At 42.9% G+C, this 72,089-nt stretch overlaps 3 protein-coding genes across 4 annotated transcripts; 2 read left to right on the plus strand and 1 right to left on the minus strand.

Moving 5' to 3' along the window:
- The first annotated feature begins 19,962 nt into the window (after positions 1–19,962).
- LOC139415496 (KATNB1-like protein 1) lies at positions 19,963–29,596 on the plus strand. 2 transcript variants are annotated; one of them, XM_071163599.1, is made up of 10 exons: positions 19,963–20,120; positions 25,910–26,043; positions 26,352–26,389; positions 26,641–26,929; positions 27,481–27,596; positions 27,713–27,763; positions 27,864–27,953; positions 28,118–28,222; positions 28,400–28,493; positions 28,853–29,596. In XM_071163599.1, exons 2-10 carry the CDS (start codon positions 25,921–25,923, stop codon positions 28,883–28,885), a joined length of 939 nt encoding a protein of 312 aa, XP_071019700.1. In that variant the 5' UTR covers positions 19,963–20,120; positions 25,910–25,920; the 3' UTR covers positions 28,886–29,596. The 2 variants fall into 2 exon arrangements, with proteins under 2 accessions (XP_071019700.1, XP_071019701.1); XM_071163600.1 differs by lacking the exon at positions 26,352–26,389 and having other exon boundaries at positions 19,988–20,120; positions 26,641–26,737; positions 26,871–26,929.
- Positions 29,597–35,594: 5,998 nt separating this feature from the next.
- Positions 35,595–41,276, plus strand: LOC139414908 (endoplasmic reticulum membrane protein complex subunit 7-like). Its single transcript, XM_071162522.1, has 5 exons — positions 35,595–35,989; positions 36,582–36,701; positions 38,735–38,873; positions 39,968–40,048; positions 40,323–41,276. Exons 1-5 carry the CDS (start codon positions 35,754–35,756, stop codon positions 40,476–40,478), a joined length of 732 nt encoding a protein of 243 aa, XP_071018623.1. The 5' UTR covers positions 35,595–35,753; the 3' UTR covers positions 40,479–41,276.
- Positions 41,277–46,553: 5,277 nt separating this feature from the next.
- Positions 46,554–48,238, minus strand: LOC139415497 (muscarinic acetylcholine receptor M5-like). The gene has a single exon (XM_071163601.1). The coding sequence runs from the start codon at positions 48,165–48,167 to the stop codon at positions 46,554–46,556; it is 1,614 nt and encodes a 537-aa protein (XP_071019702.1). The 5' UTR covers positions 48,168–48,238.
- Positions 48,239–72,089: the final 23,851 nt, after the last annotated feature.

Raw genomic sequence — 72,089 nt, forward strand, 5'->3', positions numbered from 1 at the left:
GACCCACCTGCTCACATCCCCATCTCCATCCTCAACATCACCCCAGCCCAGACCCACCTGCTCACATCCCCATCTCCATCCTCAACATCACCCCAGCCCAGACCCACCTGCTCACATCCCCATCTCCAGCGCCAGCGTCTTTCTCTCTACCACATGGCCTCAAAAGGCATCCATTTCTTTGTCTCTGTCAACCCACACACTTTCAACATTTAGATAATAAAGAATTTGGCCTTTTCATTGTGTTAACGATGGAGTATTGGTTGATTTCCAGTTTTTAAGTACACGTTTTTTCAAGATTGACTAAAAAGTATATTTACACAGCATGCCTACCACTTTAACAATGCAAAATACTTTCTATTGTGAAACAAACAACAAATAAGACAAAAATACAGAAGACTTGAGCGTGCATAACTATTCACCCCCCGAAAGTCAATACTTTGTACAGCCTCCTTTTGCAGCAATTACAGCTGCAAGTCTCTTGGGGTATGTCTCCATAAGCTTGGCACATCTAGCCACTGGGATTGTTGCCCATTCTTCAAGGCAAAACTGCTCCAGCTCCTTCAAGTTGGATGGGTTCCGCTGGGTTACAGCAATCTTTAAGTCATACCACAGATTCTGAATTGGATTGAGGTCTGGGCTTTGACTAGGCCATTCCAAGACATTTAAATGTTCCCCTTAAACCACTCAAGTGTTGCTTTAGCAGTATGCTTACGGTCATTGTCCTGCTTGAATTTGAACCTCTGTCCCAGTCTCAAATCTCTGGAAGACTGAAACAGGTTTCCCTCAAGAATTTTCCTGTATTTAGCACCATCCATCATTCCTTCAATTCTGACCAGTTTCCCAGCCCTTGCCGATGAAAACATCCCCACATCATGATGCTGCCACCACCTTGCTTCACTTTGAGGATGGTGTTCTCGGGGTGATGAGAGGTGTTGGGTTTGCGCCAGACATAACATTTTCCTTGATGGCCAAAAAGTTCAATTTTAGTCTCATCTGACCAGAGTTTCTTCTTCCATACATTTGGGGTGTTTCCCACATGCCTTTTGGTGAGCACCAAACGTGTTTGCTTATTTTTTACTTTAAGCAATGGCTTTTTCTGGACACGTAAAGCCCAGCTCTGTGGAGTGTACGGGTTAAGGTAATCCTATGGACAGATAGTCCAATCTCCGCTGTGGAGCTTTTCATCTCCTTCAGGGTCATCTTTGGTCTCTTGGTTGCCTCTCTGATTAATGCCCTCCTTGCCTGGTCCGTGAGTTTTGGTGGGCGGCCCTCTCTTGGCAGGTTTGCTGTGGTAACATATTCTTTCCACTTTTTTGTAATGGATTTAATGGTGTTCTGTGGGATGTTCAAAGTTTTGGATATGTTTTCATAACCCAACCCTGATCTGTACTTCTCCACAACAGGTTGGGGATCCATTATAGGATCCATAATAAATACAAATACACAGAGCTCTTCAGTAGGAGAGACCACATATGGTTCACTCGGGATACTTTATCAGAAATCTGAAGTTTACATACACTTAGGTTGGAGTCATTAAAACTCGTGTTTCAACCACTCCACAAATTTATTGTTAACAAACTATAGTTTTGGCAAGTCGGTTAGGACATCTACTTTGTGCATGACACACGGAATTTTTCCAACAATTGTTTACAGACAGATTATTTCACTTATAATTCACTGTATCACAATTCCAGTGGGTCGGAAGTTTACATACACTAAATTGACTGTGCCTTTAAACAGCTTGGAAAATTCTAGAAAATGATGTCATGGCTTTAGAAGGTTCTGATAGGCTAATTGACATCATTTGAGTTAATTGGAGGTGTACCTGTTTATGTATTTCAAGGCCTACCTTCAAACTCAGTGCCTTTAAGGTTGACATCATTGAAAAATCTAAAGAAATCTGCCAAGACCTCGGAAAACAAATTGTAGATCTCCACAAGTCTGGTTCATCCTTGGGAATTTCCAAACACCTGAAGGTACCCCGTTCATCTGTACAAACAATAGTACGCAAGAATAAACCCCATGGGACCACAAAACCATCATACCGCTCAGGAAGGAGACGCGTTCTGTCTCCTAGAGATTAACGTACTTTGGTGCGAAAAGTGCAAATCAATCCCAGAACAACAGCAAAGGACCTTGTGAAGATGCTGGAGGAAACAGGTACAGAATTATCTATATCCACAGAAAAACGAGTCCTATATCGACATAACCTGAAAGGCTGCTCAAAACCGCCATAAAAAAAAGCCAGACTACGGTTTGCAGCTGCACATGGGGACAAAGACCGTACTTTTTGGAGAAATGTCCTCTGGTCCAATGAAACAGAAATAGAACTGTTTGGCCATAATGACCATCATTATGTTTGGAGGACAAAGGGGAGGCTTGCAAGCCAAAAAACACTGTCCCAACCGTGATGCACGGGGGTGGCAGCATCATGTTGTGGTGGTGCTTTGCTGCAGGAAGGACTGGTGCACTTCACATAATAGATAGCATCAAGAGGCAGGAAAATTATGGGGATATATTGAGGCAACATCTCAAGACATCAGTCAGGAAGTTAAAGCTTGATCGCAAATGGGTCTTCCAAATGGACAATGACCCCAAGCATACTTCCAAAGTTGTGTCAAAATGGCTTAAGGACAACAAAGTCAAGGTATTGGAGTGGCCATCACAAAGCCCTGACCTCAATCCTATAGAAAATGTGTGGTCAGAACTGAAAAAGCTTGTGCGAGCAAGGAGACCTACAAGCCTGTCTCAGTTACACCAGCTCTGTCAGGAGGAATGGGCCAAAATTCACCCAATTTATTGTGGGACGCTTGTGGAAGGCTACCCAAAATGTTTGACCCAAGTTAAATAATTTAAAGGCAATGCTACCAAAATCTAATTGAGTGTATGTAAACTTCTGACCCACTGGGAATGTGATGAAATAAATAAAAGCTGAAATAAAAATCCCTCTACAATTGTTCTGACTTTTCACATTCTTAAAATAAAGTGGTGATCCTAACTAACCTAAGACAGGGATTTTTTACTAGGATTAAATGTCAGGAATTGTGAAAAACGGAGTTTAAATATATTTAGCTAAGGTGTATTTAATCATCCGACTTCAACTGTATACTGAGATCATGTGACAGTTCATGTGACACTTAGATTGCACACAGGTGGACTTTATTTAACTAATTATGTGACTTCTGAAGGTAATTGGTTGCACCAGATCTTATTTAGGGAATTCATAGCAAAGTGGGTGAATACATATGCACACACCACTTTTCCATTTATTTATTTATTTTTGCATTTTTTGAAACAAGTTATTTTTTTAATTTCACTTCACCAATTTTGACTATTTTGTGTATGTCCATTACATGAAATCCAAATAAAAAATAAATTTAAATTACAGGTTGTAATGCAACAAAATTGGAAAAATGCCAAGGGGGGTGAATACTTTTGCAAGGCATTGTATCTCATTGCAGCCTCACATGCCAGGTCTGGAAGTTTGCAGACAGACAGATTATAATAATAATTATATTCATAATTTTTTGACCTAATAACACTCCCAGAAGGCATGGATTATTGAGTCATTGTTAGTTTTACACTTACACTGTAGAATTAGTTAATTTTGTATTTTGTATTATAAATTCCATACGTTAGTTTATCCTGGATTAAGCATAGATTTCCGTTAACTGTAATTTCATAGTTCCAACATTCCCTCCATCTTGTGCCAACATCAGTTCTAATCACATAAATCACCTAGATTGTTTTTAGTCTAAATCAGATAAACCAGGAATCCAGATGTTTGGAGTCGAACGAGACAATCACTTTCCACCAAAACAAAGTTGGAATATTTTTTCGACCAATCAGAACGGTTGCTGGTGCTAATTTCTAGACTTTACCCAAATTGTCCAGCAGATGATATAGATGTGTGGGTAGACATTCTTGTAACATTATAATGATAGTTTGTAGATATATTACTGTTTTGAGCATCGCTAGAGACAGAACTAAAATGTAGTGTTACTAAAGGGTCCACTATTCCAGTGTCGACACACACACACACACACACACACACGCAAACACACACACACACACACACACACACACACACACACACACACACGCAAACACACACGCAAACACACACACACACACACACACACACACACACACACACACACACACACGCAAACACACACACACACACGCAAACACACACGCAAACACACACACACACACACACACACGCAAACATACACGCAAACACACACACACACACGCAAACACACACGCAAACACACACACACACACACGCAAACATACACGCAAACACACACACACACACGCAAACACACACGCAAACACACACACACAGACACACAGACAGACAGACACACAGACACACAGACACAGCGGCTGCCTCTGATTGGCCTCTATGCCCCAGGTCTGTTAATGTAAGAGTTTTCCAGGTCATGGCACCTAAACACCAACAGATGTCTTCCCTCTGGAGCATGTCCATGGTTCTCTCTGGTCCTGTCTGTCAACACAGTCAATTACAGAGATATCCCAGGCATCCATGAGAAGAATAGATGGACTTCCAGAGCAGCACTAGACTGGTCTCAGATCTGTTTTGTGTTGTCAACTCCCATGGTCATTGGGGTGATAAACAGATCTGGAACCAGCAGAGCTGGTCTGTAGTGGAAATCCAGGCGTCCTGCTTTTTACTGCTTTAGCAGGAAACATTGTTATTTGTTAAATATGATTGGCAATTACCTTCACAGGTCTGGTGAAATGATCTAGCTCTCTTTTGTTCTGTTTAAACAATCAAGCAGATACACACCTCTGGGAAAAAGGTTCATAAGTCCTGGTTGATAGACTGACGTTCGTAAGAATACATTCGCATCAAAGTTAAGTTAGCTGGACATCTGTTGACTGTAATCATTAAAGGTAATACCACTAAAACATGCAATGCACTAAAACAAGTGAAACCTTTCAAATATTGTATGTACAGAATAAAGAATATACATGCATGGACTAACCTAACAAAGGAGCACTTAAACTTGGAGATCAATACCTCAAATCTCAATACATATGGCCATTTAAAGAAGCGTTGTTTCATGGAGGGACCTCTGGGTTCTGAGCTGCTGTGACGTGGATGTGAAGGTCAAAGCTGAGCCGCACTGAGAGATGGCGAGGAATGCTGAACACACCTCTGTCAAGGTCAAGGGCTTCGCATTCCTCCCAAAACAACACACAACACACATTCACATGCACACACACACCCGCATGCACACGCACACAAACACATAGCTACACATATCTCCCAACACACACGCACCTCCTCAGCCCAGTCCTCATACAGCCATCACACTGACCTGTCTCATAAGAACAACAGTATGACAGGATCAGAGAGAGAGAGAGAGGGAGATGGGAGAATTAGAGGGACCATACTTAAGTTCACACAGGACACCAGATAAGACAGGAGAATTGCACCAGATAAGACAGGAGAATTACACCAGATTAGACTGGAGAATTACACAAGATAAGACAGGAGAATTACACCAGATAAGAATGGAGAATTACACCAGATAAGACTGGAGAATTACACCAGATAAGACTGGAGAATTACACCAGATAAGACTGGAGAATTACACCAGATAAAACAGGAGAATTACACCAGATAAGATGAGAATTACACCAGATAAGACTGGAGAATTACACCAGATAAGACAGGAGAATTACACCAGATAAGACTGGAGAATTACACCAGATAAGACAGGAGAATTACACCAGATATAACACACTGACCCTAGCCCCACGGAACATAGACTATTGCAGCATAGATACTGGAGGCTGAGATGGGGGGAGTCGGGGGACACTGTGGCCCTGTCCGACGATACCCACGAACAGGGCCAACCAGTCAGAATATTAGCCCACCCACAGCCCCTACACCACTAAAGGGAACAGACCACCACAAACTTACTACCAATTTACTACCCTGAGACATGGCTGAATAGGTGACAATAGCTGTCATATTTATTTTGTTGTTGTACTTTCACCCCTTTTTCTCCCCAATATCCAATTAGTAGTTACAGTCTTGTCCCAGCGCTGCAACTTCCCTACGGACTTGGTAGAGGCAAAGGCCTCAGCCAAGTCGCACTGCTCGCTAAACCTGGAAGCCAACCGCACCAATTTGACTGAGGAAACCTCGTCCAGCTGGTGACCGAAGTCAGCTTGCAGGCACCCGGCCCGCCACAAGGAGTCGCTAGAGCGCGATGGGACAAGGAAATCCCGGGCGGCCAAACCCTCCCCTAACCCGGACGACGCTGGGCCAATTGTGCTCCAGCTCATAGGTTTCCCGGTCACGGCCGGCTGTGACACAACCTGGGATCAAACCCGGGTCTGTAGTGATACCTCAAGCACTGCGATGCAGTGACTTAGACCGCTGCGACACTCGGGAGGCTGACAATAGCTTTCTACTGATAAGGCCTTACTGAACAGCAGAAATAGCCTCACTTCTATTTATCACAGTCCTGATCAGCATGGCAGGAATTATGTCACCCATCATAGGTCTGGAAGTGAAAACACATTACTTAATTTTGAATCTGTGTCATTCATGGAGAACAAAACTTTAGAGTCATGGATCAGATTCCCCAGGGTTACCCAGGTGAGGCCTGGTGGAATGTGGTTTATACATATTATCATCTCAGAGACCTGGAGTCGATGAAAGGTCGACCTATGATAATCTCAGAGACCTGGAGTCGATGAAAGGTCGACCTATGATAATCTCAGAGACCTGGAGTCGATGAAAGGTCGACCTATGATAATCTCAGAGACCTGGAGTCGATGAAAGGCCGACCTTTTTGATGATTGACAGGAAGTGACTGACTGAGGTTGACTTAGACTTACCTTTAGTACCTATACTAATTGGAGCAAAAGCATCCTGGTCCCAGATCTGTTGGTGTCGTCTCGCCAAATGACCATAGTTGTTGGCAAGATAGCATAAAAATATCTGAGATCAGGCTAGACAAAGGATGTTGTACTTCTGTGCAGCTACAGCACATTTAAGAAACATGGCAATGCAGTTTGACATTGTCGTCTTCCTGCTCTGAGAATTACTTCTTCGAAAATTATTGAAATGTGTTTTTCTTTTTTTGTGTGAGTTGAATTTGTTCTAATTACCAACTGCAATCCAGGAAAAAAAGGAGAGCGGGAGAGATATATTCACTTTATATATTATCTACCTCACTTGCTTTGGCAATGTTAACACATGTTTCCCATGCCAATAAAGCCCTTGAATTGAATTGAATTGAATTTAGAGAGAGAGAGAGAGAGAGAGAGAGAGAGAGAGAGAGAGAGAGAGAGAGAAAGAGAGAGAGAAAGAGAGAGGGTAGCTAGAGAAAATATAATTTTGCATGCCTTGGGATCCCATGCCTAGTCTTTTCAAAATTAGTATTTTTTAGTTTTGCAAGGGAAGGGTACAGCAGGTTCAGTAGCGGTTCCAGTACATTGATGTTATCTTACGTCCAAATAGCTTGTTTTAGCTATGAACACGAAAACAAGGTCTCACAATAACAGCTACATCAAAGCTGTATATTGACATTCATTGAGTGCAGTCTGGATGTGAGACAAATCATCTGGAATGTGTAGAGGTGACCAGAGAGAACGGGTAAACAACAACAATGAGTCAATCTTCACCTGAGCAAACGTCCAGGAGATCACCTGAGTTTCCTTCAATCAGATTCCCCTCTAGCTACATGTGTATGTATAACTAGGTCTATACAGTACATTCCTCTAGCTACATGTGTATGTATAACTAGGTCTATACAGTACATTCCTCTAGCTACATGTGTATGTATAACTAGGTCTATACAGTACATTCCTCTAGCTACATGTGTATTTATAGCTAGGTCTATACAGTACATCCATCTAGCTACATGTGTATGTATAGCTAGACAGTACATTCATACAGTACATTCATCTAGCTACACGCGTATGTATAGCTAGGTCTATATAGTACATCCATCTAGCTACATGTGTATTTATAGCTAGGTCTATACAGTACATCCATCTAGCTACATGTGTATGTATAGCTAGGTCTATACAGTACATCCATCTAGCTACATGTGTATGTATAGCTAGGTCTATATAGTACATCCATCTAGCTACACACGAATGTAAAGCTAGGTCTATACAGTACATTCATCCCTGCTTGGCATTTTGCGCCTCAACCCTGGTTAAAATTAGCACGCTGTCCCTCTCGGTCTAAGCCTAGCAAAAACATATTCTCTTACAGTTTATATTCAGAACATGTAGAACCTGGGGCCCTGAAGCCGGAGAAGAGGTCTTTTGAGAGGCTCTCGCCTCAGTCCTCTTTTAGGCCTAATCTCCCCTGTCTGTCTGTGACTTATTCACCTCACAGAGCTGTTTTATTTGGTTTCCTGACTCTGGTTTGCTGAGGCCCTCAGGCAGGTAGCAGAATAACTCTTCTATCACACCGACAGCGTCATTGCATTTTGGTACACCAGAATTACACTCACCCTGCGTTTTACTTGCATCATGTGTAACTCTGTGTTGTCTGTTCACACTGCTATGCTTTATCTTGGTCAGGTCGCAGTTGCAAATGAGAACTTGTTCTCAACTAGCCTACCTGGTTAAATAAAAGTGAAATAAAAAATAAAAAAATTAAAAAATTGCTTTGCTGAGGCAGTTGTAGTGCGTTCTGTGTGGTGCATACGTTGGATTTATAGAACGTTGGATTTATAGAACGTTGGATTTATAGAACCTTGGATTTATAGAACGTTGGATTTATAGAACGTTGGATTTATAGAACGTTGGATTTACAGAATGTAGGATTTACAGAACGTTGGATTTATAGAACGTTGGATTTATAGAACGTTGGATTTATAGAACGTTGGTTTTATAGAACGTTGGATTTATAGAACGTTGGTTTTACAGAACGTATACATCAAACTGTATGCGTAGACGGCTTGACAGAAATAGTAGCAGAAGATGAACGTTGAACTTTTGTTACATACATATCCAGATGAGGCTGCGTACTCTTGTTGTGCAACGACACCGTTGGACTAGAGATATACTGTAGATAACTAGATCAGGGTCAGCTCATCAAAGAGGCAATTTAACTCAGACACACTCCTCTAATTGAAAGAATCTGAATATTTTCGATGGGATGCATTAAGTCTGTAAGTCCCAAAGCCTTCGGGTATTATCGGTATGAGTAACATGTTGTTTTGAACATACAATATCAGTTTAAAGAGGAAGCTATCAAGATAACATGCTACCCTCAGTTTTTAAGCAGACGGAACAAACCTATTGCCCCATTTCTGAGGAGTCATAACAGAATGAAATGTATCTAAGGAGACAACGAGTGGTCAGCAGGCAGGTCTGGGACAGGAAACACTGTAGTAAATTATAAATATGTCCATCCCCAAATGTTCTCATACAGAAAAAAACACTTCAGAGAATCAAAAGAGATATCAACTCTGTTTACTGTCAGTCACAGGGCTGTGTAATCAACCCTCAATACTGTTTACTGTCAGTCACTGGGCTGTGGAATCAATCCTCAATACTGTTTACTACCAGTCACAGGGCTGTGTAATCAACCCTCAATACTGTTTACTACCAGTCACAGGGCTGTGGAATCAAGCCTCAATACTGTTTACTGCCAGTCACTGGGCTGTGTAATCAAGTCTCAATACTGTTTACTACCAGTCACAGGGCTGTGGAATCAAGTCTCAATACTGTTTACTGTCAGTCACAGGGCTGTGGAATCAAGCCTCAATACTGTTTACTGTCAGTCACAGGGCTGTGGAATCAAGTCTCAATACTGTTTACTACCAGTTACAGGGCTGTGGATAGATCCATTTGCATTCAAAAACAAGATTGCAGTATGTGTTACAGTATGTGTTACAGTATGTGTTGCAGTATGTTTTACAGTATGTGTTACAGTATGTTTTACAGTATGTTTTACAGTATGTGTTACAGTATGTTTTACAGTATGTGTTTTTATATTATGATGGGAGCAGTTTATCCAAATCCAAGCAGGCTTTGCTTTCCCCCAATGAATCCGTCTGCTTATGGGTCACAGATGTGCACTGCTCTGAGCAAGGATTCAAGATTCTCACCCATCCCAACACACTAGTCTATGTCTGCAGTACTGAGAGGAGATTCCCCCCGCCCATGCCATTCCATTTCAAAGAGAATCTCCTGCACATTGGTATTTTGACTTTTTACACATTCCATTTCAAACAGACTTCCCTGTGTGTCCACCCACTGAGGTCTCACTGACCCCTATTTTAGGTTCTTGTGTTTTCAATAACATTCCCCATTGGGTTGAGTAGGCAGACAGGAATGTGGCATCAATCGGAGGACCACAGTCACGCTAACCAGCACCAGTCACAGGACCTCTGGTTGGAAATGAAAACCACTGTCATAAATCTGAGTCCAACACCCACTGGCTGCCTGAGACTCACGACTGTCACCACTAAGATAAGACGGTAACACACAGCAGGCCATGTAGAAGTGATTGACTTTGTGGCAATTAAGATAAAGATATTATTCCGCCGGAATAGTAAAGTGGCTTTAAGGAACTTCCAATCTGCCATTCACGAATAGATCGCTCAAGAATGTAACAGGAGCTATCACTTCTTGACCCGTATAGGAGGAGAACAGGGTGAAAACACAATCTTAGAAGCCCTTCCCTGAAGGATCTGGAGGAAGCGCTTCCCTGAAGAATCGTGACTAGATAATACAACACAACACTTCCCTGGAGGAAGCTCTTCCCTGAAGGATCGTGACTAGATAATACAACACAACACTTCCCTGGAGGAAGCTCTTCCCTGAAGGATCTGGAGGAAGCTCTTCCCTGGAGGAAGCTCTTCCCTGAAGGATCGTGACTAGATAATACAACACAACACTTCCCTGGAGGAAGCTCTTCCCTGAAAGATCTGGAGGAAGCTCTTCCCTGGAGGAAGCTCTTCCCTGGAGGAAGCTCTTCCCTGAAGGATCTGGAGGAAGCTCTTCCCTGAAGGATCGTGACTAGATAATACAACACAACACTTCCCTGGAGGAAGCTCTTCCCTGAAAGATCTGGAGGAAGCTCTTCCCTGGAGGAAGCTCTTCCCTGGAGGAAGCTCTTCCCTGAAGGATCTGGAGGAAGCTCTTCCCTGAAGGATCTGGAGGAAGCTCTTCCCTGAAGGATCTGGAGGAAGCTCTTCCCTGAAGGATCTGGAGGAAGCTCTTCCCTGAAGGATCTGGAGGAAGCTCTTCCCTGAAGGATCTGGAGGAAGCTCTTCCCTGAAGGATCTGGAGGAAGCTCTTCCCTGGAGGAAGCTCTTCCCTGAAGGATCTGGAGGAAGCTCTTCCCTGAAGGATCTGGAGGAAGCTCTTCCCTGAAGGATCTGGAGGAAGCTCTTCCCTGGAGGAAGCTCTTCCCTGAAGGATCTGGAGGAAGCTCTTCCCTGGAGGATCTGGAGGAAGCTCTTCCCTGGAGGAAGCTCTTCCCTGAAGGATCTGGAGGAAGCTCTTCCCTGAAGGATCTGGAGGAAGCTCTTCCCTGAAGGATCTGGAGGAAGCTCTTCCCTGAAGGATCTGGAGGAAGCTCTTCCCTGAAGGATCTGGAGGAAGCTCTTCCCTGGAGGATCGTGACTAGATAATACAACACAAGGGAGAGGGGGAAGAAGAGAGGAATGTGATGAGGATGAGGACAGAGAGAGAGAGAGAGAGAGAGAGAGAGACAGAGAGAGAGAGAGAAGGGTATGGGAGAGAGAGACAGAGAGAGGGAGAGAGAGAGAGACAGAGAGAGAGAGAGAGAGAGAGAGAGAGAGAGAGCGAGAGAGAGGGCAAGTGAGAGAGTGTGATAGAGGGTGAACGAGAGGGAGAGAGAGAGAGAGAGAGAGAGAGAGACAGAGAGAAAGATGTGGGAGGAGGGAGGAGGGATTTTGTCAGGCCTAAAGGTCATACATAGTTTTCAAGGTCATTAAAAACTAGTCCAAGCTCTTTCATTATTTTCTACAGTAATAGATAAAATAGTGCATTCGGAAAGTATTCAGACATTTTATTAGGTTACATACAGCCTTATTCTAAAACTGATTCAATTTTTTTAAATCCTCAATCTACACACAATATCCTATAATGACAAAGCGCAAACAGTTAAGCATTCAGACCCTTTGCTATGAGATTCGAAATTGAGCTCAGGTGCATCCTGTTTCCACTGATCATCCTTGAGATGTTTCACAACTTGATTGGAGTCCACCTGTGGTAAATACAATTGATTGGACATGATTTGGAAAGGCACATTCCTGTCTTTATAAGTTCCCACAGCATATCAGAGCAAAACCCAAGCCATGAGGCCGAAGGAATTGTCCGTAGAGCTCCGAGACAGGATTGTGTCAGGATTGGGAAGGGTACCAAAAACGTCTGCAGCATTGAAGGTCCCCAAGAACACAGTGGCCTCCATCATTCTTAAATGGAAGAAATTTGGAACCAGCAAGACTCTTCCTACAGCTGGGCGACTGGCCAAACTGAGCAATCTATAAAGGAGAGGTCCTGGCAGCCTACAGTTAGACTATAGCTCTATAGAGGACCTGGCAGTCCTACAGTTAGCCTATAGCTCTATAGAGGACCTGACAGTCCTACAGTTAGACTATAACTCTATAGAGGAGAGGACCTGACAGTCCTACAGTTAGACTATAACTCTATAGAGGAGAGGACCTGACAGTCCTACAGTTAGACTATAGCTCTATAGAGGAGAGGACCTGGCAGTCCTACAGTGTGTTGAGGAAAACCCTCAGCCAAACCTCTAGACAGGCATGGCAGACTGAGCCACTGTTTCACACAGCCACCGTGCCGCAGACAGCAGCCACACACTCACAGACAGCAGCCACACACTCACAGACAGCAGCCACACACTCACAGACAGCAGCCACGCACTCACAGACAGCAGCCACACACTCACAGACAGCAGCCACGCACTCACAGACAGCAGCCACACACTCACAGACAGCAGCCAAACACTCACAGACAGCAGCCACACAGATGCATAGCTCCATCTAGTGGTGGAGGGAATAAATGCAGTTGGATGACATTTGACGTTGTCCATAGACACTGATAAAAGGTATTTTTTTTATTTCACCTCTGAATGAAAAAGGTTAGGATACATTAAGGATAAGCTGATCCTAGATCTGTGAATTTACATGAGGGCAAGTTCTACCCAGAGCAGGTTTTTGGTAGTTGTCTTCTAGGCTTCAAAATCCCAGCATCTGTTCGGTATAAAGGGCCACCTACATAGAAGGCTTTATGCCCTGCTTCCCATAGCCTACAACAACAGGATCTGCCGTGCTGTTTATGAGACACATCCAAATACACCCCTTTGTAAATCATCCGGTACTCACAAACAATACAGTAGAACCATACAGAATCAGCTGTTACTATAGAGACCTGTGACACTGATGACAGTTGACGACAAACACCAGAATAGAACCATACAGAGTCAGCTGTTACTATAGAGATCTGTGACACTGTTGACAGTTGACAACAGAATAGAACCATACAGAGTCAGCTGTTACTATAGAGATCTGTGACACTGATGACAGTTGACAAAAAACAAACAACAGAATAGAACCGTGAAGAGTCAGCTGTTACTATAGAGACCAGTGATGCTGATGACAGTTGACAATAAACAACAGAATAGAACCACACAGCTGTTACTATTGTCAACTGTCAACAGTGTCACAGGTCTCTATAGTAACAGCTGACTCTTCAAGGTTACAATAGAGACCTGTGACACGATATTTACACAACAGATGGTATGAAGCTGTTGTATGAGACAAGCCTTATTTGTTTGTAAGGGGGGAAGCCATGTTTCATTCATGTGACAAATTGAGTTAACAAATGAAATGCCATGTCTAATTGCAGACTGACTTCTTTAGGATATAATAGAGAGCACACACACACACACACACACACACACACACACACACACACACACACACACACACACACACAAACACAAACACAAACACAAACAAGCTCTCTCTGCCAGTTTCCCTCTGTTTCCCACAGCCATTGCTTGCCTATGGCATGGAGATTGGAGAGCCCAGTGTGTTGTACAGGAGATGGAGTGATGGGTTACAGTCTTGGTGGAGCTTGTATCATGTCAGACTGTGATCTGTGTCTGGTCTCTAATCTCAACAGTGCGGACAAAGCAGCCGTCAAAGCCACCACTGCCGCCCGTCACAAGACTCCCATTAGACAATTCCCTTTTTGGCCATCTCTACTCTGGATGTCTGTCTGTTAGTGCATCATGTGAGAGGAATGCTAGCATCTCAGCCCCCTGCGCCCGATCATCTATGTTAATATCCCAAATGGCACCCTATTCCCTTTATAGTGCACTACTTTTGACCAGGGCTAATCAAAAGTAGTGCACTATATAGGGAATAGGGTGCCATTTAGGTTGTGAACCATTACCTTTGATTGGTCTGGTTTCTGTGGCCAGAAGACACTGTACCAAAACATAACTCTTCCACCAACATGGCAGAACATCACACAGCTCTCAGCTTCTAAGAACAGAGAGACGCTGTGTGATGTGAGAGGAGTTGAGGAAAGAAGTTCCTACGTAATATAAACACAATTACAACTATTTAGCCCTGAGGGTTGGAAACTTCAGCCATTAGAGCAAAAGGGTTACTATTTTCCTCACTCCCCATCGTGATCTCTAGGTGACTTGTGAAAAAGGAGCTGTAACAGCTTTAAAGGGGGGTGGGAGTGCAGAAGGGGGGACATGGGGGCAGAAGGGTTTTGGGGGGGAGGGTTGGGGTGCATGAAAAGAAAGATTAGGGGGCAAAGATGATCACTTACTCCGTGTGTCCAACGGATTCCCTTGATAAAAGAAGGCATTCAAATTAGTGAGCAGTTTGTCAATGGCAGGGATATGAGCCATGTTAAATTGTTTGACGCTTTCACACTCAGATTCCTGACTGATTAGCTGACGTTAGATGTTCAGATTGGGTCTTATGAATAGTCTAGGGCAGGCTTCTATTTGACTTCCTGTGACCCTGGCCAATTAAAATAACAGCCCAAATCCCCTATGGTGATAGGGAGAAAATGCTGCAAAGAGGAACATAGACAGGACATAGGGCCCAACGTAGGCCTATCAGCTGTTAGATGGAACATAGACAGGACATAGGGCCCAACGTAGGCCTATCAGCTGTTAGATGGAACATAGACAGGACATAGGGCCCAACGTAGGCCTATCAGCTGTTAGATGGAACATAGACAGGACATAGGGCCCAACGTAGGCCTATCAGCTGTTAGATGGAACATAGACAGGACATAGGGCCCAACGTAGGCCTATCAGCTGTTAGATGGAACATAGACAGGACATAGGGCCCAACGTAGGCCTATCAGCTGTTAGATGGAACATAGACAGGACATAGGGCCCAACGTAGGCCTATCAGCTGTTAGATGGAACATAGACAGGACATAGGGCCCAACGTAGGCCTATCAGCTGTTAGATAAAACATAGACAGGACATAGGGCCCAATGTAGGCCTATCAGCTGTTAGATGGAACATAGACAGGACATAGGGCCCAACGTAGGCCTATCAGCTGTTAGATGGAACATAGACAGGACATAGGGCCCAACGTAGGCCTATCAGCTGTTAGATGGAACATAGACAGGACATAGGGCCCAACGTAGGCCTATCAGCTGTTAGATGGAACATAGACAGGACATAGGGCCCAACGTAGGCCTATCAGCTGTTAGATGGAACATAGACAGGACATAGGGCCCAATGTAGGCCTATCAGCTGTTAGATGGAACATAGACAGGACATAAAGCTCAATGCAGGCCTATCATTTCACGGTAAGGTCTACATCTGTTGTATTCGGCACATGTGACAAATAAACTTTGATTTGATTTATAAACTTTACTGAATTTATTGTGTTCTTCCTCTTGCAGAAAAACATCCATGACTCTGTGAATGGCTGCCTCACACAGCAGAGAGATGTGAGTCTGCCTCACACAGCAGAGAGATGTGAGTCTGCCTCACACAGCAGAGAGATGTGAGTCTGCTTCACACAGCAGAGAGATGTGAGTCTGCCTCACACAGTAGAGAGATGTGAGTCTGCCTCACACAGCAGAGAGATGTGAGTCTGCCTCACACAGCAGAGAGATGTGAGTCTGCCTCACACAGCAGAGAGATGTGAGTCTGCCTCACACAGCAGAGAGATGTGAGTCTGCCTCACACAGCAGAGAGATGTGAGTCTGCCTCACACAGCAGAGAGATGTGAGTCTGCTTCACACAGCAGAGAGATGTGAGTCTGCTTCACACAGCAGAGACAGATATTTGTATGTCTGGTTTACACAGCAAACATTCATTTTTCTCCTTATCCATAAGCACTTCCTGCTCAAACAGTCTTAGTCTTGAATAACCTCAGAGAATTCCACTAAAAGTACCTCAGACTGGATTTCCTACCAATGAACTCGACCTGTTTCCAACACGGAGACTGGAGTCCCTATGAAATATTGTCCTATAAATCCTTGTGGGTGTAAATGGAAATGTCTTAACCCTCTTACAGACTGGACTGAACTTGACACTGTGGATGGTGGCATTTGTCTGAGAAAATCAGTTATTTCACAAGCTGTATGTATTGTAGAGTTATTTTCTATATAAAAAATGTTTAGTGAAAGAGAGGGGAGAATAGTTTGTTTGAGCAAAAGGAACATTGTGTTTGGTTTTTCCCTCCCTCCCACTCCGCGGTTCCTTCCTTGAACTGTTAAATTACGGATTGTCACACGAAAAAAACATTGATACTTTGTAGCGTGTCACAAAGACATTACTCTTTTTAAGTTCCATAAGTTGCATGATGTTCTTCTATAAGCAGCATGGCTACAGAACAATGTACAGTACTTCCTGATAGGCCTCAGCAAATAAATCTATATAGTATGGGCATGTATTACATCATTCCTTGTGTGTATGGAACTTCACCGTGAAAATTCAGTAGTATAAAGGCCTATATGAAGGCCTATTCTTTATTGTATAATGAGCACTAATTGTTTAAAGGTAGCTGACTGCATTTTAATGGTTTTGTTCTAACAAGGCCTGGACTTACGGACATGATGGTCATGTCACAAATTAAAAACAAACTATATTTTCTCATTCCTCATCCCTTCTCTTCATTATTCTAGGAGTTTTGGGGATCTTCATTGGACCATGGAGAACCGAGGAGAGACGTCTAATGGTCCGTCTACAGCTGTTAAGAGGGTTGACATTGACTTCCTTGAAACTGTCATTTAATTCTGGACCTCTTCACAGGTACTGATGCCATGCCAACAGAGCTCTTCAGGCTCTGTGCTTCTGTTTACTAACTAAACGAGTGTGGGATGTGCTATTTCACTGTTTTTATAGAAGGTAAGCCAAGAGTAAAATCTAATTTTCCAAACATTTCGATTTAATATTGATTCACATGGTAGATGACCTTGGATAAAGGACCATTCGTTTTGCACTTACGTTAGTTCCAGTTGGCCAGTTTATTATAAAACTTTTACATCAAAACATTTATGTAGCTACATACCAAATGAAATGGTAACTGTTTATTCAGCAGCTAAATTACGGTGATTGAGATCAATTTCCACCGTTTGGGTTTGTTTCATTTGTGTCCCAAAGAGTCCGTCTTTGATTCTATTTATACTTCCAACATCCCGGAAATGATCAGGGTCGGTTACAGCAGCTGGATAATAAATAATCACAGGGCTTGACAAAATGGCAGGCTCATTTCTGTGGCTGTCTGGATCTAAAAATCCAACATATTTCTTGATTTATTTTCATATAAAATTGGATGTAACTATTTTAAGTACCACTAACACACACACACACACACACACACACAAACACACACACAAATTCCATCAAATAAAATGCCATTAATATAAAGATAAATATTTTACTTCTGGGTTTAGTTCTATTAACCAAGCAGCAGACCAGTATGTCTGTTATTGTGTTTATTCAGTAAGTATTCCCCTAGCATAGCAGGCGTATAATAATAGACCTATAATAGACAGTAATTTGGCTGGTGCAAGAAATCAAGAAGTAAAATAGGGTAGAAATTCAATATTCACAATAACAGATAAATAAATGTGTATTTTTACGGCGCACAATTGGCCCAGCGTCTTCCGGGTTACGGTTTGGCTGGGGTAGGCCGCCATTGTAAATAAAAATGTGTTCTTAACTAGTTAAATAAAGGTTAAATACAAAATAAATAATGTATGGTGGAGGAATTGTAAGCCTGTTGTATAAATGGTGTGTATAGACAGTATATTTTACCTTTATTTAACTAGGCAAGTCAGTTAAGAACAAATTCTTATTTCCAATGACAGCCTAGGAACAGTGGGTTAACTGCCTTGTTCAGGGGCAGAACGACAGATTTGTACGTTGTCAGCTCGGGGGTTTGAACTTGCAACCTTTAGTTTACTAGTCCAACGCTCTAACCACTAGGCTACCCTGCCGCCTCTACAGTCTAACCACTAGGCTACCCTGCCGCCTCTACACTCTAACCACTAGGCTACCCTGCCGCCTCTACACTCTAACTACTAGGCTACCCTGCCGCCTCTACACTCTAACCACTAGGCTACCCTGCCGCCCAGTATATGAATAGAACATGTGTGCACAGTAGTAGTTATATAGGATGAGCCTTGACTAGTAGATGAAACAGTATATAAATAAGTGACCAGTGTTCATTAACTCTATCTACGTACATTGGGCAGCAGTCTTTAAAGTACAGGGTTGAGTAACGGGTGGTAGCCGGCTAGTAACAGTGACTAAGGTTCAGGACAGGGTACCGGGCGGAGGCATGCTAGTGATGACTGTTTAACAGTCTGATGGCCCGGAGATAGAAGCTGTTTATCAGTCTGTCCGTCCAAGCTTTGTTGCATCTGTACTGTCTCTTCCTTCTAGATGGTAGCAGAGTGGATAGGCCGTGGCTCGGGTGGCTGAGGTCCTTAATGATCTTCTTGGCCTTCCTGTGACACTGGGTGCTGTAGATGTCCTGGAGGGCAGGCAGTGTGCCCCCGATGATTCGTTGGAGCTGATCACACCACCCCCTGGAGAGCTATACGGTTGCGGGCGGTGTAGATGCTGTACCAGGCAGTGATACAGCCTGACAGAATGCTCTCGATGATGCATCTGTAGAACTTTGTGAGTGTGTTCAGCCTCCTGATTTCAAATGTCTTCAGCCTCCTGAGGTTGAAGAGGAGCTGTTGCACCTTCTTCACCCCACTGTTGGTGTGGAGGGACCATCTCAGGTCATCAGTGATGTGCACGGCAAGGAACTTGAAGCTTTTGACCCTTTCCACTGCAGCCCTTTCGATGTAGATGGGGGCGTGCTATCTCTGCTGTCTCCTATAATCCACAATCAGCTCCTTCGTTTTGTAGATGTTGGCACCACTCCGCCAGGGCCCTCACCTCCTCCCTCTAGGCTGTCTCGTCATTGTTCGTAATCAGGCCTACCACTTCTGTCGTCAGCAAACTTGGTGACTGAGTTGGAGACCTCCTTAGCCACGCAGTCATGGGTGAACAGGGAGTACAGGAGGGGGCTGAGCACGCACCCCTGTAGGGCCCCCATGATGGTGGATCAGAGTGGCGTTGGCGTTGTTACCTACCTTCACCTGGGGTCAGCCCGTCAGGAAGTCCGGGTCCCAGTTTCACAGGGAGGAGAAAGAGCTGTAACATAGCTAGCTATAGCAGCAGCATTTTTTTGCTAGGTTGTAGTAGGTACTTTTTTTTTCAACTGAAAGTTATTTACCATTGTTTTAGTGTTGTGACGTAACACCATGTGTAAATACATATCTAACACTAGATGGAGAACTAGGACCAGACACTAAATGTCAGGTGTAGTTACACTTTTCGTCGCTAGATGCCGCAAAAACTCCACTAGTTTCACTGCCAATATCAATCCCATAATCCTTGCAAACGGTGTATTCATTTGAATGGCTCTGAACGTGAATTCAATTTGAAAAGCTAGCCAGACATTTGTTGCAGGTTTATACTTTACAGGTAATTCCTTACTACTTCCACGTGGACATACATTGCTGAGGAGAGTCCTGACATTTCGCAAAATGTGACGGTTAGTAAAATAATGATTGCAATAACTGAATTAGTAGCTAAATCAACTTTTTTTTCTTGCCATATGTTTCCTAGAAATACAACTAGCCGACGTTAGCTATCTAGCTAGCCACCCACCCTTTGCTAGGCTATCTAGTCTTAGCTAGCTAACTTATCAACAGCAAAGCTAGTCGACATCTCCAATAGTAGCTAGTCAAGCTAGCTACTGCTAAACTTTGACACTTTATGCTTAGTTTTGAGCTCGACAACTCCGTTAGCCTGAACAAATGAAATGTTTTCATGGACTAGCCAGCTAGTTAGGCCCCATCACGGATCTCATTAATTTACTAGCTATTTAAAAAATATCATATTAGCATCATATTAGCCCGTTAGCAAATTGCTAACTATAGAGGGTCTCGTTAACCGACTAAACTCCACGGTTTAGTGATAAAGGTTTAGTCGGAGAGGGTCTAATTAACATGTCATTAGCGTGCCTGCTTTCTTGCCACTCCGATAAAGATTAGTATTTCAACATGTTTACTATCAAAACATTTAGACTCGTAGTTAGAGAGCTGCTTTACTTATATATATATATATATATATACACACACACACACACACACACACACACGTATGTGTTCATAGCTCATTGTTCTAGAAAGGTGGCTAACTAGGGAGCTTGCTGCTAACTGACATTAGATCACACATTGCTGCGTAACTTACTCTGTGGGCTGGGAAAGCTTAGTAACTTAGCTATGCTAGCTAAATGTGTACTTATTAACTAGCAAGGTAAGATATCATGTAACAATGTTTGCTGCTTTGTAACATTTTTTTTGTTTGTTTGCTGCTAGTAGTAGGTACGTTATGGTTGACCACAGCCAACGCCTTGTCTTCGTTGTTAGTCTACTAGGGGGAGTCAACTCCTGGCCCGTCTCCCCTTTATGGGTGTCAAGCTTTGATTCCCCTGGTCTTCGACAGAGTATTTTTGCGGAGGAAACTAACGTTAGTTGCTGTAGGCTACTTCCCGAGAACAAACTCTGATCTTTCACAGCAAAGAAAGAGCGACATTAGCTAGGGATATATAGAGAAGAGGGACACAGCCAGGGAGGCATAGGTAGGCATCCTGTTTATCAAGCAGACAGTCAGAACCGTACATCGGTTGGGCTATTTGCAATGCAGTATTTCGCAATTTATTGGCCTGCAATGACTCGCGGAAGTTCACTTAAGTAGGGGCTATCAATGAGTAAGTAGGCTGAGCTATTCTACAACACACACTACAGTTTTTCATAGTGAGGAGACAGAGCATGCGAGGGAGAGAGGATCGGGGCAGGCAGGCAGAATAGGCTATATATATCTTGTAATCTGTTTATCGCAATGTCTTGTCTACAATGCCTCGTAAATTCACCAAACATATATATTAGGCTATCAATGCATATGGCTAAGCTATTATTCAATGCATCAGTTTAATTGATACATGGTAGGGGGATCCTGAGAATTTGTTCTTAACTGACTTGCTTAACTGACCCCCCCCCCCCCCCAAAAAAAAAAAAAAACTACAATAAGTATTGTCTATAGCGTATTTAATGAAACCCTGGCTTATGTCCTACCAGGTTAGGGTTCCCAACCCGATTCCTAAAGTGCTAACCTGGTTCAGTTTATCAACTAGCTAATTATTGAATTGGCTGTGCTAGGTTATGAGTGAACCTTCAGGATGGCAGCTCTCCACAAACAGGGTTGGAGAGTCCTGTCCTAGGCAGTAGATCGCGAAGCAGGGCATCCCTGCTAAACTTTGGGGAAATTACAAGCGCAGCATCATCCCATGGGATCCATCAAGGTTGCACACAGCAGAAGTATCAATTAAATTTTATAGTTCCTACACTTGACCTTCTATATTCAAACGAAATAGGCCTTTTTTATATAGGCTTAAGTTGATAACACCATGCTGATGTCAGTCCTCTAGAATGCAAATGTAGTCTTCGCGGTAGGACTCTGCAATAATGAGGTAGTGTGTACATGTGTGCGCGTCCGTTGGAGCGTGTCGTTGGGAGTCGTGCAAGTGTGACTCCCAAACACAGGAGACGGAGTCAACTCCCCCCCCCAAAAATCCTAGTCGCGCACCACTAGCTACACTAGTGCATTGTTGGCAGGCGCTTGTTGACAATGCTAGCTTAGCTTAATGTTACAGGCACAGTGTATTGTAATCTGGCATTTTTAATTTAGACCAACTTGCTCTGTAGCTAGTTGACTCATAGTTGTCCTATGAACTAGTAGTAGTACTGTCATCAGTTAAACGCAGCTTGTAATATAAAACAAAACGAGTACAGCAATGCACCAGACTTCCATTGTCACTGCTATGACGGACTCATACAGTTCATTCAGAAAGTATTCAGACCCCTTTCCTTTTTTCACATCTTGTTACGTTACAGCCTTATTCTAAAATATATATATATTTTTTTTTTTGTTTCTCATCAATCTACACACAATACCCCTTAATTAGTGACAAAGCAAAAACAGGATTTTAGACATTTTTGCATATTTATTAAAAACAGAAATACCTTATTCACGTAAGTATTCAGACTGCTATGAGACTCGAAATTGAGCTCAGGTGTAGAGGGCGACCGATTAATCGGAATGGCCGATTTAATTAGGACCGATTTCCAAGTTTTCATAACAATCGGTTATCAGCCGTTTTGGATGCCGATTATATTGCAAGGGAGCTTGCTACTTCCCGAGATGACAACCTGTAATGCGAGTGGAGGCAGCAAGGAGCCATGGTAAGTTGCTAGCTAGCATTAAACTTATCTTATAAAAAAAACTATCAAGCTTCACATAATCACTAGTTAATTACACATGGTTTATGATAGCACTAGTTTAACTATCTTGTCCTGCGTTGCATATAATCAATGCGGTTCCTGAAATTGTCACTTCTCTTGTGTTCAGTGTAAGCAGAGTCGGGGTGTATGCAGCAGTTTGGGCCGCCTGGCTCGTTGCAAACTGTGTGAAGACCATTTCTTCCTAACAAAGACCGTAATTAATTTTACATAATTATGACCTAACATTGAAGGTTGTGCAATGTAACAGCAATATTTAGACTTAGGGTTGCCACCCATTCGATAAATTACTGAACTGTTTCGTATTTCACTGAAATAATAAACATTTAGTTTTCTAAATGATAGTTTACAGATTTGTCCGTATGAATTACCTAAGGCTCATATTTCTGTGTGTTTATTATTTTATAATTAAGTCTATGATTTGATAGAGCAGTCTGACTGAGCGGTGGTAGGCAGCAGCAGGCTTGTAAGCATTCATTCAAACCGCACTTTCCTCCATTTGCCAGCAGCTTTTCGCAATGCTTAAAGCACAATTTATGACTTCAAGCCCATCATCTCCCGAGATTAGGCTGGCAATACTATAGCGCCTATAAGAACATCCAATAGTCAAAGGTATATGAAATACAAATGGTATAGAGAGAAATAGTCCTATAATAGCTTCAACCTAAAACGTCTTACCTGGGAATATTGAAGACTCATGTTAAAAGGAACCACCAGCTTTCATATGTTCTCATGTTCTGAGCAGGGAACTGAAACGTTAGCTTTCTTACATGGCACATATTGCACTTTTACTTCTCCAACTGTTTTTACATTATTTAAACCAAATTGAACATGTTTTAAAATGTATTTGAGACCAAATCAATTTTATTTATGTATTATGTTAAGTTAAAATAAGTGTTCATTGTAAATTTAGTATTATTGTAATTGTCATTATTACAAGTGTGTGTGTGTGTGTGTGTGTGTGTATATATATATATATATATATATATATATATATACACACACACATACATATATATCAGCTTTTTTTTGGTCCTCCAATAATCGGTACTGGTGTTGAAAAATCATAATCGGTCGACCTCTACTCAGGTGCATCCTGTTTCCATTGATCATCCTTGAGATGTTTCTACAACCTGATTGGAGTCCACCTGTGGTAAATTAAATTGATTGGACATGATTTGGAAAGGCACACACCTGTCTATATAAGGTCCCACAGCTGACAGTGCATGTCAGAGCAAAAACCATGAGGTCGAAGGAATTATCCGTAGAGCTACAAGACAGGATTGTGTCGAGGCACAAATCAAATAACTTAATTTGTCACGTGCCGAATACAACAGGTGTAGGTAGACCTTACAGTGAAATGCTTACTTACAAGCCCTTAACCAACAATGCAGTTTTAAAAAATACTTAAAAAAGAAAAGAAAAGAATAAGAAATAAGCAACAATTTAAAGAGCAGCAGTGAAATAAGTGAGGCTATATACATTGGATACCGGTACCGAGTCAATGTGCCGGTTAGTCAAGGTAATTTAGGTCAAATTTACATTTTAGGTAGAGCTCTTTAAAGTGACTATGCATTGATGATAACAGAGTAGTAGCAGTGTAAAGGGAGGCAATGCAAATAGTCTGGTTAGCCATTTGATTAGATGTTCAGGAGTCTTATGGCTTGGGGGGGTAGGAACTGTTCAGAGCCTCTTGGACCTAGACTTGGCGCTCCGGTACCGCTTGCTGTGCGGTAGCGGTACCAGTCTATGACTAGGGTGGCTGGAGTCTTTGACCATTTTTAGGGCCTTCCTCTGACACTGCCTGGTATAGAGGTCCTGGATGTGAGGAAGCTTTACCCCAGTGATGTACTGGGTCGTACGCACTACCCTCTAGTGCCTTGCAGTTGGAGGCCAAGCAGTTGCCATCTGGGGAAAGTTACCAAAACATTTCTGCAACGTTGAGGGTCCCCAAGTACACAGTGGCCTCCCATCATTCTTAAATGGAAGAAGTTGGAAAACAAGACTCTTCCTAAAGCTGGCTGCCCGACCAAACTGAGCAATCTGGGGAGAAAGGCCTTGATCAGGGAGGTGACCAAGAACCCGATGGTCACTCTGACAGAGCTCCAGAGTTCCTCTGTGGAGATGGTTGTCCTTCTGGAAGGTTCTCCCATCTCTTCAGCACTCCACCAATCAGACTTTTATGGTAGTGGCCAGACGGAAGCCACTCCTCAGTAAAAGGCATATGATAGCCCGCTGATGAAACCAAAATGGAACTCTTTGGCCTGAATGCCAAGCGTCACGTCTGGAGGAAACCTGGCACCATGCCTATGGTGAAGCATGGTGGTGGCAGCATCATGCTGTGGGGGTGTTTTTCAGCGGCAGGGACTGGGAGACTAGTCAGGATAGAGGGAAAGATGAACGGAGCAAAGTACAACGATCCTTGATGAAAACCTCCTCCAGAGCACCCAGGACCTTAGACTGGGGCGAAGGTTCACCTTCCGACAGGACAACGACCCTATGCACACAGCCAAGACAACGCAGGTGTGGCTTCGACACAGGTCTCAATGTCCTTGAGTGGTCCAGCCAGAGCCCGGACTTGAAGGGTCTGAATACTTATGTGCATGTCATTTCAGTTTTTTATATTTTTTATGCATTTGCACACATACACATTTGCTTTTCAATATAGGGTATTGTGTGTAGATTGGGGGGGGGGGGGGGGTTAATTAACTTTAGAATAAGCCTGTAACGTAACGATGTGGATAAAAATCAAGGGGTCTGAATACTTTTTTTTTTTTTATTATTATTTTTTAACTTTCTGAATGTGCTGTATCATGTTTTGAGTGGGTTGTTTCTGCTAGTGAAGTGACAGTTCAGACAACTTTGGGTTAAGGGGGGGGGGGGTTGACTTGATAATTTGGCATGATGTTTTGTGCACTATGAATGAATTACCTTCTTTTTTTTACACGTTTTTATTTTATTTAATTTCTCTCTCCAATAGTGTCTCTTACTATGGCCTCTGGAAGTCATGATAGGCAAAGCAGGGAATTCCAACAGCTCAACCAGGACAAACCTCATGAATTTCTCCATCACATCAGCAGCAACCACTCTGCAGCTGACCAGAATATGAAGGAGGTGAGTGGATTTCCAAGGTGGGAAGTGTGCATCCCAGTTCTCCACTTGTTTCCCCCCCCCACACAGTGTGCACAATCCCTGTCATTGAAATAAAAGCATTCAATTGTTGTAAGCATTGACTAGAAAGAGTTTTCACCGTTTGTTAAATCTGACGCTTGATCGTGTAAATGCGCACCGTGTGGCGACTCGGGATCATACAGTGATTCTGTTATGAATATGAACCAAGAGGTGTTTACTAACCTTAGTCAAACATTTCTCTTTTTAAAGAAAACTGTATGTTTTTTATCACTTATTCCTTTTTGTTTTAGGTGTTTTTTTTAATTAAGGAAGAAATAGATAAAGACCGGTGAGTTTTCCAGTTCTATGTAGATCTAATGCACAAGCTGCCTTTCCTAGCACTGCGGTTAACGGCTACTCAGTCACTGGGGAAGATCTAACCATCGAAACACATTTCCATCTTTTTCCCCAAGCACTTCTCCAAACACTACCATAGTGTCTAGTCTCCTAACTAACCAGTGCATGTACCAAGACAAAATCCTTTTTTATTTATTTATATATCTTCTTTTTTTTTTACTGTACTCCTTTCCTCCCCAACAGATTCCCCGTGAGTCGCGGTGCACTCATCTCCGGCAGAGCAAAACAAGTGTCTGTGTGCAACAAGAGAAAGTGTTCGTTGTCGCGTCACAGTGTAGTGGTGAGCCACGGAGAGCCCCACGCAGGTCGGGCTGTCTGTGACATGGCCAACAAGGAGAATGAACTGACCTGCCCAGAGGAAGTGCAGGCCATACATTACAATGACAACTGCGTTTTCCCTGTGAACTCTGTAGCAGAAGCTGGCTCCAAGATGGCAGCGCCGGGAAACAAGTACGGTGATTACTTCACTGAGGTGAGATACTACCGGCCAGTCCCCAATTCACTCCCTACCCTGGCCCTTTGATCAATGATTATCACTTCTGTACCTCCTACTGTCCATTCCCACCATCAAACCGTTGCCCCCTGCGCTCTAGGCACCCTCCGAGAGGTTTGGAATTGTCACCATATTCCCTATACCTCTCCAATCCTTGCACACTGGGATAGATCGGTAGACGGAAGGGTAGCCTAGTGGTTAGAGCGTTTGTCTAGTAACCGGAAGGTTGTAAGTTCAAACCCCCGAGCTGACAAGGTACAAATCTGTCGTTCTGCTCCTGAACAGGCAGTTCGGCCTAGGAACACTGTTCCTAGGCCGTCATTGAAAATAAGAATTTGTTCTTAACTGACTTGCCTAGTTAAATAAAGGTAAAATAAAAAAAGACCCTGTTTATTGGAAAGAAAAGTGTCATTCTCTTTTCTGAGACAATTCCAGTGTTTTCTGTTTGATCCTTTTTTAGCTTTTTGAAGTGGATTGTATTGACTTGTTTTGTCATGCCCCACTGCCTTGTGGGTATCTTTCCTGACCAGCTATCGAAGGATCATGACGCAATGACACACGTGCTTTTTGGGAGGAATCTCCGATTAAATGTAGCTCTGACACTATGGCGAAGAAACGCCAGCGAACTAGTGGCATACTTGATCAGGTAGGAACACCGACTTCTCGTCTATCTTCTTCTTCTATCTATCATACATCTTCCTGCCCACATACCGTTAATGATTTTAATCAACATGTTCACGTCCAATAAACACTGTTCCATAGAATTGAAGACACGGGCGTGCTTCTTGACTGTCTGCCAGTAATAACTAAAAAGTGAGTATCCCAGTTGAATTTAAACATGGTAACGTATGGCTGTGATGCGTGAACTTGAGACACAAATGAATACGCGCGTCACTTGTTTTTGCTTCCGTAGCCTTCAAGACGAAGTGCCGTGCATATCACTGGGCTGCTGTGTAGACCTCCTGCCACAAGTCAAAACCATCCTCGCCAGTAAATATGAAGAGTAAGTTCAACTGTGGAATTTGGAATTTGTTTGTTTTATATTTGACCGGGTAAGTTGACAAGAGAACACTTTCTCTTTTACAGCAATGACCTGTAGTTGCTGCTGCTGTAGAAGTACATGTGGGGTGCATAATGGATCATCATTTTGTTCTGTTCCTTTACCAGACACTTGATTGTGGGTTTACACTGGATTCAGTCTGTCATTAAGAAATGGTGGCCAGAACTCTCCACAAACAGCAATAGACTGCAGGACAGCTGCTCAGAGGACAGGTATATTAACAGCTTTTCATATTTTGGTGTTTTGGTTTCTTTTAACATTTTTACTTTTATATTTACCAAACTTCCTCTTTCTCCGGACAGCACGGTTACGGTCTTGGTGGCAGCGCACACAGAAGGCTCTGTGCATGATTTTGCTACAAGCCTAATTTGACTTACGTCTGTTTACAGGAACCTCCAAGTCTTGAAGCAGCAGCTGTTGGAATTGTGGGAAGAAGGACCCCGGTTATGTTTAGTTCCAGGAACTACAGGAGAGATGGCAAAGGTAAGGTGTCATGGCAACCCTTTGTGTTATTTATCCTTTGTCTTCGTTCATTCCAAGGCCATTGGCTCTAGATATGGAGGTAGGGACCACAACAAAAATCTGAACTCATCGTGAGGGGTCTCTGTAAGCTTTACCGATCTGCATACCCAAATCCATACCCACGCATGCAGTCAGAGCCGGCCCTAGCTTTTCAGGGGCCCTAAGTCAACATTTTGTTGAGCCCCCCCCCCCCCCCCTAACGAGCAAAACATTTTGATCCGGGGCCCTACAAAACAGGCCGTCAGTTGCCCATCCCTGGTCTAGATTGACATTTCACAAGTCGTCTCTCACCGGTCTCTTTTCTCTCTCTCTCTCAACAGGCCATTGAGTCTTACTTGTTACAACTACGCTGACCAATCAGTCAATGTAGCACTGAGGAAGCGACCACTACTGCCGGAGAGAGCTGTGTTTTTAATCGTTACCTGGAGCCAGTGACAATAAAGACAATGCTCCACACACCGACAGGAACACTGTTCTATTATATGGGGATTGGTGACCTGAGCAATTCAGACAACTTCCGCACTCAATCACAGCTGCAGAGACACTAACAAAAGGAGGGAGGAGAGACGCAAGGGGAGGATGGAGCCTTTTTCTCTTTGCAAAACCAGGAATGACTACTTCACATTGAAGTGGATCGACGTCTTGCGACGGGGCAAGACTTCAGTCGACCTCCATGAGACTTGGCAACAGAGGCACCTTATTTCTTATATAGGGCACGTTTTACCGGAATAGGGTGCCATTTCGGATGCGCACTGAGACTGGGTCTTGGGCCGCTCTGTGACGTGCCAAGTTCTCTCTCTCCACCACAGCCACTCTTCCTCGTCATGGTGTGTAAAACCTGCACAGATCATGGATGTAAAATAATGCATGCCCCTTCCTAGTTTTAATACTTCTCGATTCTTCCAATCATGTCCTGAATGAAGAACTTGAAAACTGCTGTGGTCTTAAGTTATGAGAGCTCTTCTTGTTGTTGTTTTTTCCTGTTCATGAATGATGTTTGACTGTAAAAGTGTAAATACAGTGATTCTTTTAATCATCTTTAAAATAAATTTGCTAAAAATCTGTCTTGAAGGATTTTATTTATATTTTAGTTTTTAAAATGGTGGGCACTTGATATTCGTTGTTATGCCCATGGTTATACAGCGCCTTCAGAAAGTAGTCATAACTTTTGACTTACTACACATTTTGTGTCACAGGCTGAAATGTATCATTTTTCTTACCCATCTACTCACAATACCCCATAATGACAGTGAAACTTGTTAAGATGTTTTTGTTTGTTGCTAATATGTTAAATGAAATACAGAAATCTCTTTTACACAAGTATTCACACACCTTTGCTGTGACACTTCATAATGAGCTCCATTTTCCTTTGTAGCATCCTTGATGCTACAACTTGATTGGAGTCCACCTGTTGCCAATTCAATTGTTTAGACGTGATTTAGAGAGAAACACTGGACTATATAAGGTCCCACAGTTGGCAGTGAAACTACCAGGAAGTCTTAAGGGAAACCGTCTGTAGATCTCCCGAGAGAGAATTCTGAGGCATATATGCTACATGACCAAAAGTATGTCGACACCTGCTTGTCGAACGTCTCATTTCAAAATCACGGGCATTAATATGGAGTTAGCCCCCCCCCCCCATTCAGCCACAAGCATTACTGAGGTCAGGCACCGATGTTGGCCAATTAGGCCAGACTTGCAGTCGGCGTTCTAATTCATCCCAAAGGTGTTCAATGGGGTTGAGGTCAGGGCTCTGTGCAAGCTAGTCAAGTTCTACACCAATCTGTATGGACCTCTCTTTGTGCACGGGTGCATTGTCATGCTGAAACTGAAAAGGGCCTTACCCAAACTGTTGCCACAAAGTTAGAAGCGCAGAATATTCTAGAATGTCATTGTGTGCTGTAGCGTTACGATTTCCTTCACTAACAAAAGGAGGGAGGAGAGACGCAAGGGGAGGAAGGAGCCTTTTTCTCTTTGCAAAACCAGGAATGACTTTGGGAATATGGTTTGGGAATAACCCAAACCATGAAAAACAGCCCCCGGGGCCTCCCGGGTGGCGCAGTGGTTAAGGGCGCTGTACTGCAGCGCCAGCTGTGCCATCAGAGTCCTGGGTTCGCGCCCAGACTCTGTCGTAACCGGCCGCGACCGGGAGGTCCGTGGGGCGACGCACAATTGGCCTAGCGTCGCCCGGGTTAGGGAGGGCTTGGTCGGTAGGGGTGTCCTTGTCTCATCGCGCACCAGCGACTCCTGTGGCGGGCTGGGCGCAGTGTACGCTAGCCAAGGTGGCAAGGTGCACGGTGTTTCCTCCGGCGCATTGGTGCGGCTGGCTTCCGGGTTGGATGTGCGCTGTGTTAAAGAAGCAGCGGCTTGGTTGGTTGTGTATCGGAGGACGCATGACTTTCAACCTTCGTCTCTCCCGAGCCCGTACGGGAGTTGTAGCGATGAGACAAGATAGTAGCTACTACAACAATTGGATACTACGAAATTGGGGAGAAAAAGGGGTAAAAAAAAAAAGAAAAACAGCCCCAAACCATTATTCCTCCTCAACCAAACTTTACAGTTGGCACTATGCATTCGGGCTGGTAGCGTTCTCCTGGCATCCGCCAAACCCAGATTTGGCCGTTGGACTGCCAGATGGTGAAGCGTGATTCATCACTCCAGAGAACGCCTGTCCAGTGGAGGTGAGTTTTACACCATTCCAGCCCATGCTTGGCATTGAGCATGGGGTTCTTGTGTGTGGCGGCTCGGTCAAAGAAAAGCCATCGGTTTTTATACATCTGTCAGCAACAGGTGTGTCTGAAAAATAGATCCACACATTTTTTTAGGGGTTTACACATTCCTTTGTGTATATGTAGTGTATCTGGGGAAGGGTAGAAAACATTTTTTACAGTGTTGAACATTTCAGAGGACCGTGGACTCCATCATTGAGAAAATATGGAACTACCCAGACCCTGCCTAGAGCTGGCCGTCTGACCAAACTGAGCAACTGGGCAAGGACATTGATCAGGGAGATGACCACTGACAGAACTAGAGTTCCTTGGCTGAGATGGGAGAACCTTCCAGAATGACAACAGTCTCTTCATCAATCCGGGCTTTATGGTAGAGTGGCCAGATGGAAGCCACTCCCGAGAAAGAGGCACGTGACATAATCTGAGATAGTAAGGAAAAAGATTCCTCTGGTCTGATGAGACAGAACTTGAACTCCTTAATGTATAGTAGTACTATGTCTAGAGAAAGACAGGCACAGCTCATCACCCATCGACCCGGACTATTTGCATTGACTCCATTTTTACGCTGCTGCTACTCTGTTTACTATCCATGCATAGTCACTTCACCTTTACCTACATGTACATATTACCTCAATTACCTCAACTAACCTGTGCCCCCCCCCGCACATTGACTCTGTACCGGTACCTCCTGTATATAGCCTTGTTACTGTTATTTTATTGTTGCTATTTAATTATTTATTTTTCAATTTTCTTCTATTTTTCATTTGTATATATTTATTTTTTTACTTCAGTTTATTTAGTAAATACTTTTCACTTATATTTGTTAAAACCACATTGTTGGTTAAGGGCTTGTCAGTAAGCATTTCACTGTAAGGTCTACTACACTTGTACTCGGCGCATGTGACAAATAACATTTGATTTGATCTAACACCATCCCTACTGTGAAGCATAGTGCTGGCAGCATCATGCTATGGGGATGCTTTTCAGCGGGAGGGACTGGGAGACTGGTAAGGATAGAGGAAACAATGAATGGAGCCAAATACAGGCAAATCCTTGATGAGAACCTGCTTCAGAGTGCAGATGACCTTACATGCTGACCGCGCAGGTTGATTTTGTCCCCACACACCAGATGCGAGCAGGACGTGCAGGTTGAAGTATCAAAATTAACTCTGAACCAATTACATTAAGCAAACATTTATGGTAATTTAGCCAGCTTGCTGTTGTTCGGTTGTTATTTTACCTGAAATGCACAAGGTCCTCTACTCTGACCACTAATCCACAGATAAAAGGGTAAACTGAGTTAGTTTCTAGGTATCTATCCTTCAGGCTTCTTAGTCTTTGGACTTTATATGGTGGTTGGCAACCAACTTTAAGGTGCATTACCACCACCAACTGGAGTGTAGACCTCAGTTCATCTTTCAATCACCCACATGGGTATATGCTCCTAAAAACCAATGGGTATATGCTCCTAAAAAACAATGGGTATATGCTCCTAAAAACCAATGGGTATACGCTCCTAAAAACCAATGGGTATATGCTCCTAAAAAACAATGGGTATATGCTCCTACAAACCAATGGGTATATGCTCCTAAAAACCAATGGGTATATGCTCCTAAAAACCAATGGGTATATGCTCCTAAAAACCAATGAGGAGATGAGAGAGGCGGGACTTGCAGTGCATCAAAGCGTCACAAATGGAACCAAGATCTATTTCAGCGCCTGGCTACGCAGATGCTCGTTGACACGTGTGACCAGTGTGGGTGCAATGATTGAATAACATGTACGTGTACATTTATTTTGCAGCGCGTGCGACACGAGCGGTGTGGTCAGCAGCATACAGCCAAAGCAATACTTGGAATGGCTTCAGAACAAGAATGTGAAAGTCCTTGAGTGGCCCAGCCAAAGCTTCAATGAATCCCATTGAAAATCTGTGGGAAGACTTCAAGATTGCTGTTCACCGTCGCTCCCCATCTACCTTAACAGGGCTTGAAAACATCTGCAAAACCAGATGTGCAAAGCTGATGCAGACATACCCAAAGCTGTAATCGCCGACAAAGGTGCCTCTACAAAGTACAGACTCAGGGGTGTGAATAAGTTAGGTTTTTGTATTTCATTTTAAATACATTTGCAAATATTTCTAAAAACATGTTTTCACTTACCGGTAGTCCTTATGGGGTATTGTGTGTAGATGGGTTAGAAAAAATGGATGTGTAATCCATTTTGAAGTCAGGCTGTACCACAACAAAATGTGGACTAAGTCAAGGGGTATGAATACTTTTTGAATTGACTGTATGTGGTGATATGAGGGCAAATGCATTGTATATGGTGATATGAGAGGACACTGTATATGGTGATATGAGAGGACACTGTGTATGGTGATATGAGAGGACACTGTATATGGTGATATGAGAGGACACTGTATAAGGTGATATGAGAGGACACTGAGTATGGTGATATGAGAGGACACTGTATATGGTGATATGAGAGGACACTGTATATGGTGATATGAGAGGACACTGTATATGGTGATATGAGAGGGCACTGTATATGGTGATATGAGAGGACACTGTATATGGTGATATGAGAGGACACTGTATATGGTGATATGAGAGGACACTGTATATGGTGATATGAGAGGACACTGTATATGGTGATATGAGAGGACACTGTATATGATGATATGAGAGGACACTGTATATGGTGATATGAGAGGACACTGTGTATGGTGATATGAGAGGACACTGTGTATGGTGATATGAGAGGACACTGTATATGGTGATATGAGAGGACACTGTATATGATGATATGAGAGGACACTGTATATGGTGATATGAGAGGACACTGTATATGGTGATATGAGAGGACACTGTATATGGTGATATGAGAGGACACTGTATATGGTGATATGAGAGGACACTGTATATGGTGATATGAGAGGACACTGTATATGGTGATATGAGAGGACACTGTATATGGTGATATGAGAGGACACTGTATATGATGATATGAGAGGACACTGTGTATGGTGATATGAGAGGACACTGTGTATGGTGATATGAGAGGACACTGTATATGGTGATATGAGAGGACACTGTATATGGTGATATGAGAGGACTGTATATGGTGATATGAGAGGACACTGTATATGACATGAATAGGTACATGTGTAAAGAAAAATGTAAGTCTGGCCCGAGGCATTTTTGTTTTGTTTCTGAGAACAGATATTGCTGGGAAAAGAGACTCACTGCACTGGTTTTATAAAAACATTTAGCTTCTGTTTGTGAAAATACCTAAATGGGAAAAGATGTCCATCTGAATCATGCTATACCAGTCTGTGTCACTGCCATGACAAAAAAAAGTTTGCACTCTAATAGGAAGAAAATGCACTCTTATGGCTCAGGCAGTAACGTTTGTCATCGAACAACCTCGGATAACGGGACTGTAGCTAGGTTTCCATCCAATTGACGACATTTTCATGCGAATATTCTGAAATCCGCATAAAGAAAATATGCCCGTTTCCACCACCGGATTTGTTGCAGATTTTTTATTTTAAAGTGCATGATGACGTAGGGCACACAGTGTCCTTTTTCGCTTACGTTTACATACATCCTGTAAAAAAAATCCCACATTCCGTGTGTTAAATGGGTTTCCTCTGTTTTCAACTCTACCAATAGTTTTGTCACAAAAACACCTTGCGTTAAATAGCAAATGTGGCTACTCTGGTCTTGACACGTGCGATCTAGCCAACAACTGGCAGATACAGTGGCAGGTAGACTGGTCTACACGATGAGATTATTATAGATAAAAGCCATTTGTATTTGTCAAACCGCACGGCAGTTGCATCGATAAACATATCACCAGAATCAGACCCTCGATATTAACTGGAAAGGCGCATCAAGATCACCATGTACTTTCATGATAATTTATCTGTCGCCTAATAAACTGCATGGTTTCCTGAGTCGTAGTGGGAGGACCACACACCATATCATCACGTGACTCCAAACTTACTTCGATATGATGGTTATTATATTAATATTTGGGCATGGAAGCGTTTTCACTGCCATTTATCGCATCATTAATTTTACCGACCAAAAAGATCCCACGATGTCGAACGAACAAATTGTCGGCCTATCCACTTCCTGTTTCCATCACAGCTCTCGTGATTTTTCTTTATATATGGCTATGGCTTTACTCGCATAAAAACTGGATGGAAACCTGGTTAATGTCTTTGATCTTGAGGGAAAAAAACAAACTAGCACGTAAATCTCCATTATCATAGATGTTTTGACTATCGACAGATCTCTGTTTAGACAAGGAAGTTGCGTATTTCCGGGTTTCGGTAACTTTTTTATGTAGCAACGTGACGTCAATATATCCCGACGGCAGAGACAGCTGATGCAAAACTTACACCTGCTTTGTCGGCTACATGATTTCAGCTACTCTATTATAGTTATATAGAAAACGTGTCCTTGTTGAAATACTGAACGTAAACATGTTGCTGCATGGTAGACTATCAGAATTCTGTATTTTTCTACAGGCTATGTTTGTTTTAGCGTGCTGTTTCAGCGATATAGAATCGGGGCCTATCGCGACGAGTGGATCTGTTCAACCAAACGGGGATCGTTTTAAACTCGAGGGTCGGGCAATCGTTCCTGGAGTGAAAACACAAGACTGGATTTCATCAGCCCGAGTCACGGTAGAGGGTGAAGAGTATATAGGCTTTATGAGGTAAGACTTGAGGCTTGAACGAAGAAAAACAACTAATAGTTACAGCTGTCGGATTGTTGTGCAAGTTAAGGGCTAACACTAGCCGGGGCCCTGTGTTGTGGTCACTACTAGCAACCAGCCTCGATGTTGCTAGATTCGTTTTTTTGTGGTACGTTTTTACCACAATTTCGTGATATCCAATTAGTAGTTAGTCTTGTCCCATCGCTAGTTTGTAGTTGACAGCTAGCAACGACGTTATCGGTGTCATCATCTCAGTCTATTTGCAGTCTGGTTTATCAAATGCCTGATAATTGAGATGAAGAATAACTAATTGAGACTATGCTGAGTGTCCAACTTTTTCATGTGGTAAATTCCAAGTTCCACAGTGTATTGTCAAGGGGTTTAAGTAAATATTGTTTGCTAGTTAACTAGCACACACACACACTTTGTTAGTTCCCACTCTGGCCAAGGGCCCAATTTGCCAAGGACTCCAACACCTGTTATAATGCTAGATCAAATTGAACATGGCTGTTACTGTATAATGTTAATTGATTCCTTAGTAAATCCCTAACCTGCAACTTAGAATTTCTCAATCCTCTCTGTCTCTCTGCAGAACTGATGGCAGCTTTGTCGTTAATGATGTTCCCTCGGGATCTTACGTTGTGGAAGTAATCTCTCCTGGATACAAATTTGAAGCAGTCCGTGTAGACATCACATCTAAAGGAAAAATGAGGTATAGTTGTTTTGTTCAGGGTGTGAGAGTCGTCGAAGGAGGTGAACAAAACTGCATTTTTGTACCGTATCAGCATAACTTCATTAGAGGTCGACCGATTATGATTTTTCGACGCAGATGCCGATTATTGGAGGACCAAAAAAAAGCCAATAACAATTAATCGTCCGTTTTTATTTAATTATTTATTTATTTGTAATAATGACAATTACAACAATGAGCACTTATTTTAACTTAATATAATACATGAATAAAATCAATTTAGCCTCAAATAAATAATGAAACATGTTCAATTTGGTTTAAAGTGTTGGAGAAGACAGTGAAAGTGCAATATGTGCCATGTAAGAAAGCTAACGTTTAAGTTCCTTGCTCAGAACATGAGAACATATGAAAGCTGGTGGTTCCTTTTAACATGAGTCTTCAATATTCCCAGGTAAGAAGTTTTAGGTTGTAGTTATTATAGGAATATTTCTCTCTATACCATATTTCATTAACCTTTGACTATTGCATGTTCTTATAGGAACTTTAGTATTGCCAGTGTAACTGTATAGCTTCCGTCCTTCTCCTCGCTCCTACCTGGGCTCGAACCAGGAACACAACGACAACTGCCACCCTCGAAGCAGCGTTACCCATCGCTCCACAAAAGCCACAGCCCTTGCAGAGCAAGGGGAACAACCACTCCAAGTCTCAGAGCGAGTGACGTTTGAAACGCTATTAGCGCACACCCTGCTAACTAGCTAGCTATTTCACATCGGTTACACAAGCCTAAACTCGGGAGTTGATAGGCTTGATAGCCTGCTGCTGCCTACCGCTGCCTACCATCACTCAGTCAGACTGCTCTATCAAATCATAGACTTAGTTATAACATGATAACACACAGAAATACGAGCCTTAGGTCATTAATATGGTCGAATCCGGAAACTATCATCTTGAAAACAAGACTTTTCTTTTTTCAGTGAAATGCGGAACCGTTCCGTATTTTATCTAACGGGTGGCATCCATAAGTCTAAATATTCCTGTTACATTGCACAACCTTCAATGTTATTTCATAATTACGTACAATTCTGGCAAATTAGGCGGTCCAAACTGTTGCATTACCCTGACTCTGCGTGCAATGAACGCAAGAGAAGTGACACAATTTCACCTGGTTAATATTGCCTGCTAACCTGGATTTCTTTTAGCTAAATATGCAGGTTTAAAAAATATACTTGTGTATTGATTTTAAGAAAGGCATTGCTGTTCATGGTTACGTACACATTGGAGCAACGATACGCACCGCATCGATTATATGGAACGCAGGACACGCTAGATAAACTAGTCATATCATCAACCATGTGTAGTTAACTAGTGATTATGATTCATTGATTGATTGTTTTTTATAAGATAAGTTTAATGCTAGCTAGCAACTTACCTTGGCTTACTGCATTCACGTAACAGGCAGGCTACTCGTGGAGTGCAATGAGAGGCAGGTGGTTAGTGTTGGAGAAGTTAACTGTACGGTTGCAAGATTGAATCCCCCGAGCTGACAAGGTAAAAATCTGTCGTTCTGCCCCTGAACAAGGCAGTTAACCCACTGTTCCTAGGCCGTCATTGAAAATAAGAATGTGTTCTTAACGGACTTGCCTAGTTAAATAAAAAATAAAAAAACTGCCAAGTCGGTGTCCAAAAATACCTCCGTATCTCCCTCCGTACCTATTAGAGGTCGACCGATTAATTAGGGCCGATTTCAAGTTTTCATAACAATTGGAAATCGGCCCTAATTAATCGGCCATTCAGATTAATCGGCCGACCTCTAATAGGTACGGAGGGAGAGAGGGTATAGTCTAGTCTATTAATCGGTCTAATCTTCATTCATGATCTTCCACGTGTATTGTCCACATACTTGGGCCCCGATTTCCCATTGACAGTATGAGACTAGTCTTATTCTGTGTCTGGGAGAAGTGCCCTTGATGTCTTGCCTCTTTGCCAGGCTTATAGCTAGTATACGTGGTAGGGAAGGAGACGACTTGATGTCTAAGCGGTGGTTGACTTCACAGGGCCCGCCTGGTGAACTTCATCAAGACGTCTGAGGTGATCCGCCAGCCGTACCCACTCCAGCTGAGGTCCTCTGGGCCACACACCTACTTCATGAAGAGAGAGACCTGGGGGTGGACTGACTTCCTCATGAATCCCATGGTGAGATGATCAGATGCGAATGATGCATAGAATAGTGTTTACTGTGTCCCTTGGCACATATTCTGAAAGAGGGCCATGCTGTGTCATCAGATTCTAAGTAAATGTGAACTTGCCGCTTTGTGATTGGAGGAGAGTCCCACTGTGGTAATAGTGTAGTATTACTCTATTGTAATTGCTTTACTGTCCCATGCAAAGGTATCATACCGGTCCTTCAACACACATGCCTCCCTAACAGGTGTCATTTAACTAGTGCCTTTTTTCGCATGGTGTTTGTACTAGTGAGTAATATAATAAAAGGTCTAGCCAATATCAGAAAAATAATAGGTGATGCCCTCTGCTGTTTAACATTTGACTGTTGTCAAGGCAAAGGGTGGCTACTTTGAAGAATCTCAAATATAATATATATTTAGATTTAACACTTTTTTGTTTGTTTACTATGTCATCCCATTTGTATTATTTCATAGCTTTGTCTTCACTATTATTCTACAATGTAGAAAATAGTAAAAAATAAAGGAAAACCCCTGGAATGAGTGGTACTGTGTGTGTAATATACACAGCCGTTCAAAAGTTTGGGGTCACTTGTTTTTGAAAGAAAAGCATATAGATACTCAACTAGTCTAAAGAAGGCCAGTTTTATTGCTTTTTTAATCAGTACAAACGGTTTTCAGCTGTGCTAACATAATCTGCGAAGGGTTTTCTAATGATCAATTAGCCTTTTAAAATGATACACTTGGATTAGCTAACACAACATGCCATTGGAACACAGGAGTGATGGTTGCTGATAATGGGCCTCTGTACGCCTGTGTAGATATTCCATAAAAAATCAGCCGTTTCCAGCTACAATAGTCATTTACAACATTAACAATGTCTACACTGTATTTCTGATCAATTCTATGTTGTTTTAATGGACAAAAAAATTGCTTTATTTTCAAAAACAGGGACATTTCTAAGTGACCCCAAACGTGTGTGTGTGTGTTTTTTTACTCTGCATTGTTGGGAAAGGACCCGTAAGTAAGCCATTCACTGTTAGTCTACACCTGTTGTTTACGAAGCGTGTGACAAATATTTGATTTAATGCGTGTCTGATTCCCCAGGTCCTGATGATGGTCCTTCCTCTGCTCATTATCGTCCTGCTCCCTAAGGTTGTCAACACCAACGACCCTGAGATGAGAAAGGTAAACCAGGACACCTGTACTCTGACACCTCTCTACTCACCTGTTGTGAATTGTCTGCCATCCAGTACATTCAGTGTTGATACATTTAAATGTATATTTCATAGTAAGGGAACTCACCTCATCCACCACCAATGTGAAGCACCTACATAATGTGTTTGTGCTGTCTTGCCAACTCTCATTGTCATTGCGTAGCAGAAACAGATCTGAGACCAGGCTAGGTCACACCAGTGTGATACGAACTAATCGTGTGTGTTTATTCACTCTACCTTCCCAGGAAATGGAGCAGTCAATGAACATGCTGAACCCCAACCCTGAGCTACCTGACGTGTCTGAGTTCATGACCAAGCTGTTCTCCGGGTCCAAGAGCTCCAGCAGCAAGGCTGTAGGTGGCAGCAAGGCTAGTGGCCGCCCAGCAGTCAAGAGGAGGTAGTACCAGAACATTACATGTACCCCCGGGCCTGAGGAACCACTCTTAACTAGTCATACCATGGAAATAATAGCATTTTTTAAAGAGCTTTTTTCATTTGTACAGTTGTTTTTTGAGAGGGGTCTTTCATTGTGGTCTGAAATACAAGTCTGGCTGTCTGATTGTAAGTGGAATGACTGAGGATATGAGAAGGCTTGAGGTTAAAAAAAATATATATTAATTTTTGCACTGCGCTGTTGAAACCCATTTTACTCTTCATTTGATGTTTTGCATTGTACCTGTGAGTGACTTTGTTATGCCTGCTTGGTTCCTTCATATACTCCTTGTTGTTTAACCCTTGTCTCCTTGGCTAGATGGGATAACTGTCTCTAACAACCCTTGGGTGTGTGTACTACTTTACTGAGGCATCATACATGAATGTTAGTTCTAATTCTACTACTTGAATGAGAGAATGCATTCATATTCAGAGGTTTTATATATTTTTGAGTTAGGGCCGAGGTCAGGGTATTCAACTCTGACCCTTACGAGGTCCGTAGCCTGCTAGTTTTCGGTCCTATCTGATAATTCATTGCACCCACCTGGTGTCCCAGGTCTAAATCAGTCCCTGATTAGAGGAGAAATATTATTATTATTATTATTATTATTTTAAAGCAGTGGAACTGGCTTCGAGGTCCAGAGTTGAATATGAGGGGTCTAAGTAATAGAACTGTGAATGGACTGTAAAAATGGATATAATTTTAATTGTCAAGAATGAAAAAATACTTATTTAAATACCAAGGTGAAATAAAAATGTAAATGGTGGAACTGTCTCGTTATCAGTTGTGTTCTGTGGATCGTGTATTCCTTGGGGAGGGAACATGAAATAATTCAACCTAATGTCCAACGTTTCGACAGTCTTCATCAGGGTATAATGACACACTGCGGGGTGACAAGTTTGTATAGTGTCAAAGGACACACACACAGGTGTTTGTAGTCATGGCTGGGTGTGGCCTGATATCATTGGTTCATTCTCAGATCAGATTTAAAAAAAATAACATACCAAAAACTTGAATGGATAGCATCTGATCATAGATACAATTTGTCTCCGTAAGCCTACAAAACATTTACAATGAAACGCAAAATCACAATGATCACAAGAACGGCTTCTGATCAAAGTCTACACAGAGATCGAACGGAGCAGGAGGTATTTAAATTAAAAGATCCAGGCAGCCTCTCATTTTAACAAATTGTCACGATCACCCCCCCCCTCCTAGGGATGGTGACATGGTCGATGCCGTTACAACGTTGGGGCGAAATCGCGTGGTTTGGTTCCAACTCGTGGGCCGCAACTGGATAAGTCGTGTTTTTGCCCCTACTGGTGCTACAATGCGCCGAGATTCGTACTTTTTAATTCGCACTTTGTTCCACCCACATTTTTACCACAATAACACGTTTATAAGGTAAAATAATGATAACGCCTTTTAAATGGGATCTGTTTCCCTTTTTTGTGGGTGTTTTGAAAGATCTACATATTTAAGTGCCATTGCATTGAGCACAGCCATTACACTGGTAGTTTCCATCCACTAGGGGCGCAAATAGACGTTGTGCAGGGATACCTTGGGGTGGTAAATCAGAGTGTACCGATTGATCTCTGAGATTTCTGCCCCGCAAAAATATGACCAGGGGAGGGTCTGAAAACACATTACCGAGACTGTCATCGGATCTTAGAATGTGCCAATGTTTGTGAACGATTCCCTTAATTTGTTCAGAGCACGTTGAATAGCGGGGTAGCTAGAATGCTTATTTTTGTGAGACTCCTTGAAAAAGGTCATGTCTCGGGTTGTTTAGAATTTTCTCAGTGGCAGTATTAATCTGCCCATTTTTGTACCCCCTCTCCTTTAATTTTCTTTGCGTCTCAGCCATATTTCTGTCAATCTTTGGGAAGGGAACACCATAAAAAACGTTGGCAGTGCTCAGCGGGCGGCTGTCCTGTCGCCTCTGACCATAGAACATCTGTCGCCATTTTCCATTTCCTGACTCTACGTGTTGAATCACCATCGTTCCCCTACACACAGCAGTTGATCTACTGCGCACGGCCCACATTCGCTATGCTGTGTTCCCTCTCTTTGCCTGTCATGTTCTAGAACTGCCTTATTGGAATGTCTGGCGTTTTTTTCTGGGGATGTGGAACATCCCTGATTTAATAAACATGGATAAAAATGTATCAACCAGTCAGTTTAATGGTTAACTCACATGGAAGTGGTTTAACTAGGCACAGTTGAGGTTATTTTCCAATTGTCCCGAGGGGAACACTGATCTGACCATGTATAAATGATTGGATTGCTGTTTGTGGGCTAGAGGGAGTGTGAACCATATTTCTTACACCCGATCACCTTTTAATTGCTTTGATTTCTGAGCGAAATTCTTAGTTATCATACCTTGGTTTGTGTTGTATTTAGCATTTATCATAAAGTGGTCCCTGGGGTTTCTTTTTTTTAAAAACAGTGTATCACCTGCACAGTTTGTAAAGTGTGAATGGATTGAGATGACATTGTCATCCACTAGCTACATCTCCCGACAACTTCTCCCCAGCTTGGACAGCTGTTTTTAAAAAAAATAATATTTTTTAACGAAGGCAAGCAGAGGCAAAGTGTAAATATACATATTAAAACATATTATCCATGATATATGTCCTCAATAAAAAACACTTGATGATCAACTACACTCAGGGTTGCCGTAGGAACAACTGTTCAGTTGGATGTCTATTTATAGACCAATCTAACATGGGAGAGATTGTTGTGTCCCCAAAAGGGATCCATATGTAATGCACTGCTTTAGCAAAGGAGCAGCCACCTGCTCCGTCCTGAAACCCATCAGCTTGGGTAACATCTGCAATGACCCACTATTCTCTGTCTAGATCCCTGTCCTCTAGGTGGGTGTCACTAGTCACTCAGATCCCTGTCCTCTAGGTGGGTGTCACTAGTCACTCAGTCAGATCCCTGTCCTCTAGCTGGGTGTCACTAGTCACTCACTCAGATCCCTGTCTTCTAGGTGGGTGTCACTAGTCACTCAGATCCCTGTCCTCTAGGTGGGTGTCACTAGTCACTCAGTCAGATCCCTGTCCTCTAGGTGGGTGTCACTAGTCACTCAGATCCCTGTCCTCTAGGTGGGTGTCACTAGTCAGTCAGATCCCTGTCCTCTAGGTGGGTGTCACTAGTCAGTCAGATCCCTGTCCTCTAGGTGGGTGTCCTCTAGGTGGGTGTCACTAGTCACTCAGACCCCTGTCCTCTAGGTGGGTGTCACTAGTCACTCAGTCAGATCCCTGTCCTCTAGGTGGGTGTCACTAGTCACTCAGTCAGATCCCTGTCCTCTAGGTGGGTGTCACTAGTCAGTCAGATCCCTGTCCTCTAGGTGGGTGTCACTAGTCAGTCAGATCCCTGTCCTCTAGGTGGGTGTCACTAGTCAGTCAGATCCCTGTCCTCTAGGTGGGTGTCACTAGTCAGTCAGATCCCTGTCCTCTAGGTGGGTGTCACGAGTCACTCAGTCAGATCCCTGTCCTCTAGGTGGGTGTCACTAGTCAGTCAGATCCCTGTCCTCTAGGTGGGTGTCACTAGTCACTCAGATCCCTGTCCTCTAGGTGGGTGTCACTAGTCACTCAGATCCCTGTCCTCTAGGTGGGTGTCACTAGTCAGTCAGATCCCTGTCCTCTAGGTGGGTGTCACTAGTCAGTCAGATCCCTGTCCTCTAGGTGGGTGTCACTAGTCAGTCAGATCCCTGTCCTCTAGGTGGGTGTCACTAGTCAGTCAGATCCCTGTCCTCTAGGTGGGTGTCACTAGTCAGTCAGATCCCTGTCCTCTAGGTGGGTGTCACTAGTCACTCAGATCCCTGTCCTCTAGGTGGGTGTCACTAGTCAGTCAGATCCCTGTCCTCTAGGTGGGTGTCACTAGTCACTCAGATCCCTGTCCTCTAGGTGGGTGTCACTAGTCACTCAGACCCCTGTCCTCTAGGTGGGTGTCACTAGTCACTCAGTCAGATCCCTGTCCTCTAGGTGGGTGTCACTAGTCACTCAGTCAAATCCCTGTCCTCTAGGTAGGTGTCACTAGTCAGTCAGATCCCTGTCCTCTAGGTAGGTGTCACTAGTCAGTCAGATCCCTGTCCTCTAGGTGGGTGTCACTAGTCAGTCAGATCCCTGTCCTCTAGGTGGATGTCACTAGTCAGTCAGATCCCTGTCCTCTAGGTGGGTGTCACTAGTCAGTCAGATCCCTGTCCTCTAGGTGGATGTCACTAGTCAGTCAGATTGCTGAGGTGTCTCTTTGTTCTCTGTCTGTTTTTGTAATAATACTTTCAACACGTTGTAAACAAAGCAGTGTGTTTAACCAAAGAGCCTTCAGAGAATCTCTACGGATATTTTTCAAGTGGTATTATTTCACTGATCAGATCAAAAAGGGGACACAAGCAGCACACTATACAGTAGAGAGCAAGATAAACATCGATCCATTCACAATATATGTCAGCGTCATCATGTCCTCGGGTCACAACACAAGGCACACAACTTTACAGAGCAAACATTTTTACATTAGAAAGGACGTATGCATTGCAATAGTATACAGCTTCAGAAACCTAACTCGACCTCAGAGGTACTTCAGGTACTGCAGGTGAGGGGTGAGATATGCTGTTTTCCAGTGACCGCATTTTACAGTAGGGGCAATGACTATATGAAATGTAATATTTGTAGGAGGATGTTATTTTGGGGTTGGGATGTGTTTACATTAGTGGAGGCTGCTGAGAGGAGAACGGCTCATAATAATGGCTGGAATGGAGCCAATGGAATCAAACACCTGGAAACCATGGAAACCGTGTGTTTGACGTATTGGATACCATTCCACTGATTCCGCTCCGGCCATCACCACGAGCCCGTCCTCCCCAATTAACGTGCCAACAACCTCCTGTGGTTTACATGTAGGTACGGTGTATCATCTGATTCACCTCTGCCTCTGTTTACAGAGGTAAAGAGGAATGATGGTAATGTGTGTGTTCGTGATGAGTGGGCGTGTTCAATCTCCATAAAGACTTCTCATTTCCATTACATTGAAACTGCAGACCAGCATAACCACCTGTAAACATTGTATAATGATAGCCCTTGGATGCAAGATCAATCTACTTAAACTGAAAGAACACGACTAAAATGATATGAATAACGATTATAACATTTGACTACTAGAAATGCACAAGGCAAAGTACGTTACATACAACTGTTAGTCAAACCTTTACGAAAACGGAGGAAAAGGCTGTTTTTTTATACTGTACAGAAACATACTTGTTGAAATGTGTGTAATATGTTCAATATGTACATTCCATGAGAATCACAGAGTAGCTGTGATGAGTTTATCAGTGGTCAGTGGTCTTGTATGTCTTCCATTTCCTAATACTTGCTCCCACAGTTGATTTCTTCAAACCAAGCTGCTTACCTATTGCAGATTCAGTCTTCCCAGCCTGGTGCAGGTCTACAATTTTGTTTCTGGTGTCCTTTGACAGCTCTTTGGTCTTGGCCATAGTGGAGTTTGGAGTGTGACTGTTTGAGGTTGTGGACAGGTGTCTTTCATACTGATAACAAGTTCAAACAGGTGCCATTAATACAGGTAACGAGTGGAGGACAGAGGAGCCTCTTAAAGAAGAAGTTACAGGTCTGTGAGAGCCAGAAATCTTGCTTGTTTGTAGGTGACCAAATACTTATTTTCCACCATAATTTGCAAATAAATTCCTTGGCCCAGGGCCAAGTTTGGGAAACCCTGGGGTACATGACAAATTATGAGGTTCGAAAGCCTCCATTTAATGTGCAACTTTTTATAATTTGATAAAAGCACAGATGCATTCACCAGACACTGCTCAAACACTACGCCAGTTTTACAGTTCATAACGTTGGGGCAATTGTGCTCCGTTGATTAGTGCTTGGCACGAGCAACACCAGGTGTGGGTTTAATACCCACATGGGCCATATATGCTGAACATATCTGCTTATAGAGGAGTTTGGGATTTAAAAAAAAAAGGGGTCTGCTGCTGAATGCCCAAATATATATATATTCTCTATGCCACACCACATCATGTCATCTTGCTGTTGATGGCCGGGTTCTGTCCGCACCAGTACAGCTTATCCTCCCCTCTCTTCTTCCTCCACTGACACATCAACAGCATCTTAAAGGTCTTCTGAAAAGTCTTATTACACAACGCGTAACACATGGGGTTGATGGTGCTGTTGACATAGCAGAGCCAGTAGCCCAGGTGCCAGAGAGACACAGGGATACAGTCAGAACAGAAGGTGGAGATGAGCACCATGATGTTGTACGGAGTCCATGTTAGGATGAAGGCCAGGAGGATGGCACTGAGGGTCTGGGCAGCTTTCTTCTCCTTGATGAGGACCATCCTCTTCCTCTTGGTGATCTGGCTCTTCAGGACGGGGTCCATGGGCTTGGTGGTGGTTGAGGATGATGGAGAGGAGTTCTGGTGGTGGTTCTGTCCTCCTGTCTGGTCAGACTCAGAGAGACATGGAGGGTCTGTTTTAGGGTCTGTGTTGGGGTTTTTGTCATTCTGAGGGCTGCTGGTATCCTTCGAGACCGGTTTGAACTTGTAGGACATGCCCTTCTTGTTGGGTTTTTTCGGAGGTGGGGTGGCGGTCGGAAAGTACTCGCTTTCTTCATCATCACCATAACCAGCAGGCACCTGTCCGTTTTCAGTCTGACCTTGACCTTTGGACGACCCCTGGGAAGTTGCAGCGGAAACAGGATGATGAGTCTCCTCGTCAGATGAGGTGTAGCTGTTGAAGGATATGACCTGGTCGGCCCGGGCCCAGGCCAACTCGTCCGACCGGGTCGTGGTCTTGGTGACGTTACTCTGATTGGACGAGGACCACGAGGCCTGGTTCCTTCTGTCCCTCCTGTTGTTGCTGGAGCTGAAACAGGACTGTAACAGAACTGTTTTCTGGGGTTTATTAACAGTCTCTGGGTGACCAGATGTGGTGAGGCCCTGCAGCTCAGCCAGGTCCTTGGTGCGTTTCTCTGTCTCCTTGTAGATCTTACAGTAGAGGAAGGTCATGATGGAGACAGGGATGTAGAACGCAGCGATGGCGGTGCCGAACGTGATCACCGGCTCGGAGAAGAACTGGATCTGACACTGGTCTGCCGGGACCGTCCGACCTCCGACAAAGTACTGCCAGCACAGGATAGGCGGCGCCCAGAGGACAAACGACACTAGCCACGCTAGACCAATCATAATAGCCGCCCTCTTCGGCGTCCTCTTGGCCCTGTAGGTCAACGGCCTTGTGATGGAGAAGTACCTGTCGAAACTGATGACTAACAAGTTCATAACGGAGGCATTACTGGCCACGTAATCCATGGCTAACCAGAGGTCACAGGCTAGGTTCCCTAAGGACCAATAGCCCATTAGGATGTATGAGGTGTATAAGTTCATGGACAGAACTCCTATTATGAGGTCAGCGAAAGCTAAGCTGAGAAGGTAGTAGTTGTTGACTGTCTTTAGTTGACTGTTGACCTTGAACGACAGCATCACAAGAACATTGCCTACAACTGTTATCAGGCTGACGATGGCTGATACGGTCCCTATGGTGATGACCTCCCATAGGTTGTGTGGGACGGGCTGAATATCTGATGTGTTGCTTTCGAACGTGGAGTTTTGGATCTGGAGGTCCTTGACGTCCATTTTGAGTGGTTGTCTCTTTATGTTACAGTGAGGCGATAGATATGGAAATGTCTCTCTGTGGCTCCATTATTATTTACTGTTGGCTCCCCTGAAAGAAACGAAAAAACAAGGATAAGACACACTATCTATATATTGGTGTATCTTTCAAAAATCAGTTTAGGCTTTTTGACTTAAAATTTAAATAATACAAAAAAAAAATCATATGTAATTTGTTGTTTAATAAATGTTCATCACTGACGTTTTCTATTTGGTTTATAATTATTTAAACAATTTGTCATTCATGTTTTTCATATCTTGTAATTTTGAAGTCATTCAATGATGAATCATTGTCAGGCGGAAACAATGACCCGGGGTGGGGGTGACAGCGGGACCTCGAGTGGTGAACACAGGGTCCGGGGAAGACGGACAATATGGAACGGAAGGGGCAAAAGCGACCATTATCAAGGCCGAGGTGTGCGGCGGGTCACCTGACACATTTGGAAGGGTGAGGAGCTGGCAAAACGTATCACACCCAAATAGCTGTTGTTGTTGCGATATCGATATTTAGTTTATTAGCTAGCTAGCTGACATGTTGAACATCTCCGGAAAGTTTTTGAACTAAAATGGGCTAGTTATCGATCACGTTTTCAAGTGAAACACGCGTCATTGGAAGTCATGTGTGCAATGTTGTTGGTGTTGCTATGCACAGCGCATGCGGAATGGCCAGTGTGGGACACTTCTCACCTCCGCAAGGATGTAAACATATTGATTTTTTTTTTTTTTTTTTACACATTTCATCATAATCAATTGCCCTCATTCAACATAATTTTCACATATGGAAAAAGTTGTAGACAGCCAACTGGAAGCTTGAGAGAATTCCAAAAAAGACTATAGATGTACAACTCAGTCAAATCTTTGAAATTGTTACATATTGCGTTTATATTTTTGTTCAGTGTAGTTTTAAACATGTCTATTGCAAATTGAGTTACAAAACCATGATGCATCTGCAAAAATCAACTATCAATCTGAAGACCAATATGTCAAGTTTTTGGCAAAGTACCTTACTTTAAATACATTTGACATTTTTGCCTGAAGTTTGTACATTTTCACTCCAACATTCTCAGGTCATTTTATACCATTTTTACTTGAGAAAAATTGATTTAAAAAAAATGTAAACAATAAATATGTTGCTCTAGTTTGTCCATAAATCATACAAACTAGTTTAATTTGCTTATATGCGCTCAGAATGGGGTACTTATTCTGATCAAAAAACATAATTATAATTATGAAATAGATAAGTACAGATCCCAATCTCAGTCATCAAACTTTGTAAAAAATGTTAAAAAAATACTTTTTTTGTTTGTGTGTGTGTGTGTGTGTGGGGGGGGGGTCTAATGTCGGTAAGGAATGCATGGTGTTTCCTTTTAAATGACCTAACCAGTGTGGTCCTGACAACAGATTCAGCTCTGTCCTGACTGAGAAGGTCATTCAGAATATGCTTGCTTGTATTACAAGCTTGAGCTTTGATGAACAGTGATGTCAGTCCCGCCTATCAGTTAGGCTCGTCTTACAACCTGTGATAGTATCAGTTAGGCTCGTCTTACAACCTGTGATAGTATCAGTTAGGCTCGTCTTACAACCTGTGATAGTATCAGTTAGGCTCGTCTTACAACCTGTGATAGTATCAGTTAGGCTCGTCTTACAACCTGTGATAGTATCAGTTAGGCTCGTCTTACAACCTGTGATAGTATCAGAAGACATGTCATTCTCTGTCCTTATGTAGCCTATCCAGAACCGAGTAAATGTGCCAGACACTTAGCTAGACATTTTCTTGTTTTGCTTTGGAAAGGCATATCATATTCCTTCGTAACAGCACTAGATTGGAAAGGCATATCATATTCCTTCGTAACAGCACTAGATTGGAAAGGCATATCATATTCCTTCGTAACAGCACTAGATTGGAAAGGCATATCATATTCCTTCGTAACAGCACTAGATTGGAAAGGCATATCATATTCCTTCGTAACAGCACTAGATTGGCTCATGCTTGAAGAATGAGAGGTAGGCATACTATATAAGATGGCCGTTGGCCATTGCTCCCCAATTCTAAATACTGGCCCTATCTAGAGAAGCAGTGATTCACCGACGTAGAACAGCCTGAACAGCCTAATTCAACTCCCTGAGATCACAAGTAAGCACACAGCAGTTGCACAACATGACATATGTATCCTTTTATTTTGGGGTGAAAGAGTATACTCTGTTGAAAGTATAATTACACATCATGTAAATTACAAAGCCGTTATTGACCTCTGTTAGCAAACCTGAAACCTTTTTTTACTAACTCATAGCTGGTTAACTAAGACCTATTATTAGGAAGAGATCCTTATCTCAAGCCTGCCTGGTTGAACATAAAACATCTCTCCCTCAACCTAGAATACTAAACATTTAGGGCACTGGAGAGAGAGAGGTACTAGGGCTGGAGCAATGCTCTGATAAGGTCACTGTGTGGAGGACATGAACGTTAGGTTGACTTAATTAAGTGATTTTATAACACAATTTCTTTCTCTCCCTCTATCTCTCTGACCCTCTCTCCCCCTCTGTCTCCCTGCCCCTCTCGCCCCCTCTATCTCCCTGCCCCTCTCGCCCCCTCTATCTCCCTGACCCTCTCTCTCCCTCTGTCTCCCTGACCCTTTCTCTCCCTCTATCTCCCTGCCCCTCTCTCCCCCTCTCAGTGTCAGAGGGTTACTACTGTGGTGATGTGGATTGGTGGCCCCAGTGCTTAATTTGAAATGGATCCTGCTGGAACAGGATTCGTCACCTCTCAGTTTTATGGACTGTTTCGTTCCAGAACCTATTTCCCAGGATCCAGTACCTCTCGTGGCGTGAAACATCATTTCCACTGTTTGCAATGTAAATTCATAATTCAAGTTGCCTCCTCTGTAATTCTCCTGCCCCCTAAAAAAAAGGTTAGCCTAATGTGAAAACGTAGATTTTCTGCCAGCGCCTGTTATTCTAAGAACTTATTTTGTTTGGGTCCTGCCCAGGTTTATGGTTTACACAACACTGTAGCCTAGAAACCAGTTGCTGTTGCTGTGTGCCTGTATCTCTCACAGAACAAGAATGAGATTGACTTTCTATGATGTCTTTCCCTCTGTCTGCTCTGATAGTGACGCGCCTGCAACTCTCATCTCTCCATAGTTGTACTTTATCATTTATTTCCTAATAGAATCATAGCCATTGGAGGGGTCTTAGTGGGGATGCAGCACCGCTGATAAATTAAAATACATTTGCCAAAGTTATAGAGTTATATTTATTTTCAGAAATAATTCATAATACTACCCCAGGAGTAGCTTATAATTTAGCCACAGAGGATCAATAGCTTTTTTCTTTTTTCTTTTTAAATAGCCTAGCTGTGGATTGTGTGTGGTCCAATCACAAGGCCTGCCTACAGTCGAGAACGCGTGGCAAATCTATCAGTGAACAGAATGCAGTCAAAAAAAAAGAGGCCTTTTTCAACATCTCAAATACAATCGTTGGGACAGCACAGGTTGGAAAGCAAATGTCTCCTGCCGAAATAAAAATACTTGTCTTTAGGCTACCAAAATATTTGATCCATTTCCAAATAGCCCGATTGAGCGAACAGCGTTGTTTTTACAAATGAAAACGAAAGAGATGGTCTTTTGGCACCAGCACATCGGCCATCGCCGGTGAGTGAGCTGCGCATCACTGGGTGAGTCATTGAAACTGGAAAGATTTTTCGGACTGTCATTTCCTCTTCAAATTGTACAATAGGTGTCTTCTCCACACACCAAGGCTATTGACGGATTCAATAGGTGTCTCCTCCACACACCTAGGGTATTGACGGATTCAATAGGTGCCTCCTCCACACACCTAGGCTATTGACGGATTCAATAGGTGTCTCCTCCACACACCTAGGCTATTGACGGATTCAATAGGTGCCTCCACACACCTAGGCTATTGACGGATTCAATAGGTGTCTCCTCCACACACCTAGGCTATTGACGGATTCAATAGGTGTCTCCTCCACACACCAAGGCTATTGACGGATTCAATAGGTGTCTCCTCCACACACCTAGGCTATTGACGGATTCAATAGGTGCCTCCACACACCTAGGCTATTGACGGATTCAATAGGTGTCTCCTCCACACACCTAGGCTATTGACGGATTCAATAGGTGTCTCCTCCACACACCAAGGCTATTGACGGATTCAATAGGTGTCTTCTCCACACACCAAGGCTATTGACGGATTCAATAGGTGTCTCCTCCACACACCTAGGCTATTGACGGATTCAATAGGTGTCTCCTCCACACACCTAGGCTATTGACGGATTCAATAGGTGTCTCCTCCACACACCAAGGCTATTGACGGATTCAATAGGTGCCTCCTCCACACACCAAGGCTATTGACGGATTCAATAGGTGTCTTCTCCACACACCAAGGCTATTGACGGATTCAATAGGTGTCTCCTCCACACACCTAGGCTATTGACGGATTCAATAGGTGTCTCCTCCACACACTAAGGCTATTGACGGATTCAATAGGTGCCTCCTCCACACACCAAGGCTATTGACGGATTCAATAGGTGCCTCCTCCACACACCTAGGCTATTGACGGATTCAATAGGTGTCTCCTCCACACACCTAGGCTATTGACGGATTCAATAGGTGTCTCCTCCACACACCTAGGCTATTGACGGATTCAATAGGTGTCTCCTCCACACACCAAGGCTATTGACGGATTCAATAGGTGTCTCCTCCACACACCTAGGCTATTGACGGATTCAATAGGTGTCTCCTCCACACACCTAGGCTATTGACGGATTCAATAGGTGTCTTCTCCACACACCAAGGCTATTGACGGATTCAATAGGTGTCTCCTCCACACACCTAGGCTATTGACGGATTCAATGGGTGTCTCCTCCACACACCTAGGCTATTGACGGATTCAATAGGTGTCTCCTCCACACACCTAGGCTATTGACGGATTCAATAGGTGTCTCCTCCACACACCTAGGCTATTGACGGATTCAATAGGTGTCTCCTCCACACACCTAGGCTATTGACGGATTCAATAGGTGTCTCCTCCACACACCTAGGCTATTGACGGATTCAATAGGTGTCTCCTCCACACACCAAGGCTATTGACGGATTCAATAGGTGTCTCCTCCACACACCTAGGCTATTGACCGATTCAATAGGTGTCTCCTCCACACACCTAGGCTATTGACGGATTCAATAGGTGCCTCCTCCACACACCTAGGCTATTGACGGATTCAATAGGTGTCTCCTCCACACACCTAGGCTATTGACGGATTCAATAGGTGTCTCCTCCACACACCTAGGCTATTGACGGATTCAATAGGTGTCTCCTCCACACACCTAGGCTATTGACGGATTCAATACAAGGTCCATTTTAATGATCTCACATTCTCAGTTTGTCAGTGTCAAGGTAACCTGACATTTATATCATATTTTTAAAAAGATTCTGCTTAAGTGTCCAGTCATGTAAAATGACATAGAATTGCGTGTTTACAAAAGGCCCAATTTTTCCCAGACCCTAGGCTGCAAAAAAAGGTATGCATCTCTACTCTAGGCTTTAAGATATGCATGCAATGTTTAAAAAGTCATCAAAAGTCATTTTCCGGTATCTCAGAGCTCCCCAGGTCACCCCCCTCTCCACGCTCACTTTTTTTTCTGGCACATCCCTATGTACAAATTAAGAACTGAGTGGCCCCTCTCTCCTCTCTAGAGAATTACTGTGGTGACGTGTTGGCCTGGTGGCCCCTCTCTCCTCTCAGAGGGTTACTGTGGTGACGTGTTGGCCTGGTGGCCCCTTCTCTCCTCTCAGAGGGTTACTGTGGTGACGTGTTGGCCTGGTGGCCCCTTCTCTCCTCTCAGAGGGTTACTGTGGTGACGTGTTGGCCTGGTGGCCCCTCTCTCCTCTCAGAGGGTTACTGTGGTGACGTGTTGGCCTGGTGGCCCCTCTCTCCTCTCAGAGGGTTACTGTGGTGACGTGTTGGCCTGGTGGCCCCTCTCTCCTCTCAGAGGGTTACTGTGGTGACGTGTTGGCCTGGTGGCCCCTCTCCCCTCTCAGAGGGTTACTGTGGTGACGTGTTGGCCTGGTGGCCCCTCTCTCCTCTGAGGGTTACTGTGGTGACGTGTGGCCTGGTGGACCCTCTCTAGAGAATTACTGTGGTGACGTGTTGGCCTGGTGGCCCCTCTCTCCGTGTTTTGCCCACACTGAAAGATTAGTCACTGTAGAGAAGAGAGAGGAGCAGCAGTCCACAGCTCTCCAGAGGACTCTTCGTGGGCGGAAATGTGTTTAGGAGACGCTTTTCTGGGCAATTAGTGTATCCATGAAATCAGGAATTGTGTCCACATAATGAGCCCTCCCCCCTTTTCGCACTCTCATTTTCTCATTCTCTCTCTCTGCTCATTTGTATTTCTCACTCTCTCTCCTCCTCTCTCCCAACCCCCTCCCTTTCTCTCTCTCGCTCTCTATGTTCCCCCCCCACCCCCCTCGACTGGTGCCTGTTCTGTAGCAGCTTTAGCTGTGTGGTCATGCTGTATCCTAACCTGACTGTTGTAAATCCGAGGCGTTGTGTTGGAGTATCCACTTGTGTTTGTTATGCCGGGAGAACAGGACAAATCGTGACGATCTGGAGGCCGGTAGGTCACAGACTCCTCCAACTCTCATAGCTTGCACACAACTTTTCACTATGTTCACTAAGTAGCCTACACGTTTGTAAAAAAAAACAACATCAGTATTCTTTTATGTAAGAGAATGAGAATATAGGGGCCTAAGCAGGGCAGCATGTACCTTATCATGTTACCTTCCTACAGACGGACATGTTGATTAGCTGGATGCCAGCTTGAGGATGACATTTTTAGTTTGAACTTTTCCCCAATTTCGTGGTATCCAATAGGTAGTTACAGTCTTGTCCCATCGCTGAAACTCCCGTACGGAGGCGAAGGTCGAGAGCCATGCGTCTTCCGAAACAGGACCCTGCCAAACCGCACTACTTCTTGACACACTGCTCGCTTGAATTGGAATTCAATTCAATTCAGTTTAGGTCAAATCCTGAATCGAAATGGGAATTCACCTCAACCCTGGTAGCTATTCTTCTCTGGCTGTGAGCTCAGCTGTGGGTCAAGGAAAATAGATTTTACAAAACTGCTTCTCCCACTTTCAAGGGAGACAGAGGGTGAGACATACACACACCTGAATACCTGCATCCCCTCTAGTGTTCTGTTCAGAGTGTTCTGTACAGAGTGTTCTGTTCAGAGTGTTCTGTACAGAATGTTCTGTACAGAGTGTTCTGTTCAGAGTGTTCTGTACAGAATGTTCTGTACAGAGTGTTCTGTACAGAGTGTTCTGTTCAGACTCTGTACAGTCCATGACCTACTGCTCTAATAATTATACATTTTATAATTAATTTAAATTTAAATATTATTTTACTTTCTAGATATAAGAAGAACATTTAATATTAAAATGGATATTAGCATTAAAGCTGCAACAACAACAAAAATCTCTCAGCCCCACAAAATGTGTAGAATTGCAGGAATTGAATTTGAAAACGGCTAAATGTTCTTTCCGATGCCAAGAGGTGGGCCTTGAAAATGTTCCTTCCAAGGGCCCGAGACTTGCTTCGTCCGGCCATGCACTGCCAAAGTCATAGTAAAACTCCTTGCTTGCTATTTTTATATCGCTCGAGTTATAAAGGGGTCCCGGAAGAATTTGCTATCACAAAAGGGGTCCTTGGACCCGAAAATTTTGAGAGTTCCCTTACACCATAGGAAGATAAAATGAAAGAACTTCTAGATCGAGGTTTTCAAACTTAAACTAATTCCCCAGGACAACTCTGCCATCCACATCTGCTGTGAAATCAACTGTAACCAGGGGACTGCTCGACTTTTATCAGTTCTAGACCTTCATTAAAATAACCCTCTCTCTCCTGTTCAAAGCTCTTATGCAATACACAGTCATCTAAAGTGGAACATCGTACAGCAGGTGAAACTATCAGAACATAAGTCTTAGTTGGACTTTTATTCCCTGTCGTAGCCCTATACAAGAGGCCTGAGTCATACGTAAAGCATGTGATGATCAAATCAAATTGTATTAATGCGCCAAATACAACAGTTAAAGGCTGACTTACAAGCCCCTAACCAACAATGCAGTAAGAATAACAAGTAATTAAAGAGCAGCAGTAAAATAACAATAGTGAGACTATATACAGGGGGTACCGGTAAAGAGTCAATGTGTGGGGGCACCGGATAGTCGAGGTAATTGAGGTAATATGTACATGTAGGTAGAGTTATTAAAGTGACTATGCATAGATGATAACAACAGAGAGTAGCAATGCAAAAAGTCCTGGTAGCCATTTGGTTAGATGTTCAGGAGTCTTATGGCTTGGGGGTAGAAACTGTTTAGAAACTGTTTAGAAGCCTCTTGGACCTAGACTTGGCACTCCGGTACCGTTGCCATGCGGTAGCTGTAGTCTTTGACAATTTTAGGGCCTTCCTCTGACACCACCTGGTATAAAGGCACTGTATAGAGGTCCTGGATGGCAGGAAGCTTTGCCCCAGGGATGTACTGAGCCCGTACACACTATCCTCTGTAGGGCCTTGCGGTCGGAGGCTGAGCAGTTGCCATACCAGGCAGTGATGCAATCAGTCAGGATGCTCTCGATGGTGCAGCTGTAGAACCTTTAGAGGACCCATGCCCCTCTCCTGAGGGGGAATAGGTTTTGTCGTGCCCTCTTCACGACTGTCTTGGTGTGCTTGGACCATGTTAGTTTGTTGGTGACGTGGACACCAAGGAAGCTCTCAACCTGCTCCACCCCATGAGAATGGGGGCGTTCTCGGTCCTCTTTTTCCTGAAGTCCACAAGCATCTCCTTTGTCTTGATCACGTTGAGGGAGAGGTTGTTGTCCTGGTACCACACGGCCAGGTCTCTGACCTCCTCCCTATAGGCTGTCTCGTCGTTGTCGGTGATCAGGCCTACCACTGTTGTGTCATCGTCAAACTTAATGATGGCGTTGGAATCATGCCTGGCTGTGCAGTTATAGGAGGGGACTGAGCTGGCAGGGGGCCCCTGTGTTGAGGGTCAGTGTGGCAGATGTGTTGTTACCTACCCTTACCACCTGGGGGCAGCCCGTCAGGAAGTCCAGGATCCATTTGCAGAGGGAGGTGTTTAATCCCAGGGTCCTTAGCTTATTGATGAGCTTTGAGGGCTCTATGGTGTTGAACACTGAGCTGTAGTCAATGAATAGCATTCTCACATAGGTGTTCCTTTTGTCCAGGTGGGAAAGGGCAGTGTGGAGTGCAATCATCTGTGGATATGTTTGGGCGGTATGCAAATTGGAGTGGGTCTAGGATTTCTGGGATAATGGTGTTGATGTGAGCCATGACCAGCCTTTCAAAGCACTTCATGGCTACAGACATGAGTGCTACGGGTCGGTAGTCATTTAGACAGGTTACCTTACTGTTCTTGGGCACGGGGACTATGGTGGTCTACTTAAAACATGTTGGTATTACAAACTCGGACAGGGAGAGGTTGAAAATGCCAGTGAAGACACTTGCCAGTTGGTCAGCGCATGCTTGCAGTACACGTCCTGGTAATCCGTCTGGTCCTGTGGCCTTGTGAATGTTGACCTGTTTAAAGGTCTTACTCACATCGGCTGCGGAGAGCGTGACCACACAGTCTTCCGGAGCAGCTAGTGCTCTCATGCATGTTTCAGTGTTATTTGCCTCGAAGCGAGCATAGAAGTAGTTTAGCTCATTTGGTAGGCTCGTGTCACTGGGCAGCTCTCGGCTGTGCTTCCCTTTGTGTTTGCAAGCCCTGCCACATCCAACGATTATCAGAGCCGGTGTAGTAGGATTCGTTCTTAGTCCTGTATTGACGCTTTGCCTGTTTGATCGTTCGTTGGAGGGCATAGAAGGATTTCTTATAAGCTTCCAGGTTAGTGTCCCATTCCTTGAAAGTGGCAGCTCTGGCCTTTAGCTCAGTGCGGATGTTGCCTGTAATCCATGGCTTCTGGTTGGGGTACGTACGGTCACTGTGGGGACAACACCATTGATGCACTTATTGATGAAGCCAATGACTGATGTGGTGTACTCCTCAATGTCATCGGAGGAATCCTGGAAAATAATCCAGTCTGTGCTAGAAAAACAGTCCTAGTATCTGCTTCATTTGACCACTTTTTTATTGATTGAGTCACTGGTGCTTCCTGCTTTTATTTTTGCTTGAAAGAAGGAATCAGGAGGATAGAATTATGGTCAGATTTGCCAAATGGAGGGTGAGGGAGAGCTTTGTATGCGTCTCTGTGTGTGGAGTAAAGGTGGTCTGGAGTTTTTTTCCCTCTGGTTGCACATTTAACCTGCTGATAGAAATGAGGTAAAACCGATTTTAAGTTTCCCTGCATTAAAATCCCCGGCCACTTGGAGCGCCACCTCTGGGTGAGTGTTTTCCTGTTTGTTTATGGTGGAATACAGCTCTTTGAGTGTGGTAGTAGTGCTAGCCTCAGTCTGTGGTGGTATATAGACAGCTACGAAAAACACAGTTGAAAACTCTCTAGGTAGATGGTGTGGTCTCCAGCTTATCATGAGAAACTCCACCTCAGGCGAGCAAAACATCGAGACGTCCTTAGATATCATGCACCAGCTGTTATTTACAAAGATACATAGTCCGCCGCCCCTTGTCTTACCAGACGCCGCTGTTCTATCCCGCCGGTGCAGCGTATAACCAGCCAGCTGTATGTTGATAGTGTCGTCGTTCAGCCACGACTCCATGAAGCATAAGATAAGGAAATATAAAATATAAACACAAGGGAAAAAAAGGTTTCTGACAGTTCGTGGTGAGTAATTGCAGTTCTGAGGGCCAGAAGTTTTTTTTTCGGTCATAAGAGACAGTAGCAGCAACATTATGTACAAAGTAAGTAAAAAAAACAAGTTAGAAATAACGCAAAGAAACTAACAAAAAAACACAATTAAATAGAAACAAGTAAAGCGTCAGCCTTCTTCACCGGCGCCATCTTAACTCAGTCGGTGGTGGTGATGATGATGATTGCATTCTGAACATAACTGGATGGAAAGAGTCTGGCTTTGTAGAGGAAATGGACATAATTTCCACTTCAAGGTTGAACCTTTGTGTGGTCGAAGATCTTAGATTCTATTGAATAGAATGTTTTTGTGAAGGCAGTGCACGCACACGTTACTGTCTGCAAGGATAACAACTTGTCATTGTGCTAGTCTAATTGTGTCCATCCTCATCTCTATCAGATTTGTTTGTTCATACGCACCACAATGCACTTGTTCCTGGGCTATTTAACATCTTTAGCACCTTGCCTCATCTGTAATACCGTATGCATGGAAGCACAGACAGACACACACAGACAGACAGACACACACAGACAGACAGACACACACAGACAGACAGACAGACAGACACACACACACACCTCATCGGTCTATCTGTATACATTAACACTGAGGATCAATTGAAAGCCCTGCAGGCCGCAGCACTACTAATGGAGGATTCATCAGTGATCTGTCATGGTGAGTCTGTTTGTGTGTGTGTGTGTGTGCGTGATTACATTAGGTCTTTGATGATTCACAAGAATGATTCACATGACATAACAAGATTGACAATCACTACCAGGACATGTTCTCTTGCTTAACCAAGATTGATCTGAACTTCAATCACCAAACGACAGTAATGTTGGCCTATAGCCTACTGTTTAGTGTTGTAATTACGAACGCTTGGTTACACTTCTATAGCAGTGTGTTGACAGATCAATTACGTCGATCATTGGTCTGCTAAAAGATGGAAATAGAGCTAGTCTAGGCTAATTACACTGAATTATATTGAATGTGCCAGGATTTAGACTGAGACACCAGGACACTCCAGGTTGAGGTTGACCATGCTAAAGGAGCTAGTTCTTAGTCGAGTCAAGGCTGTCGCAACAGCTAGTTCTTGGTTGAGGAGTCGGGGCTGTCGCAAAAGCTAGTTCTTGGTTGAGGAGTCGAGGCTGTCGCAACAGCTAGTTCTTGGTTGAGTTGAGGCTGTCGCAACAGCTAGTTCTTGGTTGAGTTGTGGCTGTCGCAACAGCTAGTTCTTGGTTGAGTTGAGGCTGTCGCAACAGCTAGTTCTTGGTTGAGTTGAGGCTGTCGCAACAGCTAGTTCTTGGTTGAGTTGAGGCTGTCGCAACAGCTAGTTCTTGGTTGAGTTGAGGCTGTCGCAACAGCTAGTTCTTGGTTGAGTTGAGGCTGTCGCAACAGCTAGTTCTTGGTTGAGTTGAGGCTGTCGCAACAGCTAGTTCTTGGTTGAGTTGAGGCTGTCGCAACAGCTACTCTCGTCAATGACTGTGTTTCCCCTATGTTTATTTAGCAGCGGTGAGCCTCTTCTTAGGTTTGACGCTACAAGCTTGACACACCTGTATTTGGGGAGTTTCTCCCATTCTTCTCAGCAGATCCTCTCAAGCTCCGTCAGGTTTATTGGGGAGTGTCCGCTGCACAGCTTTCTTCAGGTCTCTCCAGAGATATTCGATCGGGTTCATGTCCGCGCTCTGGCTGGGCCACTCAAGGACAGTCATAGACTTCTACGGTGTCTTGGCTGTGTGCTTAGGGTGCCTTTTACTGAGAGTGGCTTCCTTCTGGCCACTCTACCATAAAGGCCTGATTGGTGGAGTGCTGCAGAGATGGTTGTCGTTCTTGAAGGTTCTCCCATCTCCACAGAGGAACTCTGGAGCTCTGACAGAGTGACCATCGGGTTATTGGTCACCTCCCTGACCAAGTTTCTTCTCTCCTGATTTCTCTGTTTGGCCGGGTGGCCAGCTCTAGGAAGAGTCTAAAACGACTTAAACCAGATATGAAGTATGTAGAACAAATATTGGAGCAATATTTTTTTTTTTAAAGATGCACTATGCAGCAATCGCTCCGCCATTTCTTGGTTGCTAATATTCTAATAGTTCCCCTAATTTCAGTTTATGTGACAAAATAAGCTGGCATTGTGTAGAGAATCATTGTACCATCTAAACCGCTGTGAAATATATTTTCCATAACCAAACATGTTGTATTTTCAGCTGTTTGAAGCTGGTGTACAAAAACAAAAGTAAAAGACGCAGAAAAAATGAAACAAGAACAGGAAGGATAGAAATAGAGTACATAGAACAGATCTACAGATTCTTAGACTTGCTTTCAATGAGAATGACAGAGCTATAACATACATTTATATGTGAATTTGGTCAGGTCACCCAAAAGTTACATATTTCAGCTTTAAATAAGATCATCTTTGAGAACTAACAAATCACCTAAATAAAAAAACTAGACCGTCAGGAAGATTCAAAAGTTAAAACAGTGGCATGGGGCTCCCATTGATTTTGTTATAATGTTTGATAGCATAAGAACATGACGTAAGCCATGGCAAAATGTGTAGAATTGCAGGAAATTAGCTTTAAAACAACAAAAATGTTGTCTCCGCGGCCATTGACCACACCCACTACCACACACCCCTCCCCCCACAAGTCACACCCACTAGATTCCTCTGAGTTCTAAGTGATGAAAAGGTATCCTGGAAAGATCATATTCAAATTGTCTGTAGCAAAGTGATAAAATCTGTTGGTATCTTCAGAAAGATTAGTGTTTTGGTTCATCAGGCTTGCTTCCTAACTTTATGCTATAGCTTAATGTACCCATATCTCGTTTACTGAACTATTGTCTGGGCCAGTACAAATACCTCCTACTCATCATACAAAATACATTTGCAAGACTAGCCACCTCTAATTACCTGGCTCCATCTGCACCTTTGTTTAAGAAACTCAATATCTTGTCTATTTACCACAATAATGTACGCCAATTATGCACTTTTATCTGCAAATACTCATACCTCTCAGACAGTTTACCTAAACCCTTCAATGGATTCTTCCAGATTAATTCTGAAATACATCTATATAACACAAGACACTGCAATAACCTTCACCTTCCCCACTGCCACATCTCACATAGTCAATTCTCTATCAGATACAGAGGTATCATACTCTGGAATTCTTACCTTCACTTTGGACTCCCGAGTGGCGCAGTGGTCTAAGGCATTGCCTCTCAGTGCTAGAGGCGTCACTACACACCCTTGTTCGAGTCCAGGCTGTGTCACTACCGGCCGTGATTGGGCCGGTAGGACAACGCACAATTGGCCCAGCGTCGTTAGGGTTTGTTCGGGGTAGGCTGTCATTGTAAATAAGAATTTGTTCATAACTGACTTGCCTAGTTAAATAAAGGTAAACATTTTTTGCCAAAACCTCATCATTGCTCAATATCTTCTAGCGAAGACTGAAGACTCAGCCTGATGAACCAAACTACCCAATAATCCCCTCCATGAAGACTGGGGGTCAGCCTGATGAACCAAACTACCCAATAATCCCCTCCATGAAGACTGGGGGTCAATCTGATGAACCAAAATAACCAATATTCCCCTCCATGAAGACTGGGGGTCAGCCTGATGAACCAAACTACCCAATAATCCCCTCCATGTAGCCTAACTCTCATACTCACACACACACATAATCAAACATGGGTTTTCTTGTATAATGAGTATATCATGTACAATTATAATTAATATGCTTTGTTTAAATGATTGAACAAACTTTTATTTGTTGTACTTATATTTGTGTTGTGGTTTTCATACCAGCCCTTTTGGGCTTCCAACCTCACCTGCACACCGTTTTCACCAGTTAAAAAATTAAATCTGTACTGTTTTGTCTTTCACAAATTTTCTTTGCCGTGAATAAATAAAACCTAACTGTCAACACATTCAAATGAATAGAGGCCGCGTACGCGGAGGCGCTTTGGTTGGGAATTTCGGGAGGTGTGCGGTCGGGCTGTGCGCGCCCCCCCCCCCCCTCCCCCCCGATGCTGCTTTTAGAGCCGCATAACTATGTCACAATGGGACGCGGTACTATCGCTTCTCAGTGTCTGTGGACGCCGAATTACGCTTAGGCTCTTAGCGTTTAGGAGCACACTCAGGCTGCATAAAGGACAGGAGGGCATACCCTTAAAATATAATTGTATATCTTTCTAATTATATAGGTAACCTATAGCTTACTTTTAATTTATTTTTTTTTGGGGGGGGGGGGGGTTTCTCAGAATAAAAAAAATCTAAGTATAATATTTATCAGACAGAGAAGTATAAGCCAATCTACCTCATCATGTGATCTAATTCAGGATAAACTCATCAAATATTGACAAATTCTTCTCATATCGGTCTTTTTTATTATACCAGAGCAATTTCACTGTTTAAATCAAACACTAGCAGCAGGCGTACTATAGCTGAGCAATTCCCTTGTTCAGTGTTTAATTTCCTGAGTCATTAAATGATGTGAAAGACAGGCTACTCACAGCTGATATCTCAGTCGTCTCCCAGATATGGTGTCTCTCCAACACCAGAAGGACTTCCACACAGTCACTCTCCTCTTCAATATGATGTTAGCTAATCCTTTACCTCTCCTCCAGGTGAGCTTTCTGTCTCTCTCTCTCTCCTTGTATATCTCGCTGTTCCACTCTCTCTCTTAATGCCTTCACTGCGTCCTTTCTCTCCTCCTTTCTCCCTCACTCTACTCTTCCTCTCTCCCTTTCCTATGTCTCCCTCCTCTTCCCCACCCTCTCTCTCTCCCTCTCCTTTTCAATCTCTTTCTCTAAGTATTAGTCTCTTTTTCTCTTTGTCTTCCTCGTACTCCACTCCCAACCCAGGTCAGAATGACCCCAGTAGAAAGGTAAAGGTATTCACTCTCACCTCATCCATATCAGGTATTCAGTGTTCAGTGACTCCACTAGTTCAGAGCAGCATGACCTGTTTACAGTACCTCCAGTCTGTAAGTGACAGACAGCCTCTCAGAGCCCACGCTGAATGGAGGCAGAGCGGTTCTCTTCCCTAGTGGCCAGTAGAAGAACTTCCCCAGTTGTAGCTGTGACATCCTCTTTTACAGCAGAGAGCAGGGAGGAGATGTTGAAGTCGGATGTCTTCTCCGTAGATCTGCTTTTACAATTGAAAGGGAAGAAGGATGATGTCTTCTCTCTGGGCATGCCAGTGAGATCTCCCTGTCTGTCAGCTGATGTCCTTCTGGGAGAAGTGGAGTGTGAGCTAGATTACCTCCGGTGTCCTATAAAAATGAATGGTGCAGATAGTCAGCTGTCCTCTGCATCTCTCTCTGTTAAAGTTTGAGCAGCTGTGCTGTGGAGTGTGAGGGAGTGTGTCCGAGGTTCTTCAGGCTGTGGCTCCTCCAGTGACTGCCTGATGCTCTGACTGCTGCTTTGGCTTAGAAAGAGAGAGAGTGTGTGTGTGTGTGTTTGTGTTGATATAACCTACTTTTTACATTTATTTTATCTGTATTTTGCCGGGTAAGTTGACCGAGAACACATTCTCATTTACAATCTCCACAAACGCCTCTGCTGTTTTCCAGAACCTGGTCAATGATGTGCTGAGGGATGTGATTGGACGCTTCGTTTTTGTCTATTTAGATGACATCCTGATTGTTTCCAAGGACCCTGAGGTTCACCAGCAACACGTTCGCCAAGTTATTTTTTACAGACACAATCTATTTTACAGTAGTTATATATATAATATTTATTTATTTTTTAGGCCTTCCTCTATCTCTGATGTCCATCCAGTTTGATTTCTATTTGTAACTGTGCTTTTTCACAAAATTCCTGAACTTATATACATTTTACAGACCCTGTATGTTTTACATTGGTTATCTTGTTATTAGTCCCACCCTTCAGCTCCATTCAACCCCTCCCATCTATCTCTTAACACCATCCATTTTGGATTTCTATTTGGCATATATTTTTCAACTGTGCTGTGAGGCTTCACAAAAGTACTGAACCTTTCCATTCTCATAGCTTCTACAGATTGTAAATTAAAAATAAACATTTTTGCTAAAATAATTAGTATATTATTGATTGATTGATTGACTATAGCTTTTCAAATCACCCAGTATTGCTATCTGCAGCGTTAGTTCAAGGGAAATGTTGCAATTCTTCAGCCAATCCTGGACCTGTGACCAAAAATAAGCTACATATGGACAATACCAAAATAAATGATCTAATAGCTCTAAAATCTGCAGCGCTGGGAAGATTGTATCCCCCATATACACTGCTCAAAAAAATAAAGGGAACACTAAAATAACACATCCTAGATCTGAATGAATGAAATATTCTTATTAAATACTTTTTTCTTGACATAGTTGAATGTGCTGACAACAAAATCACACAAAATTATCAATGGAAATCAAATTTATCAATGGAGGTCTGGATTTGGAGTCACACTCAAAATTAAAGTGGAAAACCACACTACAGGCTGATCCAACTTTGATGTAATGTCCTTAAAACAAGTCAAAATTAGGCTCAGTAGTGTGTGTGGCCTCCACGTGCCTGTATGAACTCCCTACAACGCCTGGGCATGCTCCTGATGAGGTGGCGGATGGTCTCCTGAGGGATCTCCTCCCAGACCTGGACTAAAGCATCCGCAAACTCCTGGACAGTCTGTGGTGCAAAGTGGCGTTGGTGGATGGAGCGAGACATGATGTCCCAGATGTGCTCAATTGGATTCAGGTCTGGGGAACGGGCGGGCCAGCCCATAGCATCAATGCCTTCCTCTTGCAGGAACTGCTGACACACTCCAGCCACATGAGGTCTAGCATTGTCTTGCATTAGGAGGAACCCAGGGCCAACCGCACCAGCATATGGTCTCACAAGGGGTCTGAGGATCTCATCTCGGTACCTAATAGCAGTCAGGCTACCTCTGGCGAGCACATGGAGGGCTGTGCGGCCCCCCAAAGAAATGCCACCCCACACCATGACTGACCCACTGCCAAACCGGTCATGCTGGAGGATGTTGCAGGCAGCAGAACGTTCTCCACTGCGTCTCCAGACTGTCACGTCTGTCACGTGCTCAGCGTGAACCTGCTTTCATCTGTGAAGAGCACAAGGCGCCAGTGGCGAATTTGCCAATCTTGGTGTTCTCTGGCAAATTTCAAACGTCCTGCACGGTGTTGGGCTGTAAGCACAACCCCCACCTGTGGACGTCGGGCCCTCATACCACCCTCATGGAGTCTGTTTCTGACCGTTTGAGCAGACACATGCACATTTGTGGCCTGCTGGAGGTCATTTTGCAGGGCTCTGCCAGTGCTCCTCCTGCTCCTCCTTGCACAAAGGCGGAGGTAGCGGTCCTGCTGCTGGGTTGTTGCCCTCCTACGGCCTCCTCCACGTCTCCTGATGTACTGGCCTGTCTCCTGGTAGCGCCTCCATGCTCTGGACTACGCTGACAGACACAGCAAACCTTCTTGCCACAGCTCGCATTGATATGCCATCCTGGATGAGCTGCACTACCTGAGCCACTTCTGTGGGTTATAGACTCCGTCTCATGCTACCACTAGAGTGAAAGCACCGCCAGCATTCAAAAGTGACCAAAACATCAGCCAGGAAGCATAGGAACTGAGAAGTGGTCTGTGGTCACCACCTGCAGAACCACTCCTTTATTGGGGGTGTCTTGCTAATTGCCTTTAATTTCCACCTGTTGTCTATTCCATTTGCACAACAGCGTGTGAAATGTATTGTCAATCAGTGTTGCTTCGTGTGATTGACTTGGAGTTACATTGTGTTGTTTAAGTGTTCCCTTTATTTTTTGAGCAGTGTGTATATAGAACATTCTATTGGTTCCAAGAATTTTGTATAGTATTTTAAATTGAAAAATGTGAAGTTTTGAATCCAGTGTTGTTTTGCGTATCAATTCATAAACCATGTGCCATGGAATGGGTACATCAAAAATCTCTTCCCAACTATTTTGCAATTTATGGCACAGCTGTCAGTTTTTTTGGCCCTTAAATGAAATTGGTATATGTTTTTATTTAACACACTTTTCTTTAACCATTTATGTTCTTTTAAATGCAGGGCCGACAGACAAGTTCCTTACTTTTTCCCCCTTCTACTTGTCTCTTCCATTTTTGTGGTAATGCTGCAATTAGTTGGTTGTAATTTTGGGCAGAGCAAACATTTCCCATATGTCTGTGTTAGCTGCATGTGTGACATCACTCCACCAGTCCTATTTATGATATCATTCACAAAAAATATACCTTTTTTTTTAAAATGTCTTCGAAAAATACATTTTTATATTATCAATTAGTATATTTGAGTTGAACCACAATATGTGTTGTATATTTTGTTCTGTCTTTTCAGGTGGATTAAACTGAAATCGCAACCAACTTTCTAAGGCTAGTTTAAAAAATAACGATATTTTGGAGATTATTTCCTTTTCAAACAACCGAAAGTGAGCAGGTATAATGTGAATAAAGGGGGAAAGGCCATTCTTGAACATGGGGTGAGACATTCCTACCCATTGACTAGAAAACCAGTTTGGATTTAAGTATACCTTTAGTATGACTGATGCCTTTAGTGAGTGGTCTACTGCTTTAATATTTATTAATTTCTGCCCCCCAAATTCATATTCGTTATATAAATAGGCCCTTTTAATTTTATCTGGCTTGCCATTCCAAATAAAATATAAAAATTTTTGTTCATATAATTTAAAAAGCAGGTCACCAGGTGGAGGCAAAACCATAAGCAAATAGGTAAACTGTGATATGACTAAAGAGTTAATCAGGGTGATTTTTCCACCAATAGACAGGTATTTTCCTTTCCATGGTAGCAAGTTCTGATCTATTTTTGCTAACGTTCTATGACAAATTTATTGGAGTGAGAATTTATTTATTTTGGGATTTGTACACCGAGTATGTCCACATCTCCATCAGACCATTTCATTGGTATACTACACGGTAATGTAACATGTGTGTATACTACACGGTAATGTAACATGTGTGTATACTACACAGTAATGTAACATGTGTGTATACTACACGGTAATGTAACATGTGTGTATACTACACAGTAATGTAACATGTGTGTATACTACACGGTAATGTAACATGTGTGTATACTACACAGTAATGTAACATGTGTGTATACTACACGGTAATGTAACATGTGTGTATACTACACGGTAATGTAACATGTGTGTATACTACACGGTAATGTAACATGTGTGTATACTACACGGTAATGTAACATGTGTGTATACTACACAGTAATGTAACATGTGTGTATACTACACAGTAATGTAACATGGGTGTATACTACACGGTAATGTAACATGTGTGTATACTACACGGTAATGTAACATGTGTGTATACTACACGGTAATGTAACGTGTGTATACTACACGGTAATGTAACATGTGTGTATACTACACGGTAATGTAACATGTGTGTATACTACACGGTAATGTAACATGTGTGTATACTACACAGTAATGTAACATGTGTGTATACTACACGGTAATGTAACATGTGTGTATACTACACAGTAATGTAACATGTGTGTATACTACACGGTAATGTAACATGTGTGTATACTACACAGTAATGTAACATGTGTGTATACTACACGGTAATGTAACATGTGTGTATACTACACGGTAATGTAACATGTGTGTATACTACACGGTAATGTAACGTGTGTATACTACACGGTAATGTAACATGTGTGTATACTACACGGTAATGTAACGTGTGTATACTACACGGTAATGTAACATGTGTGTATACTACACAGTAATGTAACATGTGTGTATACTACACAGTAATGTAACATGTGTGTATACTACACAGTAATGTAAAATGTGTGTATACTACACTAATGTAAAATATGTGTATACTACACAGTAATGTAACATGTGTGTATACTACACGGTAATGTAACATGTGTGTATACTACACGGTAATGTAACATGTGTGTATACTACACGGTAATGTAACATGTGTGTATACTACACGGTAATGTAACATGTGTGTATACTACACGGTAATGTAACGTGTGTATACTACACGGTAATGTAACATGTGTGTATACTACACGGTAATGTAACATGTGTGTATACTACACGGTAATGTAACATGTGTGTATACTACACGGTAATGTAACGTGTGTATACTACACGGTAATGTAACATGTGTGTATACTACACGGTAATGTAACATGTGTGTATACTACACGGTAATGTAACATTTGCGTTTTTTTAGTGATCCAGTACGTAATATAGTAAGTGCACTAATCATAATTTGGTTTTAATCCAGAGAGGTTAGCAAAAGTATCTAGATCCTCTATGAGGCCGTGTAGAGATTCTAATTGTGGTTTTAAAAGAAAACATGAATCATCAGCGTACAATGACACGTTCGTTTTTAAGCCACGGATTTCTAATTCCTTAGTATTATTGTTGGATCTAATTTTAACATCTAACATTTCGATTGGCAATAATAAATAGATGTGCCGATAGTGGACAACCTAGTGTGTTACTCTAGATAGTTTAAAACTTTCTGAGATTAATATTAATTATTATTATTATTTACTATTTTACACCTAGGGTTACTATACATAACTTTAACCCATTTTATAAGAGATTCCCCAAAATGTAAATATTCTAGGCATTTATATATAAACTCCAGTCGTACTTTATCAAAAGCCTTTTCAAAATCAGCTGTGAAAACCAGGCCTGGTGTCTCCGATATTTCTTAGTATTCTATTGTTTCCAGTGCTTGTTTTATATTATCTCCAATGTATCGTCCATGTAAAAAACCTGTCTGATTAGGATGAATAATATCTGACAATACTTTGTTAATTCTATGCGCCAAGCATTTTGCTAGGATTTTTGCATTACAACACTGAAGTGTAAGAGGTCTCCAATTTTTAAATGGACTGGATCTTTATATATACCACTCTCATCCTGTTTCAGTAATAATGATATCAGACCTTCTTGTTGCGTGTCCGGTAATCTAGTTTCTATGTAGGAGTGGTTAAAACATGCTAATAATGGTCCTCTGAGTATATCAAAAAAAGTTTGGTATACTTTCACTGGTATGACATCCAGCCCTGGAGTTTTCCCAGCCTTAAAGGCTTTAATTCCATCAAGAAGTTCCTCCTCTGTAATATGGCCTTCACATCAGTTTTTCTGTACACATGTTCATTTTACATTATTATCATTATGGAAAAAAATCCATGCAATTAGCTTCGGTTAGTGGAGATGGAGGAGACTGAAATGAAAACATATTCTTAAAGTACTTTACTTCCTCTTTCAAAATATCATTCCGTGAATCATGCGTGACTCAGTCATTTGTAACAAGTTTCAATTAAAAAATATTGGTAGCATTTCTATATTGAAGATGGAGAAATAATCTGGTGCATTTTCCCCCCATATTCCATCCAGTTCGCTTGATTTTAATAATATATTACACCAGATCTTTCTTGAATAAGTTCTTCCATTTCTTTTTGTTTTTCCTCTAACTCTTTCTATGCCTCTATGGACTCTTTTGATCTAAATTGCTGTTGTTTTATAGATGAGTACTGAATTTCATGGCCTCTAAAGGCACGTTTAAAAGTGTCCCATACAATAAGGGGATCTGCTGTACCTATGTTTTGTTTGAAAAGGTCAGTTATAAATTAATCTGTCCTAGTTCTAAACAATTTATCACCTAGTAGGCTTTGATTAAATTTACAATATCCTCGCCCAAGTGGAAATTCTGCAAGAGTAATATATATGTCAATTATGTGATGATCCGACCACATTCTGTCCCCTATCAACACTTTAAACTTTTGGTGCCAGAGAGAATGGCATAGCTTGATTAAGCCTCCCCCATGTATATCTCACTAGGTCAGGGTATTTAAGCCTCCATATATCCACTAACTCCAATATATCCATGACATTCATGATTTCCTTAAGTGCCTGAGGGTGATAGTTTGTAGTGTGATTTCCTTTCTGGTCCATAGAGCTATTTAAGACCTTATTAAAATCTCCCACCATAATAATAGAGTCTAGTGTTGCTTGTAGAGTTGATAGATTGCTATACATATGTTCAAAGAAGCTTGGATCATCATTATTCAGACCGTATAGGTTAATAAGCCATATCTGTTTATTGTCCAATAACATATTTAAAATAATCCATCTACCTTGACAATCTGATAACATTTGGATCAAAATTATTGTTAATTAAAACCATCACCCCTTTTGAATTTCTTTGCCATGGGAGAAATATATTTCGCCCCCACAGTCCTTTTTCCACAAAACTCCATCTTAAATTGTTGACTGAGTTTCCTGTAAACAATATATATTATATTCCTTCTCTTTTAGCCAGGTAAATACTGATCGTCTTTTCTTATTATCTGCTAGGCCATTACAACTGTAACTGGCTATACTTATTTCACCACCTATCATAATGAGACACACCTTTCAATTCTATTTATCAAAATATATGTTTGTAACATTAAAAAGTAACATGATGATTGAGTGTCTATATAGCTGTACCCTGATATTTGCATTGCTACTGAGTAAACCTCCAAATGGTCCCCACTATTCCACCCGCTAAAAGCCCTCCTCATCCCGAGTTGGATTGTCATCCCAATGCCCGGCAGACCACCCCCAACCCCCCCGTATCCCATAGCCCTGAAGAGACCGGGACCCATCCTTCAAAAAGAACACACAGTGCCACTCACAGAAGTAGATCAACTGTCAAATGCATTTCCATCGCCCTCACCTCGATTTTGTATTATATATAACCATCAAAACAAATATATATATTTTTAAAATCCTGTTTCTTATTTTCCATAATTAACTATTAATATTTGTGGTAATGTAGGCAATTTATGCAAAGGATTTTACCTCTAACCAGTCTCGCCATTACCAAAATTACATTATTGCAAGCAATTATTATATTAGCAAACAATTATTGTGAATCATCCTATATTGTCCCTAACATATTTTACTTCTTTGCCACAGTTGTGGGATAAGTACATACACCCACATTCAGACACACTCATACACACTTAA

Source organism: Oncorhynchus clarkii, chromosome 8 (assembly GCF_045791955.1).
Source record: "Oncorhynchus clarkii lewisi isolate Uvic-CL-2024 chromosome 8, UVic_Ocla_1.0, whole genome shotgun sequence".
NCBI classification, from domain to species: Eukaryota; Metazoa; Chordata; class Actinopteri; order Salmoniformes; family Salmonidae; genus Oncorhynchus; species Oncorhynchus clarkii.

Coding starts and splice junctions, on each gene's coding strand:
- LOC139414908 (XM_071162522.1), top strand. CDS start 35,754: ATGTTGCTGCATGGTAGACTATCAGAATTCTGTATTTTTCTACAGGCT. Junction 35,990..36,581: donor GAGTATATAGGCTTTATGAG/GTAAGACTTGAG, acceptor GTCTCTCTGCAG/AACTGATGGCAGCTTTGTCG. Junction 36,702..38,734: donor ACATCTAAAGGAAAAATGAG/GTATAGTTGTTT, acceptor TTGACTTCACAG/GGCCCGCCTGGTGAACTTCA.
- LOC139415497 (XM_071163601.1), bottom strand. CDS start 48,167: ATGGACGTCAAGGACCTCCAGATCCAAAACTCCACGTTCGAAAGCAAC.
- LOC139415496 (XM_071163599.1), top strand. CDS start 25,921: ATGGCCTCTGGAAGTCATGATAGGCAAAGCAGGGAATTCCAACAGCTC. Junction 26,390..26,640: donor GAAGAAATAGATAAAGACCG/GTGAGTTTTCCA, acceptor CCTCCCCAACAG/ATTCCCCGTGAGTCGCGGTG. Junction 27,954..28,117: donor CTCGCCAGTAAATATGAAGA/GTAAGTTCAACT, acceptor TTCCTTTACCAG/ACACTTGATTGTGGGTTTAC.